Source organism: Schistocerca serialis, unplaced genomic scaffold (genome assembly GCF_023864345.2).
Source record: "Schistocerca serialis cubense isolate TAMUIC-IGC-003099 unplaced genomic scaffold, iqSchSeri2.2 HiC_scaffold_867, whole genome shotgun sequence".
NCBI classification, from domain to species: Eukaryota; Metazoa; Arthropoda; class Insecta; order Orthoptera; family Acrididae; genus Schistocerca; species Schistocerca serialis.
In genome coordinates, this window is record NW_026048482.1 from 4,217,124 (window position 1) to 4,289,212 (window position 72,089).

Consider the following 72,089-nt stretch of genomic DNA (forward strand, 5'->3'; position numbering starts at 1 on the left):
ATGACGACTTAAGTACAAGAAGATTGACTCTTCTCATTGTTTGTGGTTTACTTTGAGCGTTTCCTGGGAGACCAGTATTAGATTCCGATGCACCAATACAGCTTTACTGTATCCGATGGACCTTCACATTGGCGATGAAACGCAGAAATTGCGACGGGAATTAATTCAAATGTCACAATTCCGACCTATGAACAAGACGACTGACTCTTCTCATTGTTTGTGGTTTGCTTTGAGCGTTTCCTTTGAGACCAGTATTACATTCCGATGCACCAATGAAGCTTTATTGTATCCGATGGACCCTCACATTGACGATGAAACACAGAAATTGCGTCGGGATTTAATTCAAATGGCTCAATGCCGACTTAAGTACAAGAATACTGACTCTTCTCATTGTTTGTGGTATGCTTCGAGCACTTCCTGGGAGACCAGTATTACATTCCGATGTACCAATGCAGCTTTACTGTATCCGATGGACCTTCACATTGACGATGAAACACAGAAATTGCAACGGGATTAAATTCAAATGCCACAATGCCGACTTAAGTACAAGAAGACTGGAACTTCACATTGTTTTTGGTTTGCTATGAGCGTTTCCCGGGAGACCAGTATTAGATTCCGATGCACCAATGCAGCGTTACTGTATCCGATGGACCTTCACATTAACGATGAAAGACAGAAATTGCATCGGGATTTAATTCAAATGGCACAATGCAGACAAAGTATAAGTAGACTGACTCTTCTCATTGTTTGTGGTTTGCTTTGAGCGTTTCCTGGGAGACTAGTATTAGGTTCCAGTGCACCAATTCAGCTTTACTGTTTTCGATGGACCTTCACATTGACGATGAAACACAGAACTTGCGTCGGGTTTTAATTCAAACGGCACAATACCGACTTAAGTACAAGAAGACTGACTCTTCTCATTGTTTGTGTTTTGCTTTGAGCTTTTCCTGGGAGACCAGTATTAGATTCCGATACACAAATGCATCTTTACTGTATCCGATGGACCTTCACATTGACGATGAAACACAGAAATTGCGTGGAGTTTTAATTCAAATGGCACAATGCCGACTTATGTACAAGAGGACTGACTCTACTCATTGTTTGTGGTTTGCTTTGAGCCTTTCCTCGGAGACCAGTAATAGATTCTGATGGACCAATGCAGATTTACTGTATGCGACGGACCTTCACATTGACGATGAAACACAGAAATTGCGTCGGGATTTAATTCAAATGGCTCAATGCCGAATTAAGTACATGAAGACTGACTCATCTTATTGTTTGTGGTTGGCTTTGAGCGTTTCCTGGGAGACCAGTATTAGATTTTGATGCACCAATGCAGCATTACTGTCTCCGAATGACCTTCACATTGACGATGAAACACAGAAATTGCGTCGCGATTTAATTCAAATGGCTCAATGCCGACTTAAGTACAAGAATATTGACTCTTCTCATTGTTTGTGGTTTGCTTCGAGCGTTTCCTGGGAGACCAGTATTACATTCCGATGCACCAATTCAGCTTTACTGTATCCGATGGACCTTCACATTGACGATGAAGCACAGAAATTGCAACGGGATTTAATTCAAATGCCACAAAGCCGACTTAAGTACCAGAAGACTGGCTCTTCTAATTGTTTGTGGTTTGCTTTGAGCGTTTCCTGGGAGACCAGTATTAGATTCCGATGCACCAATTCAACCTTACTGTATCCGATGGACCCTCAAATTGTAGATGAAACACAGAAATTGCGTCGGGATTTAATTCAAATGGCACAATGACGACTTAAGTACAAGAAGACTGACTCTTCTCATTGTTTGTCGTTTGCTTTGGGTGTTTCCTTAGAGACTAGTATTAGATTTCGATGTACCAATTCAGCTTTACTGTATGCGATGGACTTTCACATTGACGATTAAGAGCAGAAATTGCATTGCGATTTAATTCAAATGGCACAATGCCGACTTAAGTACATGAAGACAGACTCCTCTCATTGTTTGTATTTTGGTTTGAGCGTTTCCTGGGAGACCAGTATTAGGTTCCAATGCACCAATGCAGCTTTACTGTATGCGATGGACTTTCACATTGACGATGAAACATAGAAATTGCGTCAGGATTTAATTCAAATGTCACAATTCCGACTGACTTTTCTCATTGTTTGTGGTTTGCTTTGAGTGTTTCCTGGTAGACCAGTATTAGATTTCGATACACCAATGCAACTTTCCTGTATCCGATGGACCTTCACATTGACGATGAAACACAGAAATTGCGTCGGGATTTAATTCAAACGGCACAATGCCGACTTAAGTACAAAAAGACTGACTCTTCTTATTGTTTGTGGTTTGCTTTGAGCGTTTCCTGGGAAACCAGTATTACATTTCGATGCACCAATGAAGCTTTTTCTGTATCCGACGGGCCCTCACATTGATGATGAAAAACAGAAATTGCGTCGGGATTTAATTCAAATGCCACAATGCCGACTTAAGTACAAGAACACTGGCTCTTCTAATTGTTTGTGGTTTGCCTTGAGCGTTTCCCGGGAGACCAGTATTAGATTCCGATGCACCAATGCAGCTTTACTGTATCCGACGGGCCTTCACATTAACGATGAAAGACAGAAATTGCATCGGGATTTAATTCAAATGGTACAATGCCGACTTAAGTACAAGAAGACTGACTCTTCTCATTGTTTGTGGTTTGCTTTGAGAGTTTCCTGGGAGACCAGTATTCGATTCCGATGGACCAATGCGGCTTTACTGTATCCGATGGACCCTCACATTGTCGATGAAACACAGAAATTGCGTCGGGATTTAATTCAAATGGCTCTATGCCGACTTAAGTACAAGGAGACTGACTCTTCTCATTGTTTGTGGTTTGCTTTGAGCGTTTCCTGGGAGACCAGTATTACATTCCGATGCACCAATGAAGCTTTACTGTATCCGATGGACCCTCACAATGACGATGAAACACAGAAATTGCAACGGGATTTAATTCACATAGCTCAATGCCGACTTAAGTACAAGATCATTGACTCTTCTCATTTTTTGTGGTTTGCTTTGAGCGTTTCCTGGGAGACCAGTATTAGATTCCGATGCACCAATGCAGCTTTACTGTATCCGAATGACCTTCACATTGACGATGAATGACAGAAATTGCATCGGGATTTAATTCAAATGGCACAATGCAGACAAAGTATAAGTAGACTGACTCTTCTCATTGTTTGTGGTTTGCTTTGAGCGTTTCCTGGGAGACTAGTATTAGATTCCAGTGCACCAATTCAGCTTTACTGTTTTCGATGGACCTTCACATTGACGATGAAACACAGAACTTGCGTCGGGATTTAATTCAAACGGCACAATACCGACTGAAGTACAAGAAGACTGACTCTTCTCATTGTTTGTGTTTTGCTTTGTGCTTTTCCTGGGAGACCAGTATTAGATTCCGATACACAAATGCATCTTTACTGTATCCGATGGACCTTCACATTGACGATGAAACACAGAAATTGCGTGGAGTTTTAATTCAAATGGCACAATGCCGACTTATGTACAAGAGGACTGACTCTACTCATTGTTTGTGGTTTGCTTTGAGCCTTTCCTCGGAGACCAGTAATAGATTCTGATGGACCAATGCAGATTTACTGTATGCGACGGACCTTCACATTGACGATGAAACACAGAAATTGCGTCGGGATTTAATTCAAATGGCACAATGCCGAATTAAGTACATGAAGACTGACTCATCTTATTGTTTGTGGTTGGCTTTGAGCGTTTCCTGGGAGACCAGTATTAGATTTTGATGCACCAATGCAGCATTACTGTATCCGAATGACCTTCACATTGACGATGAAACGCAGAAATTGCGTCGCGATTTAATTTAAATGGCTCAATGCCGACTTAAGTACAAGAATATTGACTCTTCTCATTGTTTGTGGTTTGCTTCGAGCGTTTCCTGGGAGACCAGTATTACATTCCGATGCACCAATTCAGCTTTACTGTATCCGATGGACCTTCACATTGACGATGAAGCACAGAAATTGCAACGGGATTTAATTCAAATGCCACAAAGCCGACTTAAGTACCAGAAGACTGGCTCTTCTAATTGTTTGTGGTTTGCTTTGAGCGTTTCCTGGGAGACCAGTATTAGATTCCGATGCACCAATTCAACCTTACTGTATCCGATGGACCCTCAAATTGTAGATGAAACACAGAAATTGCGTCGGGATTTAATTCAAATGGCACAATGACGACTTAAGTACAAGAAGACTGACTCTTCTCATTGTTTGTCGTTTGCTTTGGGTTTTTCCTTAGAGACTAGTATTAGATTTCGATGTACCAATTCAGCTTTACTGTATGCGATGGACTTTCACATTGACGATTAAGAGCAGAAATTGCATTGCGATTTAATTCAAATGGCACAATGCCGACTTAAGTACATGAAGACAGACTCCTCTCATTGTTTGTATTTTGGTTTGAGCGTTTCCTGGGAGACCAGTATTAGGTTCCAATGCACCAATGCAGCTTTACTGTATGCGATGGACTTTCACATTGACGATGAAACATAGAAATTGCGTCAGGATTTAATTCAAATGTCACAATTCCGACTGACTTTTCTCATTGTTTGTGGTTTGCTTTGAGTGTTTCCTGGTAGACCAGTATTAGATTTCGATTCACCAATGCAACTTTCCTGTATCCGATGGACCTTCACATTGACGATGAAACACAGAAATTGCGTCGGGATTTAATTCAAACGGCACAATGCCGTCTTAAGTACAAGAAGACTGACTCTTCTTATTGTTTGTGGTTTGCTTTGAGCGTTTCCTGGGAAACCAGTATTACATTTCGATGCACCAATGAAGCTTTTTCTGTATCCGACGGGCCCTCACATTGATGATGAAAAACAGAAATTGCGTCGGGATTTAATTCAAATGCCACAATGCCGACTTAAGTACAAGAACACTGGCTCTTCTAATTGTTTGTGGTTTGCCTTGAGCGTTTCCCGGGAGACCAGTATTAGATTCCGATGGACCAATGCGGCTTTACTGTATCCGATGGACCCTCACATTGTCGATGAAACACAGAAATTGCGTCGGGATTTAATTCAAATGGCTCTATGCCGACTTAAGTACAAGGAGACTGACTCTTCTCATTGTTTGTGGTTTGCTTTGAGCGTTTCCTGGGAGACCAGTATTACATTCCGATGCACCAATGAAGCTTTACTGTATCCGATGGACCCTCACAATGACGATGAAACACAGAAATTGCGTCGGGATTTAATTCAAATGGCTCAATGCCGACTTAAGTACAAGATCACTGACTCTTCTCATTTTTTGTGGTTTGCTTTGAGCGTTTCCTGGGAGACCAGTATTAGATTCCGATGCACCAATGCAGCTTTACTGTATCCGAATGACCTTCACATTGACGATGAAACACAAGAATTGCGTCGCGATTTAATTCAAATGGCTCAATGCCGACTTAAGTACAAGAATATTGACTCTTCTCATTGTTTGTGGTTTGCTTCCAGCGTTTCCTGGGAGACCAGTATTACATTCCGATGTACCAATGCAGCTTTACAGTTTTCGATGGACCTTCACATTGACGATGAAACACAGAAATTTCGTTGGGATTTAATTCAAATGTCACAATTTCGACTGACTCTTCTCATTGTTTGTGGTTTGCTTTGAGTGTTTCCTGGGAGACCAGTATTACATTCCGATGCACTAATGCAGCTTTACTGTATCCGATGGACCTTCACATTGACGATGAAACACAGAAATTGCGTCGGGATTTAATTCAAACGGCACAATGCCGACTTAAGTACAAGAAGACTGACAATTCTTATTGTTTGTGGTTTGCTTTGAGCGTTTCCTGGGAAACCAGTATTACATTTCGATGCACCAATGAAGCTTTTTCTGTATCCGACGGGCCCTCACATTGATGATGAAAAACAGAAATTGCGTCGGGATTTAATTCAAATGGCACAATGCCGACTTAAGTACAAGAACACTGGCTCTTGTAATTGTTTGTGGTTTGCCTTGAGCGTTTCCCGGGAGACCAGTATTAGATTCCGATGCACCAATGCAGCTTTACTGTATCCGATGGACCTTCACATTGACGATGAAACACAGAAATTGCGTCGGGATTTAATTCAAACGGCACAATGCCGACTTAAGTACAAGAAGACTGACTCTTCTTATTGTTTGTGGTTTGCTTTGAGCGTTTCCTGGGAAACCAGTATTACATTTCGATGCACCAATGAAGCTTTTTCTGTATCCGACGGGCCCTCACATTGATGATGAAAAACAGAAATTGCGTCGGGATTTAATTCAAATGGCACAATGCCGACTTAAGTAGAAGAAGACTGACTCTTCATATTGTTTGTGGTTTGCTTTGAGCGTTTCCTGGGAGACCAGTATTACATTCCGATGCACCAATGAACCTTTATTGTATCCGATGAACCCTCACATTCACGATGAAACACAGAAATTGCGTCGGGATTCAATTCAAATGGCTCAATGCCGACTTAAGTACAAGACGACTGACTCTTCTCATTGTTTGTGGTTTGCTTTGAGCGTTTCCTTGAGACCAGTATTAGATTCCGATACACCAATGCTGCTTTACTGTATCCGGATGACCTTCACATTGACGATGACACACAGAAATTGCGTCGCGATTTAATTCAAATGGCTCAATGCCGACTTAAGTACAAGAATACTGACTCTTCTCATTGTTTGTGGTATGCTTCGAGCGCTTCCTGGGAGACCAGTATTACATTCCGATGCACCAATGCAGCATTACTGTATCCGATGGACTTTCACATTGACGATGAAACACAGAAATTGCAACGGGATTTAATTCAAATGCCACAATGCCGACTTAAGTACAAGAAGACTGGAAGTTCACATTGTTTTTGTGATTGCATTGAGCGTTTCCTGGGAGACCAGTATTAGATTCCAATGCACCAATGCAGCTTTACAGTTTTCGATGGACCTTCACATTGACGATGAAACACAGAAATTTCGTCGGGATTTAATTCAAATGTAACAATTCCGACTGACTCTTCTCATTTTTTGAGGTTTGCTTTGAGCGTTTCCTGGGAGACCAGTATTACATTCCGATGCGCTAATGCAGCTTTACTGTATCCGATGGACCTTCACTTTGACGATGAAACACAGAAATTGCAACGGGATTTAATTCAAATGCCACAATGCCGACTTAAGTACAAGATGACTGACTCCTCTCATTGTTTGTGGTTTGCTTTGAGCGTTTCCTGGAAGACCAGTATTAGATTCCGATGGACAAATGCAGCTTTACTGTATCAGACGGACCTTCACATTGACGATGAAACACAGAAATTGCGTCGGGATGTAATTCAAATGGCACAATGCCGACTTAAGTACAAGAAGACTGACTCTTCTTATTGTTTGTGGTTTGCTTTGAGCGTTTCCTGGGTGACCAGTTTTAGACTCCGATGGACCAATGCTCTTTACTGTATCCGATGGACCTTCACATTGGCGATAAAACGCAGAAATTGCGTCGGGATTTAATTCAAATGTCACAATTCCGACTTATGAACAAGACGACTGACTCTTCTCATTGTTTGTGGTTTGCTTTGAGCGTTTCCTGGGAGACCAGTATTAGATTCCGATGCTCTATTGGAACTTTACTGTATCCGATGGACCTTCACATTGAAGATGAAACACAGAAATTGCGTCGGGATTTAATTCAAATGGCACAATGACGACTTAAGTACAAGAAGATTGACTCTTCTCATTGTTTGTGGTTTACTTTGAGCGTTTCCTGGGAAACCAGTATTACATTTCGATGCACCAATGAAGCTTTTTCTGTATCCGACGGGCCCTCACATTGATGATGAAAAACAGAAATTGCGTCGGGATTTAATTCAAATGCCACAATGCCGACTTAAGTACAAGAACACTGGCTCTTCTAATTGTTTGTGGTTTGCCTTGAGCGTTTCCCGGGAGACCAGTATTAGATTCCGATGCACCAATGCAGCTTTACTGTATCCGACGGACCTTCACATTAACGATGAAAGACAGAAATTGCATCGGGATTTAATTCAAATGGCACAATGCCGACTTAAGTACAAGAAGACTGACTCTTCTCATGGTTTGTGGTTTGCTTTGAGAGTTTCCTGGGAGACCAGTATTCGATTCCGATGGACCAATGTGGCTTTACTGTATCCGATGGACCCTCACATTGTCGATGAAACACAGAAATTGCGTCGGGATTTAATTCAAATGGCTCTATGCCGACTTAAGTACAAGGAGACTGACTCTTCTCATTGTTTGTGGTTTGCTTTGAGCGTTTCCTGGGAGACCAGTATTACATTCCGATGCACCAATGAAGCTTTACTGTATCCGATGGACCCTCACATTGACGATGAAACACAGAAATTGCGTCGGGATTTAATTCAAATGGCTCAATGCCGACTTAAGTACAAGATCACTGACTCTTCTCATTTTTTGTGGTTTGCTTTGAGCGTTTCCTGGGAGACCAGTATTAGATTCCGATGCACCAATGCAGCTTTACTGTATCCGAATGACCTTCACATTGACGATGAAACACAAGAATTGCGTCGCGATTTAATTCAAATGGCTCAATGCCGACTTAAGTACAAGAATATTGACTCTTCTCATTGTTTGTGGTTTGCTTCCAGCGTTTCCTGGGAGACCAGTATTACATTCCGATGTACCAATGCAGCTTTACAGTTTTCGATGGACCTTCACATTGACGATGAAACACAGAAATTTCGTTGGGATTTAATTCAAATGTCACAATTCCGACTGACTCTTCTCATTGTTTGTGGTTTGCTTTGAGTGTTTCCTGGGAGACCAGTATTACATTCCGATGCACTAATGCAGCTTTACTGTATCCGATGGACCTTCACATTGACGATGAAACACAGAAATTGCGTCGGGATTTAATTCAAACGGCACAATGCCGACTTAAGTACAAGAAGACTGACTCTTCTTATTGTTTGTGGTTTGCTTTGAGCGTTTCCTGGGAAACCAGTATTACATTTCGATGCACCAATGAAGCTTTTTCTGTATCCGACGGGCCCTCACATTGATGATGAAAAACAGAAATTGCGTCGGGATTTAATTCAAATGGCACAATGCCGACTTAAGTACAAGAACACTGGCTCTTGTAATTGTTTGTGGTTTGCCTTGAGCGTTTCCCGGGAGACCAGTATTAGATTCCGATGCACCAATGCAGCTTTACTCTATCCGATGGACCTTCACATTGACGATCAAACACAGAAATTGCGTCGGGATTTAATTCAAACGGCACAATGCCGACTTAAGTACAAGAAGACTGACTCTTCTTATTGTTTGTGGTTTGCTTTGAGCGTTTCCTGGGAAACCAGTATTACATTTCGATGCACCAATGAAGCTTTTTCTGTATCCGACGGGCCCTCACATTGATGATGAAAAACAGAAATTGCGTCGGGATTTAATTCAAATGGCACAATGCCGACTTAAGTACAAGAAGACTGACTCTTCATATTGTTTGTGGTTTGCTTTGAGCGTTTCCTGGGAGACCAGTATTACATTCCGATGCACCAATGAACCTTTATTAGATCCGATGAACCCTCACATTCACGATGAAACACAGAAATTGCGTCGGGATTCAATTCAAATGGCTCAATGCCGACTTAAGTACAAGACGACTGACTCTTCTCATTGTTTGTGGTTTGCTTTGAGCGTTTCCTTGAGACCAGTATTAGATTCCGATGCACCAATGCTGCTTTACTGTATCCGGATGACCTTCACATTGACGATGACACACAGAAATTGCGCCGCGATTTAATTCAAATGGCTCAATGCCGACTTAAGTACAAGAATACTGACTCTTCTCATTGTTTGTGGTATGCTTCGAGCGCTTCCTGGGAGACCAGTATTACATTCCGATGCACCAATGCAGCTTTACTGTATCCGATGGACTTTCACATTGACGATGAAACACAGAAATTGCAACGGGATTTAATTCAAATGCCACGATGCCGACTTAAGTACAAGAAGACTGGAAGTTCACATTGTTTTTGTGATTGCATTGAGCGTTTCCTGGGAAACCAGTATTAGATTCCGATGCACCAATACAGCTTTACTGTATCCGATGGACCTTCACATTGGCGATGAAACGCAGAAATTGCGACGGGAATTAATTCAAATGTCACAATTCCGACCTATGAACAAGACGACTGACTCTTCTCATTGTTTGTGGTTTGCTTTGAGCGTTTCCTGGGAGACCAGTATTACATTCCGATGCACCAATGAAGCTTTATTGTATCCGATGGACCCTCACATTGACGATGAAACACAGAAATTGCGTCGGGATTTAATTCAAATGGCTCAATGCCGACTTAAGTACAAGAATACTGACTCTTCTCATTGTTTGTGGTTTGCTTCGAGCGTTTCCTGGAAGACCAGTATTAGATTCCGATGGACAAATGCAGCTTTACTGTATCAGACGGACCTTCACATTGACGATGAAACACAGAAATTGCGTCGGGATTTAATTCAAATGGCACAATGCCGACTTAAGTACAAGAAGACTGACTCTTCTTATTGTTTGTGGTTTGCTTTGAGCGTTTCCTGGGAAACCAGTATTACATTTCGATGCACCAATGAAGCTTTTTCTGTATCCGACGGGCCCTCACATTGATGATGAAAAACAGAAATTGCGTCGGGATTTAATTCAAATGCCACAATGCCGACTTAAGTACAAGAACACTGGCTCTTCTAATTGTTTGTGGTTTGCCTTGAGCGTTTCCCGGGAGACCAGTATTAGATTCCGATGCACCAATGCAGCTTTACTGTATCCGACGGACCTTCACATTAACGATGAAAGACAGAAATTGCATCGGGATTTAATTCAAATGGCACAATGCCGACTTAAGTACAAGAAGACTGACTCTTCTCATTGTTTGTGGTTTGCTTTGAGAGTTTCCTGGGAGACCAGTATTCGATTCCGATGGACCAATGCGGCTTTACTGTATCCGATGGACCCTCACATTGTCGATGAAACACAGAAATTGCGTCGGGATTTAATTCAAATGGCTCTATGCCGACTTAAGTACAAGGAGACTGACTCTTCTCATTGTTTGTGGTTTGCTTTGAGCGTTTCCTGGGAGACCAGTATTACATTCCGATGCACCAATGAAGCTTTACTGTATCCGATGGACCCTCACATTGACGATGAAACACAGAAATTGCGTCGGGATTTAATTCAAATGGCACAATGCCGACTTAAGTACAAGATCACTGACTCTTCTCATTTTTTGTGGTTTGCTTTGAGCGTTTCCTGGGAGACCAGTATTAGATTCCGATGGACCAATGCAGCTTTACTGTATCCGAATGACCTTCACATTGACGATGAAACACAAGAATTGCATCGCGATTTAATGCAAATGGCTCAATGCCGACTTAAGTACAAGAATATTGACTCTTCTCATTGTTTGTGGTTTGCTTCCAGCGTTTCCTGGGAGACCAGTATTACATTCCGATGTACCAATGCAGCTTCACAGTTTTCAATGGACCTTCACATTGACGATGAAACACAGAAATTTCGTTGGGATTTAATTCAAATGTCACAATTCCGACCTATGAACAAGACGACTGACTCTTCTCATTGTTTGTGGTTTGCTTTGAGCGTTTCCTGGGAGACCAGTATTACATTCCGATGCACCAATGAAGCTTTATTGTATCCGATGGACCCTCACATTGACGATGAAACACAGAAATTGCGTCGGGATTTAATTCAAATGGCTCAATGCCGACTTAAGTACAAGAATACTGACTCTTCTCATTGTTTGTGGTATGCTTCGAGCACTTCCTGGGAGACCAGTATTACATTCCGATGTACCAATGCAGCTTTACTGTATCCGATGGACCTTCACATTGACGATGAAACACAGAAATTGCAACGGGATTAAATTCAAATGCCACAATGCCGACTTAAGTACAAGAAGACTGGAACTTCACATTGTTTTTGGTTTGCTATGAGCGTTTCCCGGGAGACCAGTATTAGATTCCGATGCACCAATGCAGCGTTACTGTATCCGATGGACCTTCACATTAACGATGAAAGACAGAAATTGCATCGGGATTTAATTCAAATGGCACAATGCCGACTTAAGTACATGAAGACAGACTCCTCTCATTGTTTGTCGTTTGCTTTGGGAGTTTCCTTAGAGACTAGTATTAGATTTCGATGTACCAATTCAGCTTTACTGTATGCGATGGACTTTCACATTGACGATTAAGAGCAGAAATTGCATTGCGATTTAATTCAAATGACACAATGCCGACTTAAGTACATGAAGACAGACTCCTCTCATTGTTTGTATTTTTGTTTGAGCGTTTCCTGGGAGACCAGTATTAGGTTCCAATGCACCAATGCAGCTTTACTGTATGCGATGGACTTTCACATTGACGATGAAACATAGAAATTGCGTCAGGATTTAATTCAAATGTCACAATTCCGACTGACTTTTCTCATTGTTTGTGGTTTGCTTTGAGTGTTTCCTGGTAGACCAGTATTAGATTTCGATACACCAATGCAACTTTCCTGTATCCGATGGACCTTCACATTGACGATGAAACACAGAAATTGCGTCGGGATTTAATTCAAACGGCACAATGCCGACTTAAGTACAAGAAGACTGACTCTTCTTATTGTTTGTGGTTTGCTTTGAGCGTTTCCTGGGAAACCAGTATTACATTTCGATGCACCAATGAAGCTTTTTCTGTATCCGACGGGCCCTCACATTGATGATGAAAAACAGAAATTGCGTCGGGATTTAATTCAAATGCCACAATGCCGACTTAAGTACAAGAACACTGGCTCTTCTAATTGTTTGTGGTTTGCCTTGAGCGTTTCCCGGGAGACCAGTATTAGATTCCGATGCACCAATGCAGCTTTACTGTATCCGACGGACCTTCACATTAACGATGAAAGACAGAAATTGCATCGGGATTTAATTCAAATGGCACAATGCCGACTTAAGTACAAGAAGACTGACTCTTCTCATTGTTTGTGGTTTGCTTTGAGAGTTTCCTGGGAGACCAGTATTCGATTCCGATGGACCAATGCAGCTTAACTGTATCCGATGGACCCTCACATTGTCGATGAAACACAGAAATTGCGTCGGGATTTAATTCAAATGGCTCTATGCCGACTTAAGTACAAGGAGACTGACTCTTCTCATTGTTTGTGGTTTGCTTTGAGCGTTTCCTGGGAGACCAGTATTACATTCCGAAACACCAATGAAGCTTTACTGTATCCGATGGACCCTCACATTGACGATGAAACACAGAAATTGCGTCGGGATTTAATTCAAATGGCTCAATGCCGACTTAAGTACAAGATCACTGACTCTTCTCATTTTTTGTGGTTTGCTTTGAGCGTTTCCTGGGAGACCAGTATTAGATTCCGATGCACCAATGCAGCTTTACTGTATCCGAATGACCTTCACATTGACGATGAAACACAAGAATTGCGTCGCGATTTAATTCAAATGGCTCAATGCCGACTTAAGTACAAGAATATTGACTCTTCTCATTTTTTGTGGTTTGCTTCCAGCGTTTCCTGGGAGACCAGTATTACATTCCGACGTACCAATGCAGCTTTACAGTCTTCGATGGACCTTCACATTGACGATGAAACACAGAAATTTCGTTGGGATTTAATTCAAATGTCACAATTCCGACTGACTCTTCTCATTGTTTGTGGTTTCCTTTGAGTGTTTCCTGGGAGACCAGTATTACATTCCGATGCACTAATGCAGCTTTACTGTATCCGATGGACCTTCACATTGACGATGAAACACAGAAATTGCGTCGGGATTTAATTCAAACGGCACAATGCCGACTTAAGTACAAGAAGACTGACTCTTCTTATTGTTTGTGGTTTGCTTTGAGCGTTTCCTGGGAAACCAGTATTACATTTCGATGCACCAATGAAGCTTTTTCTGTATCCGACGGGCCCTCACATTGATGATGAAAAACAGAAATTGCGTTGGGATTTAATTCAAATGGCACAATGCCGACTTAAGTACAAGAACACTGGCTCTTGTAATTGTTTGTGGTTTGCCTTGAGCGTTTCCCGGGAGACCAGTATTAGATTCCGATGCACCAATGCAGCTTTACTGTATCCGACGGACCTTCACATTAACGATGAAAGACAGAAATTGCATCGGGATTTAATTCAAATGGCACAATGCCGACTTAAGTACAAGAAGACTGACTCTTCTCATTGTTTGTGGTTTGCTTAGAGCGTTTCATGGGAGACCAGTATTAGATTCCGATAGACAAATGCAGCTTTACTGTATCCGACGGACCTTCACATTAACGATGGAACACAGAAATTGCGTCGGGATTTAATTCAAATGGCACAATGCCGACTTAAGTACAAGAAGACTGACTCTTCTTATTGTTTGTGGTTTGCTTTGACGTTTCCTGGGTGACCACTTTTAGACTCCGAAGGACCTATGCTGCTTTACTGTATCTGATGGACCTTCACATTGGCGATGAAACGCAGAAATTGCGTTGGGAATTAATTCAAATGGCTCTATGCCGACTTAAGTACAAGAAGACTGACTCTTCTCACTGTTTGTGGCTTGCTTTGAGCGTTTCCTGGAGACCAGTATTAGATTCCGATGCACCAATGCTGCTTTACTGTATCCGGATGACCTTCACGTTGACGATGACACACAGAAATTGCGTCGCGATTTAATTCAAATGGCTCAATGCCGACTTAAGTACAAGAATACTGACTCTTCTCATTGTTTGTGGTATACTTCGAGCGCTTCCTGGGAGACCAGTATTACATTCCGATGCACCAATGCAGCTTTACTGTATCCGATGGACCTTCACATTAACGATGAAACACAGAAATTGCAACGGGATTTAATTCAAATGCCACAATGCCGACTTAAGTACAAGAAGACTGGAACTTCACATTGTTTTTGTGATTGCATTGAGCGTTTCCTGAGAGACCAGTATTAGATTCCAATGCACCAATGCAGCTTTACTGTTTTCGATGGACCTTCACATTGACGATGAAACACAGAAATTGCGTCGGGATTTAATTCAAACGCCACAATGCCCACTTAAGTACAAGAAGACTGACTCTTCTCATTGTTTGTCGTTTGCTTCGAGTGTTTCCTGGGAGACCAGTATTAGATTCCTATGCACCATTGCAGCTTTACTGTTTTCGATGAACCATCACATTGACGATGAAACACTGAAATTGCGTCGGTATCTAATTCAAATGGCACAATGCCGACTTAAGTACAAGAAGACTGACTCTTCTCATTGTTTGTGTTTTGCTTTAAGCTTTTCCTGGGAGACAAGTATTAGATTCCGATACACAAATGCATCTTTCCTGTATCCGATGGACCTTCACATTGACGATGAAACACAGAAATTGCGTGGGGTTTTAATTCAAATGGCACAATGCCGACTTAAGTACAAGAAGACTGACTCTTCTCATTGTTTGTGGTTTGCTTTGAGCGTTTCCTTGGAGACCAGTAATAGAATCTGATGGACCAATGCAGCTTTACTGTATGCGACGGACCTTCACATTGACGATGAAACACAGAAATTTCGTCTGGATTTTATTCAAATGGTACAATACCGACTTAAGTACAAGAAGACTGACTCTTCTTATTGTTTGTGGTTGGCTTTGAGCGTTTCCTGGGAGACCAGTATTAGATTCCGATGCACCAATGCAGCTTTACTGTATCCGAATGACCTTCACATTGACGATGAAACACAGAAAATGCGTCGCGATATAATTCAAATGGCTCAATGCCGACTTAAGTACAAGAATATTGACTCTTCTCATTGTTTGTGGTTTGCTTCGAGCGTTTCCTGGGAGACCAGTATTACATTCCGATGCACCAATGTAGCTTTACAGTTTTCGATGGACCTTCACATTGACGATGAAACACAGAAATTGTTTCGGGATTTAATTCAAATATCACAATGGCGACTTAATTACAAGAAGACTGACTCTTCTAATTGTTTGTAGTTTCCTCCGATCGTTTCCTGGGAGACCAGTGTTAGATTCCGATGGACCAATGAAGCTTTAATGTATCCGATTGACCTTCACATTGACGTTGTAACCCAGAAAATGCGACGGGATTTAATTCAAGTGGCACTATGCCGACTTAAGAACAAGAAGACTGACTCTTCTAATTGTTTGTCGTTTGCTTTGGGCGTTTCCTTAGAGACCAGTATTAGATTTCGATGTGCCATTGCAGCTTTACTGTATCTGATGGACCCTCACATTGATGATGAAACACAGATATTTCGTCGGGATTTAATTCAAATGGCTAAATGCCGACTTAAGTACAAGAAGACTGACTCTTCATATTGTTTGTGGTTTGCTTTGAGCGTTTCCTGGGAGACCAGTATTACATTCCGATGCACCAATGAACCTTTATTGTATCCGATGAACCCTCACATTCACGATGAAACACAGAAATTGCGTCGGGATTCAATTCAAATGGCTCAATGCCGACTTAAGTACAAGACGACTGACTCTTCTCATTGTTTGTGGTTTGCTTTGAGCGTTTCCTTGAGACCAGTATTAGATTCCGATGCACCAATGCTGCTTTACTGTATCCGGATGACCTTCACATTGACGATGACACACAGAAATTGCGTCGCGATTTAATTCAAATGGCTCGATGCCGACTTAAGTACAAGAATACTGACTCTTCTCATTGTTTGTGGTATGCTTCGAGCGCTTCCTGGGAGACCAGTATTACATTCCGATGCACCAATGCAGCTTTACTGTATCCGATGGACTTTCACATTGACGATGAAACACAGAAATTGCAACGGGATTTAATTCAAATGCCACAATGCCGACTTAAGTACAAGAAGACTGGAAGTTCACATTGTTTTTGTGATTGCATTGAGCGTTTCCTGGGAGACCAGTATTAGATTCCAATGCACCAATGCAGCTTTACAGTTTTCGATGGACCTTCACATTGACGATGAAACACAGAAATTTCGTCGGGATTTAATTCAAATGTAACAATCCCGACTGACTCTTCTCATTTTTTGAGGTTTGCTTTGAGCGTTTCCTGGGAGACCAGTATTACATTCTGATGCGCTAATGCAGCTTTACTGTATCCGATGGACCTTCACTTTGACGATGAAACACAGAAATTGCAACGGGATTTAATTCAAATGCCACAATGCCGACTTAAGTACAAGAAGACTGACTCCTCTCATTGTTTGTGGTTTGCTTTGAGCGTTTCCTGGAAGACCAGTATTAAATTCCGATGGACAAATGCAGCTTTACTGTATCAGACGGACCTTCACATTGACGATGAAACACAGAAATTGCGTCGGGATTTAATTCAAATGGCACGATGCCGACTTAAGTACAAGAAGACTGACTCTTCTTATTGTTTGTGGTTTGCTTTGAGCGTTTCCTGGGTGACCAGTTTTAGACTCCGATGGACCAATGCTCTTTACTGTATCCGATGGACCTTCACATTGGCGATAAAACGCAGAAATTGCGTCGGGATTTAATTCAAATGTCACAATTCCGACTTAAGAACAAGACGACTGACTCTTCTCATTGTTTGTGGTTTGCTTTGAGCGTTTCCTGGGAGACCAGTATTAGATTCCGATGCACTATTGGAACTTTACTGTATCCGATGGACCTTCACATTGAAGATGAAACACAGAAATTGCGTCGGGATTTAATTCAAATGGCACAATGACGACTTAAGTACAAGAAGATTGACTCTACTCATTGTTTGTGGTTTACTTTGAGCGTTTCCTGGGAGACCAGTATTAGATTCCGATGCACCAATACAGCTTTACTGTATCCGATGGACCTTCACATTGGCGATGAAACGCAGAAATTGCGACGGGAATTAATTCAAATGTCACAATTCCGAGCTATGAACAAGACGACTGACTCTTCTCATTGTTTGTGGTTTGCTTTGAGCGTTTCCTGGGAGACCAGTATTACATTCCGATGCACCAATGAAGCTTTATTGTATCCGATGGACCCTCACATTGACGATGAAACACAGAAATTGCGTCGGGATTTAATTCAAATGGCTCAATGCCGACTTAAGTACGAGAATACTGACTCTTCTCATTGTTTGTGGCATGCTTCGAGCACTTCCTGGGAGACCAGTATTACATTCCGATGTACCAATGCAGCTTTACTGTATCCGATGGACCTTCACATTGACGATGAAACACAGAAATTGCAACGGGATTAAATTCAAATGCCACAATGCCGACTTAAGTACAAGAAGACTGGAACTTCACATTGTTTTTGGTTTGCTATGAGCGTTTCCCGGGAGACCAGTATTAGATTCCGATGCACCAATGCAGCGTTACTGTATCCGATGGACCTTCACATTAACGATGAAAGACAGAAATTGCATCGGGATTTAATTCAAATGGCACAATGCAGACAAAGTATAAGTAGACTGACTCTTCTCATTGTTTGTGGTTTGCTTTGAGCGTTTCCTGGGAGACTAGTATTAGATTCCAGTGCACCAATTCAGCTTTACTGTTTTCGATGGACCTTCACATTGACGATGAAACACAGAACTTGCGTCGGGATTTAATTCAAACGGCACAATACCGACTTAAGTACAAGAAGACTGACTCTTCTCATTGTTTGTGTTTTGCTTTGAGCTTTTCCTGGGAGACCAGTATTAGATTCCGATACACAAATGCATCTTTACTGTATCCGATGGACCTTCACATTGACGATGAAACACAGAAATTGCGTGGAGTTTTAATTCAAATGGCACAATGCCGACTTATGTACAAGAGGACTGACTCTACTCATTGTTTGTGGTTTGCTTTGAGCCTTTCCTCGGGGACCAGTAATAGATTCTGATGGACCAATGCAGATTTACTGTATGCGACGGACCTTCACATTGACGATGAAACACAGAAATTGCGTCGGGATTTAATTCAAATGGCACAATGCCGAATTAAGTACATGAAGACTGACTCATCTTATTGTTTGTGGTTGGCTTTGAGCGTTTCCTGGGAGACCAGTATTAGATTTTGATGCACCAATGCAGCATTACTGTATCCGAATGACCTTCACATTGACGATGAAACACAGAAATTGCGTCGCGATTTAATTCAAATTGCTCAATGCCGACTTAAGTACAAGAATATTGACTCCTCTCATTGTTTGTGGTTTGCTTCGAGCGTTTCCTGGGAGACCAGTATTACATTCCGATGCACCAATGCAGCTTTACTGTATCCGATGGACCTTCACATTGACGATGAAACACAGAAATTGCAACGAGATTTAACTCAACTGCCACAATTCCGACTTAAGTACAAGAAGACTGGGTCTTCTAATTGTTTGTGGTTTGCCTTGAGCGTTTCCCGAGAGACCAGTATTAGATTCCGATGCACCAATGCAGCTTTACTGTATCCGATGGACCTTCACATTAACGATGAAACACAGAAATTGCATCGGGATTTAATTCAAATGGCACAATGCAGACAAAGTACAAGTAGACTGAGTCTTCGCATTGTTTGTGGTTTGCTTTGAGCGTTTTCTGGGCGACCAGTATTAGATTCCAATGCACCAATGCAGCTCTACTGTTTTCGATGGACCTTCACATTGACGATGAAACACAGAAATTTCGTCGGGATTTGATTCAGATGGCACAATGCCGTCTTAAGTACTAGAAGACTGGCACTTCTCATTGTTTGTGGTTTGCCTTGAGCGTTTCCCGGGATACCAGCATTAGATTCCGATGCACCAATGCAGCTTTACTGTACCCGATGGACCTTCACGTTAGCGATGAAAGACAGATATTGCATCGGGATTTAATTCAAATGGCACAATGCATACAAATTACAAGTAGACTGACTCTTCTCATTGTTTGTGGTTTGCTTTGAGCTCTTCCTGGGAGACCAGTATTAGATTCCGATACACCAATGCAGCTTTACTGTATCCGATGGACCTTCACATTGACGATGAAACACAGAAATTGCGTTTGGTTTTAATTCAAATGGCACAATGCCGACACAAGTACAAGAAGCCTGACTCATCTTATTGTTTGTGGTTTGCTTTGGGCGTTTCCTGGGTGACCAGATTCAGACTCCGATGGTCCAATGCTGCTTTACTGTATCCGATGGGCCTTCACATTGGCGATGAAACGCAGAAATTGCGTCGGGATTTAATTCAAATGTCACAATTCCGACTTATGAACAAGACGACTGACTCTTCTCAATGTTTGTGGTTTGCTTTGAGCGCTAACTGGGAGACCAGTATTAGATTACGATGCACTAATGCAACTTTACTGTATCCGATGGACCTTCACATTGAAGATGAAACACAGAAATTGCGTCGGGATTTAATTCAAATGGCACAATGGCGACTTAAGTACAAGAAGACTGACTCTTCTAATTGTTTGTAGTTTCCTCTGAGCGTTTCCTGGGCGACCAGTATTAGATTCCGATTGACCAATGAAGCTTTAATGTATCCGATTGACCTTCACATTGACGTTGTAACACAGAAAATGCGAAGGGATTTAATTCAACTGGCACAATTCCGACATAAATACAAGAAGACTGACTCTTCTCATTGTTTGTCGTTTGCTTTGGGCGTTTCCTTAGAGACCTGTATTAGATTTCGATGTACCATTGCAGCTTTACTGTATCCGATGGCCCTCACATTGACGATGAAACACAGATATTGCGTCGGGATTTAATTCAAATGGCTCAATGCCGACTTAAGTACAAGAAGACTGACTCTTCACATTGTTTGTGGTTTGCCTTGAGCGTTTCCTGGGAGACCAGTATTACATTCCGATGCTCCAATGAAGCTTTACTGTATCCGATGGACCCTCACGTTGATGATGAAACACAGAAATTACGTCGGGATTTAATTCAAATGGCTCAATGCCGACTTAAGTACAAGAAGACTGACTCTTGTCATTGTTTGTGGTTTGCTTTGAGCGTTTCCTGGGAGACCAGTATTAGATTCCGATGCACCAATGCAGCATTACTGTAACCGATGGTCTTTCACATTGACGATGGAACACGGAAATTGCATGAGGATTTAATTCAAATGGCACAATGGCTATTTAAGTACAAGAAGACTGACTCTTCTCCTTGTTTGTGGTTTGCTTTGAGCGTTTCCTGGGAGACCAGTATTAGATTCCGATTCACCAATGCAGCTTTACTGTATCCGATGGACCTTCACATTGACGATGAAACACAGAAATTGCGTCGGGATATATTTCAAAGGGCACAATGCCGACTAATGTACAAGAAGACTGACTCTTCTCCTTCTTTGTGGTTTGCTTTGAGCGTTTCATGGGAGACCAGTATTAGATTCCGATGCACCAATGCAGTTTTACTGTATCCGACTACCTTCATTTTGATGATGAAACACAGAAATGGCGTCGGGATTCAATTCAAATGTCTCAATGCCGACTTAAGTACAAGAAGACTGACTCTTCTCATTGATTGTGGTTTGCTGTGGGCGTTTCCTGGGAGACCAGTATTGGGTTTCGATTCACCAATGCAGCTTTACTGTAACCGATGGACTTTCACATTGACGATGAAACGCAGAAATTGCATTGGGATTTAATTTAAATGGCACAATCTGACTTACGTACAAGATGACAGACTCTTCTCATTGTTTGTGGTTTCCTTTGAGCGTTTCCTGGCAGACCAGTATTAGATTACAATGCACCAATGCACCTTTACTGTATCCGATGGACCTTCACATTGATGATGAAACACAGAAATTGCGTCGGGATTTGATTCAAATGGCACAATGCCGACTTAAGTACGGGAAGACTGACTCTTCTCATTGTTTGTGGTTTGCTTTGATCGTCTCCTGGGAGACCAGTATTAGATTCCGATGCGCCAATGCAGCTTTACTGTATCCAAAGGACCTTCACATTGCCGATGAAACACAGAAATTGCGTCGGGATTATATTCAAATGCCTCACTGCCGACTTAAGTACAAGAAAACTGACTCTTCTCATTGATTTTGGTTTGCTGTGAGCGTTTCCTGGGAGACCAGTATTAGATTCCGATGCACCGTTGCAGCTTTACTGTATCCAATGGACCTTCAATTTGACGATGAAACACAGAAATTGCGTCGGGATTTAATTCAAATGGCACAATGCCGACTTAAGAACAAGAAAATTGACTCTTCTCATTGTTTGTGGTTTTCATTGATCGTTTCCTGGGAGACCAGTATTAGATTCCGTTACACGAATGCACCTTTACTGTATCCGATCGATCTTCACATTGACGATGAAACACTGAAATTGCGCCAGACTTTAATTCAAATGGCACCAAACCAACTTAAGTACAAGAAGAATGACACTTCTCATTGTTTGTGGTTTGCTTTGAGCGTTTCCTGTGACATCCGTATAAGACTCCGATGCACCAATGCAGCTTTACTGTTCCGATTGACCTTCACATTATCGATTAAACACAGAAATTGCGTCGTTATTTAATTCAATGGCACATTGCAGACGAGGTACAAGAGGACTGACTCTTTTCATTGTTTGTGGTTTGCTTTGAGAAATTCCTGGGAGACTAGTATTGGGTTCCGATGCACCAATGCAGCTTTACTGAATCCGATGGACCTTCACATTTACGATGAAACACAGACATTGCGTCGGGATTTAATTCAAATGGCACAATGCCGACTTAAGTACAAGAAGACTGACTCTTCTCATTGTTTGTGGTTTGCTTTGAGCTTCTCCTTGGAGACCAGTAATAGATTCCGATGCACCAATGCAGCTTTACTGCATCCGATGGGCCTTCACATCGACGATGTAACACAGAAATTGCATCGGGATTTCATTCAAATGGCACAATGCCGAGTTAAGTACAAGAAGACGGACTCTTCAAATTGTTTGTGGTTTCCTTTGAGCGTTTCCTGGCAGACCAAAATTAGATTACAATGCACCAATGCAGCTTTACTGTATCCGATGGACCTTCACACTGACGATGAAACACAGAAATTGCGTCGGGATATATTTCAAAGGGCACAATGCCGACTAAAGTATAAGAAGACTGACTCTTCTCATTGTTTGTGGTTTGGTTTGAACGTTTCTTGAGAGACCAGTAATTGATTCTGTGGCACCAATGCAGCTTTACTGTATCCGATGGTCCTCCACATTGACGAGGAAACACAGTAATTGCACCGGGATTTAACTCTAATGGCTCAATGCCGACTTAAGTAGCAGATGACTGACTCTTCTCCTTGTATGTGGTTTGCTTTGAGCGTTTCCTGGGAGACCAGTATTAGATTCCGAAGCACCAATGCAGCTTTACTATATCCGATGGACCTTCACATTGACGATGATACCCAGAAATTGCGTCGGGATTCAATTAAAATGGCTCACTGCCGACTTAGGTACAGGAAGACTGACTCTTCTCATTGTTTGTGGAATGCATCGAACGTTTCCTGTCAGACCAGTATTAGATTCCGATGCACCAATGAAGCTTTACTATATCCGATGGATCTTCTCATTGACGATGAAACCCAGAAATTGCTTCGGGACTTAATTTAAATGGCACAATGCCGACTTAAGTACAAAAAGACTTTCTCTTATAATTGTTTGTGCTTTCTTTCGAGCGTTTCCTCGGAGACCAGTTTTAGATTCCGATGCACCATTGCAGCTTTACTGTATCCGATGGACCTTCAATTTTACGATGAAACACAGAAATTGCGTCGGGATTTAAATCAAATGGCACAATACCGACTTAAGTACAAGAAGACTGACTCTTCTCATTGTTTGTGTTTTGCTATGAGCTTTTCCTGGGAGACCAGTATTAGATTCCGATACACAAATGCATCTTTACTGTATCCGATGGACCTTCACATTGACGATGAAACACAGAAATTGCGTGGAGTTTTAATTCAAATGGCACAATGCCGACTTATGTACAAGAGGACTGACTCTACTCATTGTTTGTGGTTTGCTTTGAGCCTTTTCTCGGGGACCAGTAATAGATTCTGATGGACCAATGCAGATTTACTGTATGCGATGGACCTTCACATTGACGATGAAACACAGTAATTGCGTCGGGATTTAATTCAAATGGCACAATGCCGAATTAAGTACATGAAGACTGACTCATCTTATTGTTTGTGGTTGGCTTTGAGCGTTTCCTGGGAGACCAGTATTAGATTTTGATGCACCAATGCAGCATTACTGTATCCGAATGACCTTCACATTGACGATGAAACACAGAAATTGCGTCGCGATTTAATTCAAATGGCTCAATGCCGACTTAAGTACAAGAATATTGACTCCTCTCAATGTTTGTGGTTTGCTTCGAGCGTTTCCTGGGAGACCAGTATTACATTCCGATGCACCAATGCAGCTTTACTGTATCCGATGGACCTTCACATTGACGATGAAACACAGAAATTGCAACGAGATTTAACTCAAGTGCCACAATTCCGACTTAAGTACAAGAAGACTGGGTCTTCTAATTGTTTGTGGTTTGCCTTGAGCGTTTCCCGAGAGACCAGTATTAGATTCCGATGCACCAATGCAGCTTTACTGTATCCGATGGACCTTCACATTAACGATGAAACACAGAAATTGCATCGGGATTTAATTCAAATGGCACAATGCAGACAAAGTACAAGTAGACTGAGTCTTCGCATTGTTTGTGGTTTGCTTTGAGCGTTTTCTGGGCGACCAGTATTAGATTCCAATGCACCAATGCAGCTCTACTGTTTTCGATGGACCTTCACATTGACGATGAAACACAGAAATTTCGTCGGGATTTAATTCAGATGGCACAATGCCGTCTTAAGTACTAGAAGACTGGCACTTCTCATTATTTGTGGTTTGCCTTGAGCGTTTCCCGGGATACCAGTATTAGATTCCGATGCACCAATGCAGCTTTACTGTACCCGATGGACCTTCACGTTAGCGATGAAAGACAGATATTGCATCGGGATTTACTTCAATTGGCACAATGCATACAAAGTACAAGTAGACTGACTCTTCTCATTGTTTGTGGTTTGCTTTGAGCTTTTCCTGGGAGACCAGTATTAGATTCCGATACACCAATGCAGCTTTACTGTATCCGATGGACCTTCACATTGACGATGAAACACAGAAATTGCGTTTGGTTTTAATTCAAATGGCACAATGTCGACACAAGTACAAGAAGACTGACTCATCTTATTGTTTGTGGTTTGCTTTGGGCGTTTCCTGGGTGACCAGATTCAGACTCCGATGGTCCAATGCTGCTTTACTGTATCCGATGGGCCTTCACATTGGCGATGAAACGCAGAAATTGCGTCGGGATTTAATTCAAATGTCACAATTCCGACTTATGAACAAGACGACTGACTCTTCTCAATGTTTGTGGTTTGCTTTGAGCGCTAACTGGGAGACCAGTATTAGATTACGATGCACTAATGCAACTTTACTGTATCCGATGGATCTTCACATTGAAGATGAAACACAGAAATTGCGTCGGGATTTAATTCAAATGGCACAATGGCGACTTAAGTACAAGAAGACTGACTCTTCTAATTGTTTGTAGTTTCCTCTGAGCGTTTCCTGGGCGACCAGTATTAGATTCCGATGGACCAATGAAGCTTTAATGTATCCGATTGACCTTCACATTGACGTTGTAACACAGAAAATGCGAAGGGATTTAATTCAACTGGCACAATTCCGACATAAATACAAGAAGACTGACTCTTCTCATTGTTTGTCGTTTGCTTTGGGCGTTTCCTTAGAGACCTGTATTAGATTTCGATGTACCATTGCAGCTTTACTGTATCCGATGGCCCCTCACATTGACGATGAAACACAGAAATTGGGTCGGGATTTAATTCAAATGGCTATATGCCGACTTCAGTACAAGAATACTGACTCTTCTCATTGTTTGTGGTATGCTTCGAGCGCTTCCTGCGAGACCAGTATTACATTCCGATGCACCAATGCAGCTTTACTGTATCTGATGGACCTTCACATTGACGATGAAACACAGAAATTGCAACGGGATTTAATTCAAATGCCACAATGCCGACAAAGTACAAGTAGACTGACTGTTCTCATTGTTTGTGGTTTGCTTTGAGCGTTTCCTGGGAGACCAGTATTAGATTCCGATGCACCAATGCAGCATTACTGTAACCGATGGTCTTTCACATTGACGATGGAACACGGAAATTGCATGAGGATTTAATTCTAATGGCACAATGGCTATTTAAGTACAATAAGACTGACTCTTCTCATTGTTTGTGGTTTGGTTTGAGCGTTTCCTGGGAGACCAGTTTTTGATTCCGTGGCACCAATGCGGCTTTAGTGTATCCGATGGTAATTCACATTGACGAGGAAACACCGAAATTGCGTCGGGATTTAATTGAAATGGCTCAATGCCGACTTAAGTACCAGATGACTGACTCTTCTCCTTGTTTGTGGTTTGCTTTGAGCGTTTCCTGGGAGACCAGTATTAGATTCCGATTCACCAATGCAGCTTTACTGTATCCGATGGACCTTCACATTGACGATGAAACACAGAAATTGCGTCGGGATATATTTCAAAGGGCACAATGCCGACTAATGTACAAGAAGACTGACTCTTCTCCTTCTTTGTGGTTTGCTTTGAGCGTTTCATGGGAGACCAGTATTAGATTCCGATGCACCAATGCAGTTTTACTGTATCCGACTACCTTCATTTTGATGATGAAACACAGAAATGGCGTCGGGATTCAATTCAAATGTCTCAATGCCGACTTAAGTACAAGAAGACTGACTCTTCTCATTGATTGTGGTTTGCTGTGGGCGTTTCCTGGGAGACCAGTATTGGGTTTCGATTCACCAATGCAGCTTTACTGTAACCGATGGACTTTCACATTGACGATGAAACGCAGAAATTGCATTGGGATTTAATTTAAATGGCACAATCTGACTTACGTACAAGACGACAGACTCTTCTCATTGTTTGTGGTTTCCTTTGAGCGTTTCCTGGCAGACCAGTATTAGATTACAATGCACCAATGCACCTTTACTGTATCCGATGGACCTTCACATTGATGATGAAACACAGAAATTGCGTCGGGATTTGATTCAAATGGCACAATGCCGACTTAAGTACGGGAAGACTGACTCTTCTCATTGTTTGTGGTTTGCTTTGATCGTCTCCTGGGAGACCAGTATTAGATTCCGATGCGCCAATGCAGCTTTACTGTATCCAAAGGACCTTCACATTGCCGATGAAACACAGAAATTGCGTCGGGATTATATTCAAATGCCTCACTGCCGACTTAAGTACAAGAAAACTGACTCTTCTCATTGATTTTGGTTTGCTGTGAGCGTTTCCTGGGAGACCAGTATTAGATTCCGATGCACCGTTGCAGCTTTACTGTATCCAATGGACCTTCAATTTGACGATGAAACACAGAAATTGCGTCGGGATTTAATTCAAATGGCACAATGCCGACTTAAGAACAAGAAAATTGACTCTTCTCATTGTTTGTGGTTTTCATTGATCGTTTCCTGGGAGACCAGTATTAGATTCCGTTACACGAATGCACCTTTACTGTATCCGATCGATCTTCACATTGACGATGAAACACTGAAATTGCGCCAGACTTTAATTCAAATGGCACCAAACCAACTTAAGTACAAGAAGAATGACACTTCTCATTGTTTGTGGTTTGCTTTGAGCGTTTCCTGTGAGATCCGTATAAGACTCCGATGCACCAATGCAGCTTTACTGTTCCGATTGACCTTCACATTATCGATTAAACACAGAAATTGCGTCGTTATTTAATTCAATGGCACATTGCAGACGAGGTACAAGAGGACTGACTCTTTTCATTGTTTGTGGTTTGCTTTGAGAAATTCCTGGGAGACTAGTATTGGGTTCCGATGCACCAATGCAGCTTTACTGAATCCGATGGACCTTCACATTTACGATGAAACACAGACATTGCGTCGGGATTTAATTCAAATGGCACAATGCCGACTTAAGTACAAGAAGACTGACTCTTCTCATTGTTTGTGGTTTGCTTTGAGCTTCTCCTTGGAGACCAGTAATAGATTCCGATGCACCAATGCAGCTTTACTGCATCCGATGGGCCTTCACATCGACGATGTAACACAGAAATTGCATCGGGATTTCATTCAAATGGCACAATGCCGAGTTAAGTACAAGAAGACGGACTCTTCAAATTGTTTGTGGTTTCCTTTGAGCGTTTCCTGCCAGACCAAGATTAGATTACAATGCACCAATGCAGCTTTACTGTATCCGATGGACCTTCACACTGACGATGAAACACAGAAATTGCGTCGGGATATATTTCAAAGGGCACAATGCCGACTAAAGTATAAGAAGACTGACTCTTCTCATTGTTTGTGGTTTGGTTTGAACGTTTCTTGAGAGACCAGTAATTGATTCTGTGGCACCAATGCAGCTTTACTGTATCCGATGGTCCTCCACATTGACGAGGAAACACAGTAATTGCACCGGGATTTAACTCTAATGGCTCAATGCCGACTTAAGTAGCAGATGACTGACTCTTCTCCTTGTATGTGGTTTGCTTTGAGCGTTTCCTGGGAGACCAGTATTAGATTCCGAAGCACCAATGCAGCTTTACTATATCCGATGGACCTTCACATTGACGATGATACCCAGAAATTGCGTCGGGATTCAATTAAAATGGCTCACTGCCGACTTAGGTACAGGAAGACTGACTCTTCTCATTGTTTGTGGAATGCATCGAACGTTTCCTGTCAGACCAGTATTAGATTCCGATGCACCAATGAAGCTTTACTGTATCCGATGGATCTTCTCATTGACGATGAAACCCAGAAATTGCTTCGGGACTTAATTTAAATGGCACAATGCCGACTTAAGTACAAAAAGACTGTCTCTTATAATTGTTTGTGCTTTCTTTTGAGCGTTTCCTCGGAGACCAGTTTTAGATTCCGATGCACCATTGCAGCTTTACTGTATCCGATGGACCTTCAATTTTACGATGAAACACAGAAATTGCGTCGGGATTTAAATCAAATGGCACAATACCGACTTAAGTACAAGAAGACTGACTCTTCTCATTGTTTGTGTTTTGCTATGAGCTTTTCCTGGGAGACCAGTATTAGATTCCGATACACAAATGCATCTTTACTGTATCCGATGGACCTGCACATTGACGATGAAACACAGAAATTGCGTGGAGTTTTAATTCAAATGGCACAATGCCGACTTATGTACAAGAGGACTGACTCTACTCATTGTTTGTGGTTTGCTTTGAGCCTTTTCTCGGGGACCAGTAATAGATTCTGATGGACCAATGCAGATTTACTGTATGCGACGGACCTTCACATTGACGATGAAACACAGTAATTGCGTCGGGATTTAATTCAAATGGCACAATGCCGAATTAAGTACATGAAGACTGACTCATCTTATTGTTTGTGGTTGGCTTTGAGCGTTTCCTGGGAGACCAGTATTAGATTTTGATGCACCAATGCAGCATTACTGTATCCGAATGACCTTCACATTGACGATGAAACACAGAAATTGCGTCGCGATTTAATTCAAATGGCTCAATGCCGACTTAAGTACAAGAATATTGACTCCTCTCAATGTTTGTGGTTTGCTTCGAGCGTTTCCTGGGAGACCAGTATTACATTCCGATGCACCAATGCAGCTTTACTGTATCCGATGGACCTTCACATTGACGATGAAACACAGAAATTGCAACGAGATTTAACTCAACTGCCACAATTCCGACTTAAGTACAAGAAGACTGGGTCTTCTAATTGTTTGTGGTTTGCCTTGAGCGTTTCCCGAGAGACCAGTATTAGATTCCGATGCACCAATGCAGCTTTACTGTATCCGATGGACCTTCACATTAACGATGAAACACAGAAATTGCATCGGGATTTAATTCAAATGGCACAATGCAGACAAAGTACAAGTAGACTGAGTCTTCGCATTGTTTGTGGTTTGCTTTGAGCGTTTTCTGGGCGACCAGTATTAGATTCCAATGCACCAATGCAGCTCTACTGTTTTCGATGGACCTTCACATTGACGATGAAACACAGAAATTTCGTCGGGATTTAATTCAGATGGCACAATGCCGTCTTAAGTACTAGAAGACTGGCACTTCTCATTGTTTGTGGTTTGCCTTGAGCGTTTCCCGGGATACCAGTATTAGATTCCGATGCACCAATGCAGCTTTACTGTACCCGATGGACCTTCACGTTAGCGATGAAAGACAGATATTGCATCGGGATTTACTTCAATTGGCACAATGCATACAAAGTACAAGTAGACTGACTCTTCTCATTGTTTGTGGTTTGCTTTGAGCTTTTCCTGGGAGACCAGTATTAGATTCCGATACACCAATGCAGCTTTACTGTATCCGATGGACCTTCACATTGACGATGAAACACAGAAATTGCGTCTGGTTTTAATTCAACTGGCACAATTCCGACATAAATACAAGAAGACTGACTCTTCTCATTGTTTGTCGTTTGCTTTGGGCGTTTCCTTAGAGACCTTTATTAGATTTCGATGTACCATTGCAGCTTTACTGTATCCGATGGCCCCTCACATTGACGATGAAACACAGATATTGCGTCGGGATTTAATTCAAATGGCTCAATGCCGACTTAAGTACAAGAAAACTGACTCTTAACATTGTTTGTGGTTTGCCTTGAGCGTTTCCTGGGAGACCAGTATCACATTCCGATGCTCCAATGAAGCTTTACTGTATCCGATGGACCCTCACGTTGACGATGAAACACAGAAATTACGTCGGGATTTAATTCAAATGGCTCAATGCCGACTTAAGTACAAGAAGACTGACTCTTGTCATTGTTTGTGGTTTGCTTTGAGCGTTTCCTGGGGGACCAGTATTAGATACCGATGCACCAATGCGGCTTTACTGTATCCGGATGACCTTCACATTGACGATGAAACACAGAAATTGGGTCGGGATTTAATTCAAATGGCTATATGCCGACTTCAGTACAAGAATACTGACTCTTCTCATTGTTTGTGGTATGCTTCGAGCGCTTCCTGCGAGACCAGTATTACATTCCGATGCACCAATGCAGCTTTACTGTATCTGATGGACCTTCACATTGACGATGAAACACAGAAATTGCAACGGGATTTAATTCAAATGCCACAATGCCGACAAAGTACAAGTAGACTGACTGTTCTCATTGTTTGTGGTTTGCTTTGAGCGTTTCCTGGGAGACCAGTATTAGATTCCGATGCACCAATGCAGCATTACTGTAACCGATGGTCTTTCACATTGACGATGGAACACGGAAATTGCATGAGGATTTAATTCTAATGGCACAATGGCTATTTAAGTACAAGAAGACTGACTCTTCTCATTGTTTGTGGTTTGGTTTGAGCGTTTCCTGGGAGACCAGTTTTTGATTCCGTGGCACCAATGCGGCTTTAGTGTATCCGATGGTAATTCACATTGACGAGGAAACACCGAAATTGCGTCGGGATTTAATTGAAATGGCTCAATGCCGACTTAAGTACCAGATGACTGACTCTTCTCCTTGTTTGTGGTTTGCTTTGAGCGTTTCCTGGGAGACCAGTATTAGATTCCGATTCACCAATGCAGCTTTACTGTATCCGATGGACCTTCACATTGACGATGAAACACAGAAATTGCGTCGGGATATATTTCAAAGCGCACAATGCCGACTAATGTACAAGAAGACTGACTCTTCTCCTTCTTTGTGGTTTGCTTTGAGCGTTTCATGGGAGACCAGTATTAGATTCCGATGCACCAATGCAGTTTTACTGTATCCGACTACCTTCATTTTGATGATGAAACACAGAAATGGCGTCGGGATTCAATTCAAATGTCTCAATGCCGACTTAAGTACAAGAAGACTGACTCTTCTTATTGATTGTGGTTTGCTGTGGGCGTTTCCTGGGAGACCAGTATTGGGTTTCGATTCACCAATGCAGCTTTACTGTAACCGATGGACTTTCACATTGACGATGAAACGCAGAAATTGCATTGGGATTTAATTTAAATGGCACAATCTGACTTACGTACAAGACGACAGACTCTTCTCATTGTTTGTGGTTTCCTTTGAGCGTTTCCTGGCAGACCAGTATTAGATTACAATGCACCAATGCACCTTTACTGTATCCGATGGACCTTCACATTGATGATGAAACACAGAAATTGCGTCGGGATTTGATTCAAATGGCACAATGCCGACTTAAGTACGGGAAGACTGACTCTTCTCATTGTTTGTGGTTTGCTTTGATCGTCTCCTGGGAGACCAGTATTAGATTCCGATGCGCCAATGCAGCTTTACTGTATCCAAAGGACCTTCACATTGCCGATGAAACACAGAAATTGCGTCGGGATTATATTCAAATGCCTCACTGCCGACTTAAGTACAAGAAAACTGACTCTTCTCATTGATTTTGGTTTGCTGTGAGCGTTTCCTGGGAGACCAGTATTAGATTCCGATGCACCGTTGCAGCTTTACTGTATCCAATGGACCTTCAATTTGACGATGAAACACAGAAATTGCGTCGGGATTTAATTCAAATGGCACAACGCCGACTTAAGAACAAGAAAATTGACTCTTCTCATTGTTTGTGGTTTTCATTGATCGTTTCCTGGGAGACCAGTATTAGATTCCGTTACACGAATGCACCTTTACTGTATCCGATCGATCTTCACATTGACGATGAAACACTGAAATTGCGCCAGATTTTAATTCAAATGGCACCAAACCAACTTAAGTACAAGAAGAATGACACTTCTCATTGTTTGTGGTTTGCTTTGAGCGTTTCCTGTGAGATCCGTATAAGACTCCGATGCACCAATGCAGCTTTACTGTTCCGATTGACCTTCACATTATCGATTAAACACAGAAATTGCGTCGTTATTTAATTCAATGGCACATTGCAGACGAGGTACAAGAGGACTGACTCTTTTCATTGTTTGTGGTTTGCTTTGAGAAATTCCTGGGAGACTAGTATTGGGTTCCGATGCACCAATGCAGCTTTACTGAATCCGATGGACCTTCACATTTACGATGAAACACAGACATTGCGTCGGGATTTAATTCAAATGGCACAATGCCGACTTAAGTACAAGAAGACTGACTCTTCTCATTGTTTGTGGTTTGCTTTGAGCTTCTCCTTGGAGACCAGTAATAGATTCCGATGCACCAATGCAGCTTTACTGCATCCGATGGGCCTTCACATCGACGATGTAACACAGAAATTGCATCGGGATTTCATTCAAATGGCACAATGCCGAGTTAAGTACAAGAAGACGGACTCTTCAAATTGTTTGTGGTTTCCTTTGAGCGTTTCCTGCCAGACCAAGATTAGATTACAATGCACCAATGCAGCTTTACTGTATCCGATGGACCCTCACACTGACGATGAAACACAGAAATTGCGTCGGGATATATTTCAAAGGGCACAATGCCGACTAAAGTATAAGAAGACTGACTCTTCTCATTGTTTGTGGTTTGGTTTGAACGTTTCTTGAGAGACCAGTAATTGATTCTGTGGCACCAATGCAGCTTTACTGTATCCGATGGTCCTCCACATTGACGAGGAAACACAGAAATTGCACCGGGATTTAACTCTAATGGCTCAATGCCGACTTAAGTAGCAGATGACTGACTCTTCTCCTTGTATGTGGTTTGCTTTGAGCGTTTCCTGGGAGACCAGTATTAGATTCCGAAGCACCAATGCAGCTTTACTATATCCGATGGACCTTCACATTGACGATGATACCCAGAAATTGCGTCGGGATTCAATTAAAATGGCTCACTGCCGACTTAGGTACAGGAAGACTGACTCTTCTCATTGTTTGTGGAATGCATCGAACGTTTCCTGTCAGACCAGTATTAGATTCCGATGCACCAATGAAGCTTTACTGTATCCGATGGATCTTCTCATTGACGATGAAACCCAGAAATTGCTTCGGGACTTAATTTAAATGGCACAATGCCGACTTAAGTACAAGAAGACTGTCTCTTATAATTGTTTGTGCTTTCTTTCGAGCGTTTCCTCGGAGACCAGTTTTAGATTCCGATGCACCGTTGCAGCTTTACTGTATCCGATGGACCTTCAATTTTACGATGAAACACAGAAATTGCGTCGGGATTTAAATCAAATGGCACAATGCCGACTTAAGAACAAGAAGACTAACTTTTGTCACTGTTTGTAGTTGTCATTGAGCGTTTCCTGGGAGACCAGTATTAAATTCCGATACACCAATGCACCTTTACTGCATCCGATGGATCTTCACATTGACGATGAAACCCAGAAATTTCGTCGGGAATTAATTCAAATGGCACAATGCCGACTTAAGTAAAATTAGACTGACTCTTCTCATTGTTTGTGGTTTTCTTTGAGCGTTTCCTGGGAGACCAGTATTAGATTCCGATGCACCAATGCAGCTTCACTGTTTCCGATGGACCTTCACATTGACGATGAAACACAGAAATTGCGTGGGGTTTTGATTCAAATGGCACAATGCCGACTTAAGTACAAGAAGACTGACTCTTCTCATTGTTTGTGGTTTGCATTGAACGTTTCCTCGGAGACCAGTAATAGATTCTGATGGACCAATGCAGCTTTACTCTATGCGACGGACCTGCACATTGACGATGAAACACAAAATTGCGTCGCGATTTAATTCAAATGGCTCAATGCCGACTTAAGTACAAGAATACTGACTCTTTTCATTGTTTGTGGTTTGCTTCGAGCGTTTCCTGGGAGATCAGTATTACATTCCGATGCACTAATGCAACTTTACTGTATCCCATGGACCTTCACATTGACGATGAAACACAGATATTGCGTCGGGATTTAACTCAAATGGCACAATGCAGACAAAGTACAAGTAGACTGACTGTTCTCGTTGTTTGTGGTTTGCTTTGAGCGTTTCCTGGGAGATCAGTATTAGATTCCAATGCACCAATGCAGCTTTACTGTTTTCGATGGACCTTCACATTGACGATGAAACACTGAAATTGCGTCGGGATTTAATTCAAATCACACAATGCCGGCTTAAGTTCAAGAAGACTGACTCTTCTAATTGTTTGTGGTTTGCTTTGGGCGTTACCTGGGAGACCAGTATTGGATTCCGATGCACCAATGCAGCTTTACTGTAACCGTTGGACTTTCACATTGACGATGAAACGCAGAAATTGCATTGGGATTTAATTCAAATGGCACAATGCTGACTTAAGTACAAGAAGACTGACTCTTTTCATTGTTTGTGCTTTGCATCGAGCGATTCCTGGGGGACCAGTAACAGATTCCGATGCACCAATGCAGCTTTACTGTATCCCATGGACCTTCACATTGACGATGAAACACAGATATTGCGTCGGGATTTAATTCAAAGGCACAATGCCGACTTAAGTAAACGAAGACTGACTCTTCTCATAGTTTGCTGTTTGGTGTGAGCGTTTCCTGGTAGACCAGTATTAGATTCCGATGCACAAGTGCAGCTTTACTGTATCCGAAGCGCCTTCACATTGACGATGAAACACAGAAATTGCGTCGCGATTTAATTCAAATGTAACAATGCCGCTTTAAGTACAAGAAGTCTGACACTTCTCACTGCTTGTGGTTTCCTTTGAGCGTTTCCTCGGAGACCAGTATTAGATTCCGATACACCAATCCATCTTTACTGTATCCGATGGATTTTCACATTGACGATGAAACACTGAAATTGGGTCGGGATTTAATTGAAATGGCACAATGGCGACTTAAGTACGAGAAGACTGACTCTTCTCATTGTTTGTGGTTTCCTATGAGCGTTTCCTGGGAGACCAGTAATAGATTCCGATGCACCTATGCAGCTTTACTGTATCCGATGGACATTCACATTGACGATGAAACACAGATATTTCGTCGGGAATTAATTCAAATGGCACATAGCCGACTTAAGAACAAGAAGACTGGCTTCTCTCATTGTTTGTGGTTTGCTTTGAGCGTTTCCTGGGAGACCAGTATTAGATTCCGATGCACCAACGCTGCTTTACTGTATCCGATTGACCTTCACATTATCGATTAAACACAGAAATTGCGTCGTTATTTAATTGAATGGAACAATGCAGACGAGGTACAAGAGGACTGACTCTTTTCATTGATTGTGGTTAGCTTTGAGAAATTCCTGGGAAACCAGTATTAGGTTCCGATGCACCAATGCAGCTTTACTGTATCCGATGGACCTTCACATTGACGATGAAACACTGAAATGCCGTCAGGATTTAATTCAAATGGCACAATGCCGGCATAAGTACAAGAAGCCTGACTCTTCTCATTGTTTGTGGTTTGCTTTGAGAGTTTCCTGTGAGACCAATATTACATTCCAATGTACCAATGCTGCTTTACTGTATCCGAGGGACCTTCACATTGACGAGGAAACACAGACATAGCGTCGGGATTTAATTCAAATGGCACAATGCCGACTTAAGAACAAGAAAATTGACTCTTCTCATTGTTTGTGGTTTTCATTGAGCGTTTCCTGGGAGACCGGTATTAGATTCCGATTCACCGATGCACCTTTAATGTATCCGATGGATCTTCACATTGACGTTGAAACACAGAAAATGCGCCGGAATTTAATTCAAACGGCACAATACCGACTTAAGTACAAGAAGACTGACTCTTCTCATTGTTTGTGGTTTTCATTGAGCGTTTTCTGGGAGACCAGTATTAGATTCCGATACACCAATACACCTTTACTGTATCCATTGGATCTTCACATTGACGATGAAACTCAGAAATTGTGTCGGGATTTAAATCAAATGGCACAATGCCGAATTAAGAACAAGAAGACTGACTTTTGTCACTGTTTGTAGTTTACATTGAGCGTTTTGTGGGAGACCAGTGAAAATTTCCGATACACCAATGCACCTTTACTGTATCCGATTGACCTTCACATTATCGATTAAACACAGAAATAGCGTCGTTATTTAACTCAACGGCACATTGCAGACGAGGTACAAGAGGACTGACTCTTTTCATTGTTTGTGTTATGCTTTGAGAAACTTCCTGGGAAACCAGTATTAGGTTCCGATGCACCAATGGAGCTTTACTGTATCCGATGGACCTCCACATTGACGATGAAACACAGAAATTGCGTCGGGTTTTAATTCAAATGGCACAATGCCGACTCAAGTACGAGAAGACTGACTCTTTTCATTGTTTGTGGTTTCTTTGAGCGTTTCCTGGGAGACCAGTATTACATTCCGATGCACCAATGCAGCTTTACTGTATCCGATGGACCTTCACATTGACAATGAAACACAGAAATTGCTTCGGGATTAAATTCAAATGGCACAATGCCGACTTAAGTACAAGAACACTGACACTTCTCATTGTTTGTGGTTTCCTTTGAGCGTTTCCTGGCAGACCAGTATTAGATTACAGTGGACCAATGCAGCTTTACTGTATCCGATGGACCTTCACATTGACGATGAAACACAGATATTGCGTCGGGATATATTTCAAAGGGCACAATGCCCACTAAAGTACAAGAAGACTGACTCTTCTCATTGTTTGTGATTTGCTTGGAGCGTTTCCTGGGAGACCAGTATTAGATCCCGAAGCACCAATGCAGTTTTACTGTATCCGACGACCTTCATTTTGATGATGAAACACAGAAATGGCGTCGGGATTCAATTCCAATGTTTCAATGCCGACTTAAGTACAAGAAGACTGTCTCTTCTCATTGTTTGTGCTTTGCTTCGAGCGTTTCCTGGGAGGCCAGTATTAGATTCCGATGCAACAATGCAGATTTACTGTATCCCATGGTCCTTGACATTGACGATGAAACACAGAAATGGCGTCGGTATTTAATTCAAATGGCTCAAAGAAAACTTAAGTACAAGACGACTGACTCTTCTCATTGTTTGTGGTTTGCTTAGAGCGTTTCCTGGGAGCCCAGTATTAGATTCCGATGCACCAATGCAGCCTTACTGTATCCGATGGACCTCCATATTGACGACGAAACACAGATATTGCGTCGAGTTGTAATTCAAATGGCTCAGTGCCGACTTAAGTACAAGAAGATTGACTCTTCTCATTGTTTGTGGTTTGCTTTGAGCGTTTCCTGGGAGACCAGTATTAGAATCCGATGCACCAATGCGGCTTTACTGTATCCAATGGTCCTTCACATTGCCGATGAAACATAAAAATTATTTCGGGATTTAATTCAAAGGGCACAATGCCGACAAGGTACAAGAAGATTGATTCTTCTCATTGTTTGTGGTTTCCTTTGAGCGTTTCCTGGGAGACCAGTATTAGATTCCGATTCACCAATGCAGGTTTACTGTATCCGATGGACCGTCACATTGTCGATCAAACACAGAAATTGCATCGGGATTTAATTCAAATGGACAATGCCGACTTAAGTACCTTCAGTACAAGAGGACTGACTCTTCTCATTGTTTGTTGTTTGCTTTGAGCGTTTCCTGGGAGACGAGTATTAGATTCCGATGCACCAATTCAGCTTTACTTTCTATGATGGACCTTCACATTGACGATGAAACACAGAAATTGCGTAGGGATTTAACTCAAATGGCACAATGCCGACTTAAGTACGAGAAGACTTACTATTCTCATTGTTTGTGTTTTGCCTTGAGCGTGTCTGATAGACCAGTATTACATTCCGATGCACCAATGCAGCTTTACTGTATACGATGCATCTTCACATTGACAACGAAATACAGACATTGCCTTGGGATTTAATTCAAATGGCTTAATGCCGACTTAAGTACAAGAACACTAACTCTTCTCATTGTTTGTGGTTGGTTTGAGCGTTTCCTGGCAGACCAGTATTACGTTCCGATGCACCAATGCAGCTTTACTGTATCCGATGGACCTCCACATTGACGATGAAACACAGAATTAGCGTCAGGATTTAATTCAAATGGCACAGTGCTGACTTAAGTACAAGAAGGCTGACACTTCTAAATGTTTGTGGTTTGCTTTGAGCGTTTCCTGGGTGACCTGTAATAGTTTCTGACGCACCAATGTAGCTTTACTGAATCCGATGGACCTTCACATTGACGATGAAACACAGAAACTTTTTCGGGATTTTATTCAAATGGCACAATGCCGACTTATGTACAAGAAGACTGACTCTTCTCATTGTTCGTTGTGTGCTCTGAGCGTTTCCTGGGAGACCATTGTTAGTTTCCAATGCACCAATGCAGCTTTACTGTATCCGATGGACCTTCACATTGACGATGACACACAGAAATTGCGTCGGGATTCAATTAAAATATCACAATGCCGACAAGGTACAAGAAGATTGACTCTTCTCATTGTTGGTGGTTTCCTTTGAGCGTTTCCCGGGAGACCAGTATTAGATTCCGATGCACCAATGCAGGTGTACTGTACCTGATGGACCTTCACATTGACGATGAAACACAGAAATTGCGTCGGGATTCAATTCAAATGGCACAATGCCGACTTAGGTACAAGAAGACTGTCTCTTCTCATTGTTTGTGGTATGCTTTGAGCGTTTCCTGGGAAACCAGTAGTAGATTCCGACGCACCAATGCAGCTTTATTCTATCCGATGGAACCTCACATTGACAATGAAACACTGAAATTGCATCGGGATTTAATTCAAATGGCACAATGCCGACTTAAGTACTACAAGACTGACTCTTCTCATTGTTGGTGGTTTCTTTTGAGCGTTTCCTGGGAGACCAGTATTAGATTCCGATGCACCATTGCAGCTTTACTGTATCCGATGGACCGTCACATTGTCGATCAAAGACAGAAATTGCATCGGGATTTAATTCAAATGGCACTTTGACCACTTAAGCACAAGAAGACTGAGTCTTCTCATTGTTTGCGGTTTGCTACGAGCGTTTCCTGGGAGACCAGTATTAGATTCCGATGTATCAATGCAGCTTTACTGTATCCAATGGGTCTTCTCATTGACAATGAAACACAGAAATTTCGTCGGGATTCAATTCAAATGGCACAATGCCGATTTAAGTACCTTAAGTACAAGAGGACTGACTCTTCTCATTGTTTGTTGTTTGCTTTGAGCGTTTCCTGGGAGACCAGTATTAGATTCCGAAGCACCAATGCAGCTTTACTGTATCGGATGAATTTTCACATTGACGATGAAACACAGAAATGGCCTCGGGATTTGATTCAAATGGCTCAATGCCGACTTAAGTACAAGAAGACTGACTCTTCTCATTGTTTGTGGTTTGCTATGGGCGTTTCCTGGGAGACCAGTATTAGTTACCGATGCACCAATTCCGCTTTACTGTATCAGATGGACCTTCACGTTTTCGATGAAACACAGATATTTCCTCGGAATTCAATTCAAATGGCACAGTGCCGACTTAAGTACAAGAGGATCGACTCTTCTCATTGTTTGTGGTTTGCTTTGAGCGTTTCCTGGGAGAATAGTATTAGATTCCGTTGCACCAATGCAGCTTTACTGTATCGAATGGATTTTCATGTTGACGATGAAACACAGAAATGGCCTCGGGATTTGATTCAAATGGCTCAATGCCGACTTAAGTACAAGAGAATTGACTCTTCTCATTGTTTGTCGTTTGCTTTGAGCGTTTCCTGGGAGGCCAGTATTAGATTCCGATGCACCAATGAAGCTTTACTGTATCCGATGGAACTTCACATTGACGATGCAACACAGAAATTGCGCCGGGATTTAATTCAAATGGCACAATGCCGTTATAAATACAAGATGACTGTCTCATCTCATTGTTTGTGAATTGCTTTGGGAGTGTCCTGGAAGACCAGTATTAGATTCCGATGCACCAATGCAGCTTTACTGTCTCCGGTGGACCTTAACATTGATGATGAAACACAGAAATTGCGTCAGGATTTAATTCAAATGGCACAGTGCTGACTTAAGTACAAGAAGACTGACTCTTCTCATTGTTTGTGGTTTGCTTTGAGCGTTTCCTGGGAGACCAGTATAAGATTCCGATGCACTAATGCAGCTTTACTGTGTCCGACGAACGATCACATTGTCGATGAAACACAGAATTTGCGTCAGGATATTATTCAAATGGCACAATGCCGACTTCAGTACAAGAAGACTGACTCTTCTCGTTGTTTGTGGTATGCTTTGCGCGTTTCCTGGGAGACCAGTATTAGATTCCGATGCTCCACTGCAGCTGTACTGTATCCGATGGCCCTTCACATTGACGATAAATCACAGAAATGCGTCGGGATTTAATTCAAATGGCACAATGCCGAATTAAATACAAGAAGACTGACTCTTCTCATTGTTTGTCGTTAGCTTTGGGGGTTTCTTGGGAGACCAGTATTAGATTCCGATGCACCAACGCAGATTTACTGTATCCGATGGACCCTCACATTGACGATGAAACACAGAAATTGCGTCGGATTTTATTCAAATGGCGCAAGGCCGACTTAAGTACAACAAAACTGACTCATTGTTTGTGGTTTCTTTGAGCGTTTGCTGGGAGACCAGTATTAGATTCCGATATACCAATGCAGCTGTACTGTATGCGATGGACCGTCACATTGTCGATGAAACACCGAAATTGCGTCGGGATTTAATTGAAATGGCACAATGCCGACTTAGGTACAAGAAGACTGACTCTTCTCATTGTTTGTGATTTGCTTCAAGCGTTTCCTGGGCGACCAGTATTAGATTCCAATGCATTAATGCAGCTTTACTGTATCCGATGGACCTTCACATTGACGATGAAACACAGAAATTGTGTTGGGATTTATTTCAAATGGCAGAATGCCGACTGAAGGACAAGAAGACTGACTTTTCTCATTGTTTGTGGTTTTCTTTGAGCGGTTCCTGGGAGACCAGTATTAGATTCCGTTGCACCTACGCTGCTTTACTGTATCTGATGGACCATCGCATTAACGATGAAACACAGAAATTGCGTCTGTATTTAATTCAAATGGCACAATGCCGACTTAAGTACAAGAAGACTGATTCTTCTCAATTTTTGTGGTTTGCTTTGAGCGTTTCCTGGAAGACCAGTATTAGATTCCGATGCACCATTGCTGCTTTACTGTATCCGATGGACCTTCATATTCACGATGGAACACAGAAATTGCGTCGGGATTTAACTCAATGGCCACAACGCCGATTTAACTACAAGAAGAATGACTCTTCTCATTGTTTGTGGTTTGCTTTGAGCGTTTCCTGGGAGACCAGTATTACATTCCGATGCACCAATGCAGCTTTAGTGAATACGATGGACCTTCACATTGACCATGAAACACAGAAATTGCGCCGGGATTTAATTCAAATGGCACAATGCCGTTTTAAATACAAGATGACTGTCTCATCTCATTGTTTGTGAATTGCTTTGGGAGTGTCCTGGGAGACCAGTATTAGATTCCGATGCACCAATGCAGCTTTACTGTCTCCGGTGGACCTTAACATTGATGATGAAACACAGAAATTGCGTCAGGATTTAATTCAAATGGCACAGTGCTGACTTAAGTACAAGAAGACTGACTCTTCTCATTGTTTGTGGTTTGCTTTGAGCGTTTCCTGGGAGACCAGTATTAGATTCCGATGCACCAATGCAGCTTTACTGTATCCAATGGACCTTCACATTGCCGATGAAACATAGAAATTATTTCGGGAATTTATTCAAGTGGCACAATGCCGACTTAAGTACTAGAAGACTTACTATTCTCATTGTTTGTGGTTTGCTTTGAGCGTTTCTGGGAGACCAGTATTACATTCCGATGCACCAACGCAGATTTACTGTATCAAATGTACCTTCACATTGCCGATGAAACACAGAAATTGCGTCGGGATTTAATTCAAATGGCACAAAGCCGACTTAAGTACTAGAAGACTGTCTCTTCTCACTGTTTGTGGTTTGCTTTGAGCGTTTCCTGGGAAACCAGTATTAGATTCCGATGCACTAATGCGGCTTTAGTGAATACGATGGACCTTCACATTGACGATGAAAAACAGTAATTGCGTCGGGATTTTTTTCAAGTGGCACAATGCAACTAAAGTACAAGAGGACTGGCTCTTCTCATTGTTTGTGCTTTCCTATGAGCGCTTCCTGGGAAACAGTATTAGATTCTGATGCACCAATGCCGCTTTACTGTATCTGACGGACCTCCACATTGACGATTAAACACATATATTGCGTCGGGATTTAATTCAAATGGCACAATGCCGACTTAAGTATAAGAAGATTAACTCTTCTCATTGTTTGTGGTTTGCTTTGAGCGTTACCTGTGAGGCCAGTATTAGATTCCGACGCACCAATGCAGCTTTACTGTATCCAATGGATCTTCACATTGCCGATGAAACACAGAAGTTATTTCGGGATTTTATTCAAATGGCAGAGTGCCGACTTAAGTACAAGAAAACTGACACTTCTCATTGTTTGTGGTTTGCTCTGAGCGTTTCCTGGGAGACCATTGTTAGATTCCGATGCACCAATGAAGCTTTACTGTATCGGATGAACTCTCACACTGATGATGAAACACAGAAAGTGCGTCGGGATTTAATTCTAATGGCACAATGCCGACAAGGTACAAGAAGATTGACTCTTCTCATTGTTTGTGGTTTCCTTTGAACGTTTCCTGGGAGACCAGTATTAGATTCCAATGCACCAATGCAGGTTTACTGCATCCGATGGACCTTCACATTGACGATGAAACACAGAAATTGCATCGGGATTCAATTCAAATGGCACAATGCCGACTGCAGTACAAGAAGACTGACTCCTCTCGTTGTTTGTGGTATGCTTTGAGCGTTTCCTGGGAGACCAGTATTAGATTCCGATGCTCCACTGCAGCTGTACTGTATCCGATGGCCCTTCACATTGACGATAAATCACAGAAATGCGTCGGGATTTAATTCAAATGGCACAATGCCGACTTAAATACAAGAAGACTGACTCTTCTCATTGTTTGTCGTTAGCTTTGGGGGTTTCTTGGGAGACCAGTATTAGATTCCGATGCACCAACGCAGATTTACTGTATCCGATGGACCTTCACATTGACGATAAATCACAGAAATGCGTCGGGATTTAATTCAAATGGCACAATGCCGACTTAAATACAAGAAGACTGACTCTTCTCATTGTTTGTGGTTTGCTTTGAGCGTTTCCTGGGAGACCAGTATTAGATTCCGATGCACCAATGCTGCTTTACTGTATCTGATGGACCTTCACATTGACGATGAAACACAGAAATTGCGTCGGTATTTAATTCAAATGTCACATTGCCGACATCGTACAAGAAGACTGTCTCTTCTCATTTTTTTGTGGTATGCTTTGAGCGTTCCCTGGGAGACCAGTATTAGATACCGATGCACCAATGCAGCTTTACTGTATCCGATGGCCCTTCACATTGACGATGAAACACAGAAATTGCGTCGGGATTTAATTCAAATGGCACAAGGCCGACATACGTACAAGGAGACTGACTCTTCTCATTGTTTGTGGTTAGCTTTGAGCGTTTCCTGGGAGACCAGTATTAGGTTCCGATGCACTAATGCAGCTTTAGTGAATATGATGGACCTTTACATTGACGATGAAACACAGTAATTTGTCGGGATTTATTTCAAATGGCACAATGCAACAAAAGTACAAGAGGACTGACACTTCTCATAGTTTGTGCTTTCCTATGAGCGTTTCCTGGGAGACCAATATTACATGTCGATGCACCAATCCAGCTTTACTGTATCCGATGGACCTCCACATTCACGATGAAACGCTGATATTGCGTCGGGATTTACTTCAAATGGCACAATGCCGACTTACGTTTAAGAAGATTGACTCTTCTCATTGTTTGTAGTTTCTTTGAGCGTTTCCTGAGAGAACAGTATTAGATTCCGATTCACCAATGCAGCTTTACTGTATCCAATGGACCTTCACATTGCCGATTGACCACAGACATTATTTCGGGATTTTATCAAATAGCACAACGCCGACTTAAGTACAAGAAGACTGACTGTTCTCATTGCTTGTGGTTTGCTTTGAGCGTTTACTCGGAGACCAGTATTAGATTCCGACGCTGCAATGCAGCTTAATTGTATCCGATGGACCGTCACTTTGTCGATGAAACACAGAAATTGCGTCGGGATTTAATTCAAATGGCACTATGCCGACATAAGTACAAGAAGACTTACTATTCTCATTGTATGTGTTTTGCTTTAAGCGTTTCTGGGAGACCAGTATTACATTCCGATGCACCAATGCAGCTTTACTGTATACGATGCATCTTCACATTGACAACGAAATACAGACATTGCCTTAGGATTTAATTCAAATGGCTTAATGCCGACATAGGTACAAGAGGATTGACTCTTCTCATTGTTTGTGGTTAGCTTTGAGCGTTTCCTGGGAGACCAGTATTAGATTCCGATGCACTAATGCGGCTTTAGTGAATACGATGGACCTTCACACTGACGATGACACACAGTAACTGCGTCGGGATTTATTTCAAATGGCACAATGCTACTAAAGTACAAGAGGACTGACTCTTCTCATTGTTTGTGCTTCCATATGAGCGCTTCCTGGGAGCCCAGTGTTAGAATCCGATGCACCAACGCAGCTTTACTGTATCTGATGGACCTCCACATTGACGATGAAACACAGATATTGCGTCGGGATTTAATTCAAATGGCACAATGCCGACTTAAGTACAAGAAGATTAACTCTTCTAATTGTTTGTGGTTTGCTTTGAGCGTTTCCTGAGAGACCAGTATTATATTCCGACGCACCAATGCAGCTTTACTGTATCCAATGGACCTTCACATTGCCGATGAAACACAGAAATTTCGTCGGGATTTAATTCAAGTGGCACAATACCGACAAGATACAAGAAGATTGACTCTTCTCATTGTTTGTGGTTTCCCTTGAGCGTTTCGTGGGAGACCAGTATTAGATTCCGATGCACAAATGCAGGTTTACTGTATCCGATGGACCTTCACATTGACGCTGAAACACAGAAATTGCGTCGGGATTTAATTCAAATTGCACAATGCCGACTTAAGTACAAGAAGACTGACTCTTCTCATTGTTTGTGGTTTGCTATGAGCGTTTTCTGGGAGACCAGTATTAGATTCCGATGCACTAATGCGGCTTAAGTGAATACGATGGACCTTCACATTGACGATGAAACACAGTACTTGCGTCGGGATTTCTTTCAAATGGCACAATGCAACTAAAGTTCAAGAGGACTGACTCTTCTCATTGTTTGTGCTTTCCTATGGGCGCTTCCTGGGAGACCAGTATTAGATTCCGATGCACCAATGCAGCTTTACTGTATCCAATGGACCGTCACATTGTCGATGAAACACAGAAATTGCGTCGGGGATTTAATTCAAATGGCACTTTGCCCACTTAAGTACAAGAAGACTCAGTCCTCTCATTGTTTGTTGTTTTCTATGAGCGTTTCCTGGGAGACCAGTATTAGATTCCGATGTATCAATGCAGCTTTACTGTATCCGATGGACCTTCACAATGACGATGAAACACATAAATTTCGTCGGGATTCAATTCAAATGGCACAATGCCGACTTAAGTACCTTAAGTACAAGAGGACTGACTCTTCTCATTGTTTTTCGTTTGCTTTGAGCGTTTCCTGGGAGACAAGTATTAGATTCCGATGCACCAATGTAGCTTTACTGTATCGGATGGATCTTCACGTTGACGATGAAACACAGAAATGACCTCGGGATTTGATTCAAATGGCTCAATGCCGACTTAAGTACAAGAAGACTGACTCTTCTCATTGTTTGTGGTTTGCTATGAGCGTCGCCTGGGAGACCAGTACTAGATAACGATGCACCAATGCCGCTTTACTGTATCAGATGGACCTTCAAATTGATGATGAAACACAGAAATTGCATCGGGATTTCATTCAAATGGACAATGCCGAGTTAAGTACCTTAAGTACAAGAGAACTGACTGTTCTCATTGTTTGTCGTTTGCTCTGAGCGTTCCCTGGGAGGCCAGTATTAGATTCCGATGCACCAATGAAGCTTTACTGTATCCGATGGAACTTCACATTGACGATGCAACACAAAATTGCGCCGGGCTTTAATTCAAATGGCACAATGCCGTTTTAAATACTAGAAGACTGTCTCATCTCATTGTTTGTGAATTGCTTTGGGAGTATCCTGGGAGACCAGTATTAGATTCCGATGCACCAATGCAGCTTTACTGTCTCCGGTGGACCTTAACATTGATGATGAAACACAGAAATTGCGTCAGGTTTTAATTCAAATGGCACAGTGCTGACTTAAGTACAAGAAGACTGACTCTTCTCATTGTTTGTGGTTTGCTTTGAGCGTTTCCTGGGAGACCAGTATTAGATTCCGATGTATCATTGCAGCTTTACTGTATCCAATGGACCTTCACATTGACGATGAAACACAGAAATTTCGTCGGGATTCAATTCAAATGGCACAATGCTGACTTAAGTACCTTCAGTACAAGAGGACTGTCTCTTCTCATTGTTTGTCGCTTGCTTTGAGCGTTTCCTGGGAGACCAGTATTAGATTCCGTTGCACCAATGCAGCTTTACTGTATCGCATGAATCTTCACATTGACGAAGAAACACAGAAATGGCCTCGGGATTTAATTCAAATGGCTCAATGCCGACTTAAGTACAAGAAGACTGACTCTTCTCATTGTTTGTGGGTTGCTATGAGCGTTTCCTGGGAGACCAGTATTAGATACCGATGCACCAATGCCGCTTTACTGTATCAGATGGACCTTAACATTGACGATGAAACACAGAAATTGCGCCGGGATTTAAATCAATTGGCACAATGCCGACTTAAGTACAAGAAGACTGACTGTTCTCATTGTTTGTGGGGTGCTTTGAGCGTTTCCTGGGAGACCAGTATTAGATTCCGATGCACCAATGCTGCTTTACTGTATCTGATGGACCTTCACATTGACGATGAAACACAGAAATTGCGTCGGTATTTAATTCAAATGGCACATTGCCGACATCGTACAAGAAGACTGTCTCTTCTCATTTTTTTGTGGTATGCTTTGTGTGTTCCCTGGGAGACCAGTATTAGATACCGATGCACCAATGCAGCTTTACTGTATCCGATGGCCCTTCACATTGACGATGAAACACAGAAATTGCGTCGGGATTTAATTCAAATGGCACTATGCCCACATAAGTACAATGAGACTGACTCTTCTCATTGTTTGTGGTTAGCTTTGAGCGTTTCCTGGGAGACCAGTATTAGGTTCCGATGCACTAATGCAGCTTTAGTGAATACGATGGACCTTTACATTGACGATGAAACAATGTCATTCGTCGGGATTTATTTCAAATGGCACAATGCAACTAAAGTACAAGAGGACTGACACTTCTCATTGTTTGTGCTTTCCTATGAGCGTTTCCTGGGAGACCAATATTACATGTCGATGCACCAATCCAGGTTTACTGTATCCGATGGACCTCCACATCCACGATGAAACACAGATATTGCGTCGGGATTTAATTCAAATGGCACAATGCCGACTTACGTTTATGAAGTTTGACTCTTCTCATTGTTTGTAGTTGCTTTGGGCGTTTCCTGAGAGAACAGTATTAGATTCCGATTCACCAATGCAGCTTTACTGTATCCAATGGACCTTGACATTGCCGATTGACCACAGACATTATTTCGGGATTTTATCAAATAGCACAACGCCGACTTAAGTACAAGAAGACTGACTCTCCTCATTGTTTGTGGTTTGCTTTGAGCGTTTCCTGGGAGACCAGTATTAGATTCCGACGCAGCAATGCAGCTTTGTTGAATCCGATGGACCGTCACATTGTCGATGAAACACAGAAATTGCGTCGGGATTTAATTCAAATGGCACTATGCCCACATAAGTACAAGAACACTGAGTCTTCTCATTGTAGGTGGTTTGCTTCGAGCGTTTCCTGGGAGACCAGTATTAGATTCCGATGTATCGTTGCAGCTTTACTGTATCCAATGGACCTTCACATTGACGATGAAACACAGAAATTTCGTCGGGATTCAATTCAAATGGCACAATGCTGACTTAAGTACCTTATGTACAAGAGGACTGTTTCTTCTCATTCTTTGTCGCATGCTTTGAGCGTTTCCCGGGAGACCAGTATTAGATTCCGTTGCACCAATGCAGCTTTACTGTATTGCATGAATCTTCACATTGACGAAGAAACACAGAAATGGCCTCGGGATTTAATTCAAATGGCTCAATGCCGACTTAAGTACAAGAAGACTGACCCTTCTCACTGTTTGTGGTTTGCTTTGAGCGTTTCGTGGGAGAGCAGTATTAGATTCCGATGCTCCAATGCAGCTTTACTGTATCCAATGGATCTTCACATTGCCGATGAAACACAGAAATTATTTCGGGATTTTATTCAAATGGCACAATGCCGACTTAAGTACAAGAAGACTGACTCTTCACATTGTTTGTGGTTTGCACTGAGCTTTTCCTGGGAGAACAGTATTAGATTCCAATGCACCAATGCGGCTTTACTGTATCCGATGGACCTTCTCATTGACCATGAAACACATAAATTGCATTGGGATTTTATTCAAATTGCGCAATGCCGACTTAAGTAAAAGAAGACTGACTCTTCTCACTGTTTGTGGTTTTCTTTGAGCGTTTCCTGGGAGACCAGTATTAAGTTCCCAAGCACCAATGCAGCTTTACTGTATCCGATGGACCTTCACATTGACGACGAAACTCAGATATTGCGTCGGGATTTAATTCAAATGGCACAATGATGACAAGGTACAAGAAGACTGACTGTTCTCATTGTTTGTGGTTTGCTTTGAGCGTTTCGTTGGAGAGCAGTATTAGATTCCGATGCTCCAATGCAGCTTTACTGTATCCGATGGACCTTCACATTGACGATGAAACACATAAATTGCATCGGGATTTTATTCAAATTGCGCAATGCCGACTTAAGTACAAGAAAACTGACTCTTCTCACTGTTTGTGGTTTTCTTTGAGCGTTTCCTGGGAGACCAGTATTAAATTCCAATGCACCAATGCAGCTTTAGTGGATCCGATGGACCTTCACATTGACGACGAAACACAGAAATTGCTTCGGGATTTAATTCAAATGGCACAATGCCGACTTAAGTACAAGAAGACTGACTTTTCTCATTGTTTGTGGTTTCCTTTGAGCGATTCCTGTGAGACCAGTATTAGATTCCGACGCACCAATGCAGCTTTACTGTATCGGATGCATCTTCACATTGACAATGATACACAGAAATGGCGTCGGGATTTAATTCAAATGGCTCAATGCCGACTTAGGTAGAACAAGACTGACTCTTCTCATTGTTTGTAGTTTGCTATGAGCGTCTCCTGGGAGACCAGTATTACATTACGATGCACCAATGACAATTTACTGTATCCGATGGACCGTCATATTGACGATAAAACACAGAAATTGCGTCGGGATTTAATTGAAATTGCACAATGCCGACTTAAGTACAAGAAGACTGACTCTTCTCATTGTTCGTCGTTTGCTTTGGGCGTTTCCTGGGAGACCAGTATTAGATTCCAATGCACGAATGCAGATTTACTGTATCCAATGGACATTCACATTGACGATGAAACACAGAAATTGCGACGGGATTTAATTCAAATGGCACAATGTCGACTGAAGTACTAGAAGACTGAATCTTCTCATTGTTTGTGATTTGTTTGAGCATTTCCTGGGAGACCAGTATTAGATTCCGATGCACCAATGCAGCATTACTGTATCCGATGGACCTTCACATTGACGATGAAACACAGAAATTGCGTCGGGATTTAATTCAAATGTCACAATGCCGACTTAAGTACAAGAAGACTGACTCTTCTAATTGTTTGTGGTTCGCTTTGAGCGTTTCCTGGGAGACCAGTATTAGATTCCGACGCTAAAATGCAGCTTTACTGTATCTGATGGACCTTCACATTGACGAAGAAACACATAAATTGCGTCGGGATTTTATTCAAATGACGCAATGCCGGCTTAAGTACAAGAAAACTGACTCCTCTCACTGTTTGTGGTTTTCTTTGAGCGTTTCCTGGGAGACCAGTAATAAATTCCAAAGCACCAATACAGCTTTACTGTATCCGATGGACCTTCACATCGACAATGAAACACAGAAATTGCGTCGGGATTTAATTTAAATGGCACAATGATGACAAGGTACAAGAAGGCTGACTCTTCTCATTGTTTGTGGTTTGCTTTGAGCGTTTCCTGGGAGACCGGTATTCTATTACGATGCACCAATGCAGCTTTAGTGTATCCGATGGACCTTCACATTGACGATGAAACACAGAACTTGCGTCAGGATTTAATTCAAATGGCACAATGCCGACTTAAGAACAAGAAGACTGACTTTTCTCATTTTTTGTGGTTTCCTTTGAGCGCTTCCTGTGAGACCAGTATTAGATTCCGATGCACCAATGCAGCTTTACTGTATCGGATGCATCTTCACATTGACGATGATACACAGAAATGGCGTCGGGATTTAATTCAAATGGCTCAATGCCGACTTAAGTAGAACAAGACTGACTCTTCTCATTGTTTGCAGTTTGCTATGAGCGTCTCCTGGGAGACCAGTATTACATTCCGATGCACCAATGCAGCTTTACTGTATCGGATGCATCTTCACATTGACGATGATACACAGAAATGGCGTCGGGATTCAATTCAAATGTCTCAATGCCGACTTAAGTACAAGAAGACTGACTCTTCTCATTGATTGTGGTTTGCTGTGGGCGTTTCCTGGGAGACCAGTATTGGGTTTCGATTCACCAATGCAGCTTTACTGTAACCGATGGACTTTCACATTGACGATGAAACGCAGAAATTGCATTGGGATTTAATTTAAATGGCACAATCTGACTTACGTACAAGACGACAGACTCTTCTCATTGTTTGTGGTTTCCTTTGAGCGTTTCCTGGCAGACCAGTATTAGATTACAATGCACCAATGCACCTTTACTGTATCCGATGAACCGTCACATTGTCGATGAAACACAGAAATTGCGTCGGGATTTAATTCAAATGGCACAATGCCGACTTAGGTACAACAAGACTGACTCTTCTCATTGTTTGTGGTTTCTTTGAGCTTTTCCTGGGAGACCTGTATTAGATTCCGATGCACCAATGCAGCTGTACTGTATCCGATGGACTGTCACATTGTCGATGAAACACAGAAATTGCGTCGGTATTTAATTCAAATGGCACAATGCCGACTTAAGTACAAGAAGACTGACTCTTCTCATTTTTTTGTTGTATGCTTTGAGCGTTCCCTGGGAGACCAGTATTAGATACCGATGCACCAATGCAGCTTTACTGTATCCGATGGATCTTCACATTGACGATGAAACACAGAAATGGCGTCGGGATTTAATTCAAATGTCACAATGCCTACTTAAGTACTAGAAGACTGACTCTCCTCATTGTTTGTGGTCTGCTTCAAGCGATTCCTGGGAGACAAGTATTAGATTCCGGCGCACCAATGCAGATTTACTGTATCCGATGGACCTTCACATTGACGATGAAACACTGAAATTGCATCGGGATTTAATTCAAATGGCACAATGCCGACTTAAGTACAACAAGACTCACTCTTCCAATTGTTTGTGGACTCTTTGAGCTTTTCCTGGAAGACCAGTATTAGATTCCGAAGTTCCAATGCAGCTGTACTATTTCCGATGGACCGTCACATTGTCGAACAAACACAGAAATTGCGTCGGGACTTAATTCATATGGCACAATGCCGACTTAGGTACAAGAAGACTGACACTTCTCATCGTTTGTGGTTTGCTTCAAGCATTTCCTGGGAGACCAGTATTAGATTCCAATCCATCAATGCAGATTTACTGTATCCGATGGACCTTCACATTGACGATGAAACACAGAAATTGCGTCGGAATTTAATTCAAATGGCACATTGCCGACATCGTACAAGGAGACTGACTCTTCTCATTTTTTTGTTGTATGCTTTGAGCGTTCCCTGGGAGACCAGTATTAGATACCGATGCACCAATGCAGCTTTACTGAATCCGATGGACCTTCACATTTACGATGAAACACAGAAATTGCGTCGGGATGTAATTCTAATGGTACAAAGCCGACATATGTACAAGAAGACTGACCCTTCTCATTGTTTGTGGTTAGCTTTACGCGTTTCCTGGGAGACCAGTATCAGATTCTGATGCACTAATGCAGCTTTAGTGAATACGATGGACTTTCACATTGACGATGAAACACAGTAATTGCGTCGGGATTTATTTCAAATGGCACAATGCAACTAAAGTACAAGAGGACTGACTCTTCTCATTGTTTGTGCTTTCCTGAGAGCGTTTCCTGGGAGACCAGTATTAGATTCCGATGCACCAATGCAGCTTTACTGTATCCGATGGACCTCCACATTGACGATGAAACACAGATATTGCATCGGGTTTAGTTCAAATGGCACAATGACGACTTAAGTTTAAGAAGATTGACTCTTCTCATTGTTTGTGGTTGCTTTGAGCGTTTCCTGAGAGACCAGTATTAGATTCCGGTGCAGCAATGCTGCTTTACTGAATCCAATGGACCTTCATATTGCCGATGAAACATAGAATATATTTCGGGATTTTATCAAATAGCACAATGCCGACTTATGAACAAGACGACTGACTCTTCTCATAGTTTGTGGTTTGCTTTGAGCGTTTCCTGGGAGACCAGTATTAGATTCCGATGCACCAAAGCAGCTTTACTGTTTTGGATGCATCTTCGCATTGACTATGAAACAAAAAACTGGCCTCGGGATTTCATTCAAATGGCTCAATGCCTACTTTAGTACAACAAAACTGACTCTTCTCATTGTTTGTACATTCCTTTGAGCGTTTCCTGGGAAACCAATATTAGATTCCGACGCACCAATGCAGCTTTTCTGTATCCGATGGACCTTCACATTGACGATGAAGCACTGAAATTGCGTCAGGGTTTAATTCAAATGGCACAATGCCAACTTAAGTACATCAAGACGTACTCCTCTCATTGTTTGTACTTTCCTTTGGACGTTTCCTGGGACACCAGTATTAGTTTCCGAGCACCAATGCAGCTATTCTGTATCCAATGGACCGTCACGTTGACGATGAAACGTAGAAATTGCGTCGGGATTTAATTCAAATTGCACAATGCCGACTTAAGTACAAGAAGACTGACTCCTCTCATTGTTTTTGGTTTGCTTCACGTGTTTCCTGGGAGACCATTATTAGATTCCGATGCATCAATGCAGCTTTACTGTATCCGATGGACCTTCACATTGACGATGTAACTTAGAAATGGCTTCGGGATTTAATTCAAATGGCACAATGCTGCCTTAAGTACAAGACGACTGCGTCTTCTCATTGTTTGTCGTTTGCTTTGAGCGTTTCCTGGGAGACCAGTATTAGATTCCGACGCACCAATGCAGCTTTACTATACCCGATGGACCTTCACATTGACGATGAAACACAGAAACTGCTTCGGGATTTAATTGAAATGGCACAATGAGGACTTAAGTACAAGAAGACTGACTCTTCTCATTGTTTGTGGTTTGCTTTGAGCGTTTTCTGGGAGATCAGTATTAGATTCCGATGCACCAATGCAGCTTTACCTTATCCGTTGAACCTTCATGTTCACGATGAAACACAGAAATTGCGTCGGGATTTAATTCAAATGGCACAATGCAGACTTAAGTACAAGAAGACTGACCCTTCTCATTGTTTGTGGTTTGCTTTGAGCGTTTCCTGGGAGACCACTATTAGATTCCGATGCACCCATGCAGCTTTACTGTATCCGATGGACCTTCACATTGACGATGAAACACAGAAATGCGTCGGGAATTAGTTAAAATGGCACAATGCCGACTTAAGTACAAGAGGACTGACTCTTCTCATTGTTTGTGGTTTTTCTTTGAGTGTTTCCTGGGAGACCAGTATTAGATTCCGATTCACCAATGAAACTTTACTGTATCCAATGGACCATCACATTGACGATGAAACACAGAAATTGCTTCGGGATTTATTTCAAATGGCACAATGCCGATTAAGTACAAGACGACTGACTCTTCACATTGTTTCTGGTTTGCTTTGTGCGTTTCCTGGGAGACCAGTATTAGATTCCGATGCACCAATGCAGCTTTACAGTTACGGATGCATCTTCACATTGACTGTAAAACAAAAAACTGGCCTCGGGATTTAATTCAAATGGCTCAATACCGACTTAAGTTCAAGAAGACTGACTCTTCTCATTGTTTCTGGTTTGCTTTGAGCGTTTCCTGGGAAACAAGTATTAGTTTCCGACGCACCAATGCAGCTTTTCTGTATCCGATGGACCTTCACATTGACGATGAAGCACTGAAATTGCGTCAGGGTTTAATTCAAATGGCACAATGCCAACTTAAGTACAACGAGACTGACTCCTCTCATTGTTTGTACTTTCCTTTGGACGTTTCCTGGGATACCGGTATTAGTTTCCGAGCACCAATGCAGCTATACTGAATCCGATGGACCGTTACGTTGACGATGAAAGACAGAAATTGCGTCGGGATTTAATTCAAATTGCACAATGCCGACTTCAGTACAAGAAGACTGACTCCTCTCATTGTTTGTGGTTTGCTTCACGCGTTTCCTGGGAGACCATTATTAGATTCCGATGTATCAATGCAGCTTCACTGTATCCGATGGACCTTTACATTGACGATGTAACTTAGAAATGGCGTCGGGATTTAATTCAAATGGCACAATGCTGACTTAAGTACAAGACGACTGCGTCTTCTCATTGTTTGTCGTTTGCTTTGAGCGTTTCCTGGGAGACCAGTATTAGATTCCGACGCACCAATGCAGCTTTACTATATCCGATGGACCTTCACATTGACGATGATACACAGCAATTGCGTCGGGATTTAATTCAAATGACACAATGAGGACTTAAGTACAAGAAGACTGACTCTTCTCATTGTTTGTGGTTGGCTTTGAGCGTTTTCTGGGAGATCAGTATTAGATTCCGATGCACCAATGCAGGTTTACCTTATCCGTTGGACCTTCATGTTCACGATGAAACACAGAAATTGCGTCGGGATTTACTTAAAATGGCACAATGCCGACTTAAGTACAAGAAGACTGACCCTTCTCATTGTTTGTGGTTTGCTTTGAGCGTTTCCTGGGAGACCAGTAGTAGTTTCCGACGCACAAATGCAGCTTTATTCTATCCGATGGAACCTTACATTGATGATGAAACACTGAAATTGCATTCAAATGGCACAATGCCGACATAAGTACAAGAGGACTGACTCTTCTCATTGTTTGTGGTTTTTCTTTGAGTGTTTCCTGGGAGACCAGTATTAGATTCCGATGCACCAATGCAGCTTTATTGTATACGATGAACCTTCTTATCGATGATGAAACGCAGAAATTGCGTCCGGATTTAATACAAATGGCACAATGCCGACATGGTACAAAACGACTGACTCTTCTCATTGTTAGTGGTTTGCTTTGTGCGTTTCCTGTGTGACCAGTATTAGATTCCGATTCACCAATGCAGCTTTACTGTAACCAATGGACCATCACATTGACGATGAAACACAGAAATTGCGTCGGGATTTATTTCAAATGGCACAATGCCGATTAAGTACAAGACGACTGACTCTTCTCAGTGTTTCTGGTTTGCTTTGAGCGTTTCCTGGGAGACCAGTATTAGATTCCGATGCACCAATGCATCTTTACAGTTACGGATGCATCTTCACATTGACTATAAAACAAAAAACTGGCCTCGGGATTTAATTCAAATGGCTCAATGCCGACTTAAGTACAAGAAGACTGACTCTTCTCATTGTTTCTGGTTTGCTTTGAGCGTTTCCTGGGAGACCACTATTAGATTCCGATGCAGCCATGCAGCTTTACTGTATCCGATGGACCTTCACATTGACGATGAAACACAGAAATGCGTCGGGAATTAGTTAAAATGGCACAATGCCGACTTAAGTACAAGAGGACTGACTCTTCTCATTGTTTGTGGTTTTTCTTTGAGTGTTTCCTGGGAGACCAGTATTAGATTCCTAGCGCCAATGCAGCTTTACTGTATCCAATGGACCGTCACGTTGACGATGAAACACAGAAATTGCGTCGGGATTTAATTCAAATGGCACAAAGCCGAATTAAGTACAACAAGACTGACTCTTCTCATTTTGTGGTTTGCTTCGAGCGATTCCTGGGAGACCAGTAATAGATTCCAATCCATCAATGCAGCTTTACTGTATCCGATGGACCTTCACATTGACGATGAAAGACAGAAATTGCTTCGGAATTTAATTCAAATGGCACATTGCCGACATCGTACAAGGGTACTGACTCTTCTCATTTTTTTGTTGTATGCTTTGAGCGTTCCCTGGGAGACCAGTATTAGATACCGATGCACCAATGCACCTTTACTGAATCCGATGGACCTTCACATTTACGATGAAACACAGAAATTGCGTCGGGATGTAATTCAAATGGCACAATGCCGACAAGGTACAAGACGACTGACACTTCTCATTGTTTGTCGTTTGATTTTAGCGTTTCCTGTGAGACCAGTAGTAGATTCCGATTCACCAATGCAGCTTTACTGTATCCGATGGACCATCACATTGCGATGAAACACAGAAATTGCGTCGGGATTTAATTCAAATGGCACAATGCCGATTAAGTACAAGTCGACTGACTCTTCTCATTGTTTCTGGTTTGCTTTGAGCGTTTCCTGGGTGACCAGTATTAGATTCCGATGCACCAATGCAGCTTTACTGTTTTGGATGCATCTTCACATTGACTATGAAACAAAAAACTGGCCTCGGGATTTCATTCAAATGGCTCAATGCCTACTTTAGTACAACAAAACTGACTCTTCTCATTGTTTGTACATTCCTTTGAGCGTTTCCTGGGAAACCAATATTAGATTCCGACGCACCAATGCAGCTTTTCTGTATCTGATGGACCTTCACATTGACGATGAAGCACTGGAATTGCGTCAGGGTTTAATTCAAATGGCACAATGCCAACTTAAGTACAACAAGACTGATTCCTCTCATTGTTTGTACTTTCCTTTGGACGTTTCCTGGGAGACCAGTATTAGTTTCCGAGCACCAATGCAGCTATACTGTATCCGATATACCGTCACGTTGACGATGAAACACAGAAATTGCGTCGGGATTTAATTCATATTGCACAATGCCGACTTAAGTACAAGAAGACTGACTCCTCTCATTGTTTGTGGTTTGCTTCACGCGTTTCCTGGGAGACCATTATTAGATTCCGATGCATCAATGCAGCTTCACTGTATCCGATGGACCTTCACATTGACGATGTAACTTAGAAATGGCGTCGGGATTTAATTCAAATGGCACAATGCTGACTTAAGTACCAGACGACTGCGTCTTCTCATTGTTTGTCGTTTGCTTTAAGCGTTTCTTGGGAGACCAGTATTAGATTCCGACGCACCAATGCAGCTTTACTACATCCGATGGACCTTCACATTGACGATGATACACAGCAATTGCGTCGGGATTTAATTCAAATGACACAATGAGGACTTAAGTAGAAGAAGACTGACTCTTCTCATTGTTTTTGGTTTGCTTTGTGCGTTTCCAGTGTGACCAGTATTAGATTCCGATTCACCAATGCAGCTTTACTGTAACTTATGGACCATCACATTCACGATGAAACACAGAAATTGCGTCGGGATTTATTTCAAATGGCACAATGCCGATTAAGTACAAGACGACTGACTCTTCTCAGTGTTTCTGGTTTGCTTTGAGCGTTTCCTGGGAGACCAGTATTAGATTCCGATGCACCAATGCAGCTTTACAGTTACGGATGCATCTTCACATTGACTATAATACAAAAAACTGGCCTCGGGATTTAATTCAAATGGCTCAATGCCGACTTAAGTACAAGAAGACTGACTCTTCTCATTGTTTCTGGTTTGCTTTGAGCGTTTCCTGGGAAACAAGTATTAGTTTCCGACGCACCAATGCAGCTTTTCTGTATCCGATGGACCTTCACATTGACGATGAAACACTGAAATTGCGTCAGGATTTAATTCAAATGGCACAATGCCGACTTAAGTACAACAAGACTGACTCTTCTCATTGTTTGTACTTTCCCTTGAGCGTTTCCTGGGAGACCAGTATTAGATTCCTAGCGCCAATGCAGCTTTACTGTATCCGATGGACCGTCACGTTGACGATGAAACACAGAAATTGCGTCGGGATTTAATTCATATTGCACAATGCCGACTTAAGTACAAGAAGACTGACTCAACTCATTGTTTGTAGTTTGCTTTGAGCGTTTCCTGGGAGATCAGTATTAGATTCCGATGCACTAATTAAGCTTTACTGTATCCGATGGACCTTCACGTTGATGATGAAACACTGAAATTGCGTCGGGATTTAATTCAAATGGCACAATGCTGACTTAAGTACTACAAGGCTGACTCTTCTCATTGTTGGTGGTGTCTTTTGAGCGTTTCCTGGGAAACAAGTATTAGATTCCGATGCACCAATGCAGCTTTACTATATCCGATGGACCATCACATTGACGATGAAACACAGAAATTGCGTCGGGATTTAATTCAAATGGCACAATGCCGTTTTAAGTACAAGAAGACTGACTGTTCTCATTGTATGTGAACTGCTTCGCGCGTTTCCTGGGGACCAGTATTAGATTCCGATGCACCAATGCAGCTGTACTGTCTCCGATGGACCTTCACATTGACGATGAAACACAGAAATTGCGTCGGGATCTAATTCAATGGCACAATGCCGACAAGGTACAAGAAGACTGACTCTTCTCATTGTTTGTGGTTTGCTTTGAGCGTTTCCTGGGAGACCAGTATTAGATTCCGATGCACCAATGTAGCTTTACTGTATCCGATGGACATTCACATTGACGATGAAACACTGTAATTGCGTCGGGTTTTAATTCAAATGGCATAATGCTGACTTAAACACAACAAGACTGACTCATCTCATTGTTTGCGGTTTGTTTGAGCGTTTCCTGGGAGACCAGTGTTAGATTCCGATGCACCAATGCTGCAGTACTGTATCCGATGGACCTACACATTGTCGATGAAACACAGAAATTGCGTCGGATTTAATTCAAATGGCTCAATGCCAACTTAAGTACAAGAAGACTATTTTCTCTCATTGTTTGTGGCTTGCTTTGAACATTTCCTGGGAGATCAGTATTAGATTCCGATGCACCAATGCAGCTTTACTGTATCCGTTGGACCTTCACATTGACGATGAAACACAGAAATTGCGCCGGGATTTAATTCAAATGGCTCAATGCCGTTTTAAGTACTGGAAGACTGACTCTTCTCATTGTTTGGGAATTGCTCTGGGCGTTTCCTGGGAGACCAGTTTTAGATTCCGATGCATCAATGCAGCTTTACTGTATCTGTTGGACCTTCACATTGACGATGAAACACAGATATTGTGTCGGGATTTAATTCAAATGGCACAATAACCACTTAAGTACAAGACGACTGCGTCTTCTCATTGTTTGTCGTTTGCTTTGAGCGTTTCCTGGGAGACCAGTATTAGATTCCGACGCACCAATGCAGCTTTACTATATCCGATGGACCTTCACATTGACGATGATACACAGCAATTGCGTCGGGATTTAATTCAAATGACACAATGAGGACTTAAGTACAAGAAGACTGACTCTTCTCATTGTTTGTGGTTGGCTTTGAGCGTTTTCTGGGAGATCAGTATTAGATTCCGATGCACCAATGCAGGTTTACCTTATCCGTTGGACCTTCATGTTCACGATGAAACACAGAAATTGCGTCGGGATTTACTTAAAATGGCACAATGCCGACTTAAGTACAAGAAGACTGACCCTTCTCATTGTTTGTGGTTTGCTTTGAGCGTTTCCTGGGAGACCAGTAGTAGTTTCCGACGCACAAATGCAGCTTTATTCTATCCGATGGAACCTTACATTGATGATGAAACACTGAAATTGCATTCAAATGGCACAATGCCGACATAAGTACAAGAGGACTGACTCTTCTCATTGTTTGTGGTTTTTCTTTGAGTGTTTCCTGGGAGACCAGTATTAGATTCCGATGCACCAATGCAGCTTTATTGTATACGATGAACCTTCTTATCGATGATGAAACGCAGAAATTGCGTCCGGATTTAATACAAATGGCACAATGCCGACATGGTACAAAACGACTGACTCTTCTCATTGTTAGTGGTTTGCTTTGTGCGTTTCCTGTGTGACCAGTATTAGATTCCGATTCACCAATGCAGCTTTACTGTAACCAATGGACCATCACATTGACGATGAAACACAGAAATTGCGTCGGGATTTATTTCAAATGGCACAATGCCGATTAAGTACAAGACGACTGACTCTTCTCAGTGTTTCTGGTTTGCTTTGAGCGTTTCCTGGGAGACCAGTATTAGATTCCGATGCACCAATGCATCTTTACAGTTACGGATGCATCTTCACATTGACTATAAAACAAAAAACTGGCCTCGGGATTTAATTCAAATGGCTCAATGCCGACTTAAGTACAAGAAGACTGACTCTTCTCATTGTTTCTGGTTTGCTTTGAGCGTTTCCTGGGAGACCACTATTAGATTCCGATGCAGCCATGCAGCTTTACTGTATCCGATGGACCTTCACATTGACGATGAAACACAGAAATGCGTCGGGAATTAGTTAAAATGGCACAATGCCGACTTAAGTACAAGAGGACTGACTCTTCTCATTGTTTGTGGTTTTTCTTTGAGTGTTTCCTGGGAGACCAGTATTAGATTCCTAGCGCCAATGCAGCTTTACTGTATCCAATGGACCGTCACGTTGACGATGAAACACAGAAATTGCGTCGGGATTTAATTCAAATGGCACAAAGCCGAATTAAGTACAACAAGACTGACTCTTCTCATTTTGTGGTTTGCTTCGAGCGATTCCTGGGAGACCAGTAATAGATTCCAATCCATCAATGCAGCTTTACTGTATCCGATGGACCTTCACATTGACGATGAAAGACAGAAATTGCTTCGGAATTTAATTCAAATGGCACATTGCCGACATCGTACAAGGGTACTGACTCTTCTCATTTTTTTGTTGTATGCTTTGAGCGTTCCCTGGGAGACCAGTATTAGATACCGATGCACCAATGCACCTTTACTGAATCCGATGGACCTTCACATTTACGATGAAACACAGAAATTGCGTCGGGATGTAATTCAAATGGCACAATGCCGACAAGGTACAAGACGACTGACACTTCTCATTGTTTGTCGTTTGATTTTAGCGTTTCCTGTGAGACCAGTAGTAGATTCCGATTCACCAATGCAGCTTTACTGTATCCGATGGACCATCACATTGCGATGAAACACAGAAATTGCGTCGGGATTTAATTCAAATGGCACAATGCCGATTAAGTACAAGTCGACTGACTCTTCTCATTGTTTCTGGTTTGCTTTGAGCGTTTCCTGGGTGACCAGTATTAGATTCCGATGCACCAATGCAGCTTTACTGTTTTGGATGCATCTTCACATTGACTATGAAACAAAAAACTGGCCTCGGGATTTCATTCAAATGGCTCAATGCCTACTTTAGTACAACAAAACTGACTCTTCTCATTGTTTGTACATTCCTTTGAGCGTTTCCTGGGAAACCAATATTAGATTCCGACGCACCAATGCAGCTTTTCTGTATCTGATGGACCTTCACATTGACGATGAAGCACTGGAATTGCGTCAGGGTTTAATTCAAATGGCACAATGCCAACTTAAGTACAACAAGACTGATTCCTCTCATTGTTTGTACTTTCCTTTGGACGTTTCCTGGGAGACCAGTATTAGTTTCCGAGCACCAATGCAGCTATACTGTATCCGATGGACCGTCACGTTGACGATGAAACACAGAAATTGCGTCGGGATTTAATTCATATTGCACAATGCCGACTTAAGTACAAGAAGACTGACTCCTCTCATTGTTTGTGGTTTGCTTCACGCGTTTCCTGGGAGACCATTATTAGATTCCGATGCATCAATGCAGCTTCACTGTATCCGATGTACCTTCACATTGACGATGTAACTTAGAAATGGCGTCGGGATTTAATTCAAATGGCACAATGCTGACTTAAGTACCAGACGACTGCGTCTTCTCATTGTTTGTCGTTTGCTTTAAGCGTTTCTTGGGAGACCAGTATTAGATTCCGACGCACCAATGCAGCTTTACTACATCCGATGGACCTTCACATTGACGATGATACACAGCAATTGCGTCGGGATTTAATTCAAATGACACAATGAGGACTTAAGTAGAAGAAGACTGACTCTTCTCATTGTTTTGGTTTGCTTTGAGCGTTTCCTGGGTGACCAGTATTAGATTCCGATGCACCAATGCAGCTTTACTGTATCTGATGGACCTTCACATTGAGGATGAAACACATAAATTGCGTCGGGATTTATTTCAAATTGCACAATGCCGACAAGGTTCATGAAGACTGACTCTTCACATTGTTTGTTGTTTTCTTTGAGCGTTTCCTGGGAGACCAGTATTAGATTCCGATGCATCAATGCAGCTTTACTGTAACCGATGGACCTTTACATTGACGATGAAACATAGAAATTGCGTCGGGATTTAATTCAAATGGTACAATGCCGACTTAAGTACTAGAAGACTGACTCTTCTCATTGTTTGTGGTTTGCTTTGAGCGTTTCCTGGGTGACCAGTATTAGATTCCGATGCACCAATACAGATTTACTGTATCCGCTAGACCTCCACATTGACGATGAAACACAGAAATTGCGTCGGGATTTAATTCAAATAACCCAATGTCGACTTATTTACATAGAGACTGACTCTTCTCATTGTATGTGGTTTGCTTTGAGCGTTTCCTGGGAGACCAGTATTAAATTCCAATTCACCAATGAAGTTTTGCTGTATGCTATGGACCTTCACTTTGACGAAGAAACACAGAAATTGCTTCGGTGTTTATTCAAATGGCACAATGCCGACTTAAGTACAAGAATACTAACTCCTCTCTTTGTTTGTGGTTTGCTTTGAGCGTTTCCTGGGAGACAAGTATTAGATTCCGATGCAGCAATGCAGCTTTAGTGGATACGATGGACCTTCACATTGACGATGAAACTTAGAAATTGCGTCGGGATTTAATTCACATGGCACTATGCCGACTTAAATACAAGAACACTGACTCTTCTCATTGGTTGTTGTTTCCTTTGAGCTTTTTCTGGGAGGCCAGTATTAGATTGCGATGCACCAATGCAGCTTTACTGTATCCGATGGATCTTCGCATTGACGATGAAACACAGATATTGCGTCGGGATTTCATTCAAATGGCACAATGCCGCCAAGGGACATGAAGACTGACTCTTCTCTTTGTTTGTGGTTTGCTTTGAGTGTTTCCTGGGAGACCAGTATTAGATTCCGTTGCACCAATGCAGCTTTACTGTATCCGATGGACCTTCACATTGGCGTTGAAACACAGAAATTGTGTCGGGGTTTAATTCAAATTGCACAATGCCGACTCAAGTACAAGTAGACTGACATTTCCCATTGTTTGTGGTTTGCTTTGAGCATTTCCTGGGAGCACAGTATTAGATTCTGATGCATCAATGCAGCTTTACTGTATCGGATGCATCTTGACATTGACGATGAAACACAGAAATGGCCTCGGGATTTAATTCAAATGGCTCAATGCCGACTTAAGTACAACACGACTGACTCTTCTCATTGTTTGTGGTTTGCATTGAGCGTTTCCTGGGAGACCACAATTAGATTCCGATGCATCAATGCAGGTTTACTGTATCCGATGGACCGTCACACTGACGCTGAAACATAGAAATTGCGTCTGGAATTAATTCAAATGGCACAATGCCGACTTAAGTACAAGAAGTCTGACTCTTCTTATTGTTTTGTGGTTTGCTTCACGCGTTTCCTGGGAGACCAGTATTAGATTCCGATGCTTCAATGCAGCTTTACTGTATCCGATGGACCTTTACATTGACGATGAAACATAGAAATTGCGTCGGGATTTAATTCAAATGGCACAATGCCGACTTAAGTACTAGAAGACTGACTCTTCTCATTGTTTGTGGTTTGCTTTGAGCGTTTCCTGTGAGACCAGTATTAGATTCCGATGCACCAATGCAGCTTTACTGTATCCGATGGATCTTCACATTGACCATGAAACACAGAAATTGCGTCGGGATTTAATTCAAATGGCACAATGCCGAGTAAAGTACAAGAAGACTGACTCTTCTCATTGTTTGTGGTTTGCTTTGAGCGTTTCCTGGGAGACCAGTATTAGATTCCGACGCACCAATGCAACTTTACTCTATCCGAGGGCCCCTCACATTGACGATGAAACACTGTAATTGCGTCGGGATTTAATTCACATTGCATAATGCTGACTTAAGAACAACAAGACTGACTCTTCTCGTTGTTTTTTTTTCTTTGAGCGTTTCCTGGGAGACCTGTATTAGATTGCGATGCACCAATGCAGCAGTACTGTATCCGATGGATCGTCACATTGTCGATGAAACACAGAAATTGCGTCGGGATTTAATTCAAATGGCACAATGCCGACTTATGTACAAGAAGACTGACTCTTCTCACTGTTTCTGGTTTGCTTTGAGCTTTTCTCGGGAGACCAGTATTACATTCCGATGCACCAATGCAGCTTTACTGTATCCGATGCATCTTCACATTGACGATGAAACACTGACATTGCCTTGGGATTAAATTCAAATGGCACAATGCCGACTTAAGTACAAGAAGACTAACTTTTCTCATTGTTTGTGGCTTGCTTTGAGCGTTTCCTGGGAGACCAGTATTAGATTCCGGTGCACCAATGCAGCTTTACTGTAACTGTTGGACCTTCACATTGACGATGAAACACAGAAATTGCGTTGGGATTTAATTCAAATGGCACAATGCCGCTTTAAGTACAAGAAGACTGACTCTTCACATTGTTTGTGAATTGCTCCGAGCCTTTCCTGGGAGACCACTTTTAGATTCCTGTGCATCAATGCAGCTTTACTTTAGCCAATGGACCTTCACATTGAAGATGAAACGCAGATATTGCGTTGGGTTTTAATTCAAATGGCACAATGCCGACTAAAGTACAAGAAGACTGATTCTCCTCATTGTTTGTGTTTTGCTTTGAGCGTATCCTGGGAGACCAGTATTAGATTCCGATGCACCAATGCAGCTTTAATGTATCTGTTGGACCTTCACATTGACGATGAAACACAGAAATTGCTTCGGGATTTAATTCAAATGGCACAATGCCGTTTTAAATACTAGAAGACTGACTCTTCTCATTGTTTGTGAATTCGTCCTGGCGTTTCCAGGGAGACCAGTTTTAGATTCCGATACATCAATACAGCATTACTGTAGCCGACAGCCCTTCGCATTGACGATGAAACACAGATATTGCGTCGGGATTTAATTCAAATGGCACAATGACCACTTAAGTACAAGAAGACTGACTCATCTCATTGTCTGTGGTTTGCTTTGAGCGTTTCCTGGGAGACCTGTATTAGATTCCGATGCACTAATTCGGCTTTAGTGAATACGATGGACCTTCACATTGACGATGAAACACAGTAACTGGGTCGGGATTTAATTCAAATGGCGCAATAGCGTCTTAAATACAAGAAGACTGACTCTTCTCATTGTTTGTGCTTTCCTATGTGCGTTTCCTGGGAGACCAGTATTAGATTGCGATGCACCAATGCAACTTTACTGCATCCGCTGGACCTTCACAATGGCGATGAAACACATTCATTGCCTCGTGATTTAATTCAAATGGCTCAATGCTGCCTTAAGTACAAGAAGACTGACGCTTCTCATTGATTGTGGTTTCCAATGAGCGTTTCCTGGGAGACCAGTACTAGATTCCGATTCACCAATGTAGCTTTACTGTATCCGATGGTCCTTCACATTGACGATGAAACAAAGAAATTGCGTCGAGATTTAATTCAAATGGCCCAATGCCGACTTAAGGACTTGAAGACTGACTCTTCTCATTGTTTGTGGTCTGCTTTGACCGTTTCCTGGGAGACCAGTATTAGATTCCAATTCACCAATGAAGTTTTGCTGTATCCAACGGACCTTCACTTTGACGAAGAAACACAGAAATGTCGTCGGTATTTATTCAAATGACACAATGCCGACCTAAGTACAAGAAGGCTGACTCTTCTCATTGTTTGTGTTTTGCTTTGATCGTTTCCTGGGGGACCAGTATTGGATTCCGATGCACCAATGTAGCTTTACTGTATCCGATGGACCTTCACATTGACGATGCAACACAGAGATTGCGTCGGGATTTAATTCAAATGACACTGTGCCGTTTTAAGTACAAGAAAACTGACTCTTCTCATTGTTTGTGTATTGCATCGAGCGTTTCCTGGGCGACCAGTATTTGATTCCGATGCACCAATACAGCTGTACTGTATCCAATGGACCTTCACATTGACGATGAATCACAGAAATTGCGTTGGGATTTAATTCAAATGGCACAATGCCGACTTAAGTACAAGAAGACTGACTCCTCTCATTGTTTGTGGTTTACTTAGAGCATTTCCTGGGAAACCAGTATTAGATTCCGATGCACCAATGCAGCTTTACTGTATCCAATGGACCTTCACATTGACGATGAAACATAGAAATTGCGTCGGGATTTAATTCGAATGGCACAATGCCGACAAGGTACAAGAAGACTGACTCTTCTCATTGTTTGTGGTATGCTTTGAGCGTTTCTTGGGAGACCAGTATTAGATTCCGATTTACCAATGCAGCTTTAGTGTACACAATGGACCTTCACATTGACGATGAAACACAGATATTGCGTCGGGATTTATTTCAAATGGCACAATGCCGACTGAAGTACAGGAAGACTGACTCTTCTCATTGTTTGTGGTTTTCTTTGAGCCTTTCCTGGGAGACCAGTATTAGAATCCGATGCACCTATGCAGCTTTGCTGTATCCGATGGACCTCCACATTGACGACGAAACACAGAAATAGCGTCGGGATTTAATTCAAATGGCACAATGCCGACTTAAGTACTAGAAGATTGACTCTTCTCATGGTTTGTGGTTTGCTTTGAGCGTTTCCTGGGAGGCCAGTGTTAGATTCCGATGCACCAATGCAGCTTTACTGTATCCGATGAACCTTCACATTGACCATGAAACACAGAAATTGCGTCGGGAAATAATTCGAATGGCACAATGCCTACTTAAGTACAAGAAAACTGACTCTTCTCATCGTTTGTGGTTTGCTTTTGGCGTTTCCTGGGAGACCAGTATTAGATTCCGATGCACCAATGCAGCTTTAGTGTATCCGATGGACCTCCACATTGACGAGGAAACACAGAAATTGCGTCGGAATTCAATTCAAATGGCGCAATGCCGACTTAAGTACAAGAAGACTGACTCTTCTCATTGTTTGTGGTTTACATTGAGTGTTTCCTGGGGGACCAGTTTTAGATTCCGATGTACCAATGCAGCTTTACTGTATCCAATGTACCAGAACGTTGACGATGAATCACAGAAATTGGTTCGGGATTTAATTCAAGTGGCTCCATGCCGATTTAAGTACAAGTAGACTGGCTCTTCTCATTGTTTGTGGTTTGCTATGAGCGTTTCCTGGGAATCCAGTATTAGATTCTGATGCACCAATGCCACTTTACTGTATCCGATGGTCCTCCACGTTGACAATGAAACACAGAATTTTCGTCGGGATTTAATTCGAATGGCACAATGCCGACAAGGTACAAGAAGACTGACTCTTCTAATTGTTTGTGGTTTGCTTTGAGCGTTTCCTGGGAGACCAGTATTAGATTCCGATGCACCAATGCAGATTTACTGTATCCGATGGACCTTCACATTGACCATGAAACACAGAGTTTGCGTCGGGATTGAATTCAAATGGCACAATGCCGACTTAAGGACAAGAAGACTGACTCTTCTCAATGCTTGTGGTTTGCTTTGAGCGTTTCCTGGGAGACCAGTATTAGATTCCGATGCACCAATGCAGCTTTACTGCATCCGATGGACCTCCACATTGACGATGCAACACAGAGATTGCGTCGGGATTTAATTCAAATGACACTGTGCCGTTTTAAGTACAAGAAGACTGACTCTCCTCATTGTTTGTGTATTGCATCGAGCGTTTCCCGGGCGACCAGTATTAGATTCCGATGTACCAATACAGCTTTACTGTATCCAATGGACCTTCACATTGAAGATGAATCACAGAAATTGCGTCGGAATTTAATTCAAATGGCACAATGCCGACTTAAGTACAAGGAGACTGACTCTTCTCATTGTTTGTGGTTTGCTTTGAGCGTTTCCTGGGAAACCAGTATTAGATTCCGATGCACCAATGCAGCTTTAGTGTACACGACGGACCTTCACATTGACGATCAAAAACAGATATTGCGTCGGGATTTAATTCAAATGGCACAATGCCGACTGAAGTCCAGGAAGACTGACTCTTCTCATCGTTTGTGGTTTCCTATGAGCGTTTCCTGGGAGACCAGTATTAGATTCCGATGCACCTATGCAGCTTTGCTGTATCCAATGGACATCCACATTGACGATGAGACACAAAAACAGCGTCGGGATTTAATTCAAATGGCACAAGGCCGACATAAGTACAAGAAGATTGACTCTTCTCATGGTTTCTGGTTTGCTTTGAGAGTTTCCTGGGAGACCAGTGTTAGATTCCGATGCACCAATGCAGCTTTACTGTTTCCGATGGACCGTCACATTGACAATGAAACACAGAAATTGCGTCGGGATTTAATTCAAATCGCACAATGCCGACTGAAGTTCAAGATGACTGACTCTACTCATTGTTTGTGGTTTGCTTCGAGCGTTTCCTGGGAGACCAGTATTAGATTCCGATGAACCAATGGAGCTTTACTGTATCTGATGGACCTTCACATTGACGATGAAACACAGATATTGCGTCGGGAATTAATTCAAATGGCACAATGCCGACAACGTACAAGAAGACTGCCTCTTCTCATTGTTTGTGGATTGCTTTGAGCGTTTCCTGGGAACCCAGTGTTAGATTCCGATGCACCACTGCAGCTTTACTGTATTTGATGGACCTTCACATTGACGATGAAACACAGAAATTGCGTCGGGATTTAAATCAAATGGCACAATGCCGACTTAAGTACAAGAAGATTGACTCTTCTCATTGTTTGTGGTTTGCTGAGAGTGTTTCCGGGGATACCAGAATTAGATTCCGATGCACCAATGCAGCTTTACGGTATCCGATGGACCTTCACATAGACGATGAATCACAGAATTTGAGTCGGGACTTAATTCAAATGGCTCAATGGCGACTGAAGTACAAGAAGACTGACTCTTCTCATTTTTTGTGGTTTGCTTCGAGCGTTTCCTGGGAGACCAGCATTAGATTCCGATGCACCAATGCATCTTTACTGTATCCTATGGACCTTCACATTGACGATGAAACACAGACATTGCGTCGGGAATTAATTCAAATGGCACAATGCCGACAATGTACGAGAAGATTGACTCTTCTTATTATTTGTGGTTTGCTTTGAGGGTCTCCTAGGAGACCAGTATTACATTCCGATGCATCAATGCAGCTTTACTGTATCCGACGCATCTTCACATTGACGATCAAACACAGACATTGCCTCGGGATTTAATTCAAATGGCACAATGCCGACTTACGTACAACAAGACTGACGCTTCTCATTGTTTGTGGTTTCCAATGAGCGTTTCCTGATAGACCAGTACTAGATTCCGATTCACCAATGGAACTTTACTGTTTCCGGTGGACCTGCACATTGATGATGAATCACTGAAATTGCGTCGGGACTTAATTCGAATGGCACAATGCCAACTTAAGTACAAGAAGACTGACACTTCTCCTTGTTAGCCGGCCGAAGTGGCGGTTAAAGGCGCTGCAGTCTGGAACCGCAAGACCGCTACGGTCGCAGGTTCGAATCCTGCCTCGGGCATGGATGTTTGTGATGTCCTTATGTTAGTTAGGTTTAACTAGTTCTAAGTTCTAGGGGACTGGTGACCTCAGCAGTTGAGTCCCATAGTGCTCAGAGCCATTAGCCACTTCTCTTTGTTTGTGATTTACTTTGAGCGGTTCCTGGGAGACCAGTATTAGATTCCGACGCACCCATGCAGCTTTACTGTATCCGATGGAACGTCACATTGACGATGAAACACAGAAATTGCGTCGGGATTTAATTCAAATGGCACAATGATGACTTATGTTACAAAGACTGACTCTTCTCATTGTTTGAGGTTTACATTGAGCGCTTCCTGGGAGACCAGTAATAGATTCCGATGCACCATTGCAGCTTTACTGTATCCGATGGACCTTCACATTGACGATGAAATACAGAAATTGCGTCGGGATTTAATTCGAATGGCACAATGATGACTTAAGTACAAGAAGACTGACTCATCTCATCGTTTGTGGTTTGCTTTGAGCGTTTCCAGGGGAGACCAGCATTAGATTCCGATGCACCAATGCAGCTTTACTGTATCCTATGGACCTTCACATTGACGATGAAACACAGACATTGCGTCGGGAATTAATTCAAATGGCACAATGTCGACAATGTACAAGAAGACTGGCTCTTCTTATTGTTTGTGGTTTGCTTTGAGGGTCTCCCAGGAGACCAGTATTACATTCCGATGCATCAATGCTGCTTTACTGTATCCGACGCATCTTCACATTGACGATCAAACACAGACATTGCCTCGGGATTTAATTCAAATGGCACAATGCCGACTTACGTACAACAAGACTGACGCCTCTCATTGTTTGTCGTTTCCAATGAGCGTTTCCTCGGAGACCAGTACTAGATTCCGATTCACCAATGCAGCCTTACTGTTTCCGATGGACCTTCACATTGACGATGAAACACTGAAGTTGCATCGGGGTTTAATTCAAATGGCACAATGCCGACATAAGTACAAGAAGACTGACTCTTCTCATTGTTTGTGGTATA